General features: G+C 32.7%; 2 protein-coding genes across 3 annotated transcripts; one reads left to right on the top strand and one right to left on the bottom strand.

Moving 5' to 3' along the window:
- Positions 1-17,711: 17,711 nt before the first annotated feature.
- On the bottom strand, positions 17,712-26,057 carry LOC132731774 (myosin-10-like). The gene is made up of 7 exons (XM_060718029.1): positions 25,871-26,057; positions 25,038-25,132; positions 24,625-24,736; positions 24,030-24,145; positions 20,556-20,645; positions 20,036-20,302; positions 17,712-18,486 (listed from the first exon to the last, which is right to left on the bottom strand). Exons 1-7 carry the CDS (start codon positions 25,877-25,879, stop codon positions 18,231-18,233), a joined length of 945 nt encoding a protein of 314 aa, XP_060574012.1. The 5' UTR covers positions 25,880-26,057; the 3' UTR covers positions 17,712-18,230.
- An 846-nt stretch (positions 26,058-26,903) lies between these two features.
- LOC132731773 (uncharacterized) lies at positions 26,904-34,974 on the top strand. 2 transcript variants are annotated; one of them, XM_060718028.1, is made up of 2 exons: positions 26,904-27,042; positions 30,182-34,974. In XM_060718028.1, exon 2 carries the CDS (start codon positions 30,183-30,185, stop codon positions 32,241-32,243), a length of 2,061 nt encoding a protein of 686 aa, XP_060574011.1. In that variant the 5' UTR covers positions 26,904-27,042; position 30,182; the 3' UTR covers positions 32,244-34,974. The 2 variants fall into 2 exon arrangements, with proteins under 2 accessions (XP_060574011.1, XP_060574010.1); XM_060718027.1 differs by lacking the exon at positions 26,904-27,042 and adding an exon at positions 28,434-29,125.
- Positions 34,975-72,089: the final 37,115 nt, after the last annotated feature.

The raw sequence follows: 72,089 nt of genomic DNA, 5'->3' as shown, positions 1-72,089 counted from the left end.
TCCATGATAAACTACTTTGATTCTTTTTTTAAGTTTGGAATAACCAGTATGAATTCCAGACAGAAAGAAGTGTTGGATTTAGCTTTGGCCTAGCACAATCTTGTAATAACTGGCCAGGCCGGAACTGGAAAATCCTTTATAGTTGGCGAATTAGTGAAGAACTTGAGAGCTAGTGGAAGGACAGTCCAGCTGACATGCACAACTGGTATAGCTTGTTTAAATTACAGGCATGACCTTGATGCTCAGACCATTCACAGATGGTCTGGAATAGATGATAGTAGATATACATCAAAAGAGATAGTCAGTGTAATAAAAAACTCACCAAAGAGTGCTCTAAATCTTCAGAGAATAAAGCAAACAGAGGTTCTTGTAATTGACGAGATATCAATGCTTAGCAAAAGTATGTTTGAACAAGTGGCCGAAATATGTTCCATTAGAAACCCTGACTTTTTGTTTGGAGGGATGCAGGTTATTGTTGCTGGTGACTTTTATCAGCTACCCCCTGTACCAAATAGGTTATACAATGACAATGGGGAAATGTGTTTTGAAAGTGCAATATTTAAAAAAGTCCTCAAACACAAAGTAACTCTTGAAGAAATTGTAAGACAGAGAGACACAACTTTATGCAATGTGATAAAAGAGGTATCAGTGGGTAATGTTGATGATGAAGTTGAATCGTATATGCAAAATTTAAATAGGCCTCAGTCTGATAACACCAATGAGCCGGTCATGTTATTTGCCAATAATCGATTGGCTGATGTCCTAAACAGAAAGAGAATCACAAATCACACTGGAGAACTATATGAATTTGTAGCCAAAGATGAGGGGGAAAAGTCACTGCTAGAACAGTTTACAGCTCCAAAGGTTCTTTGGCTGAAAATTGGTGCACCAGTGCTTTTACTAAGAATTTATCACAGAAACTAGTAAATGGTCTCAGAGGGATTGTTGTGAAAGTGGAAGCTGATGGTCCAGTTGTGTACTTCAAACAAATAAACATAACAACTAAAGTGAAGAAGATGACCTTTTCTGGTGAGTTCTGTTGCACAATTTATTACATGATATAGATGCTGTGCAGGTATCTGGCACATGTTAACATATTCTAGAGGAACACATTTTTTAAAAAAAATTAAAACATATTTTTGATGTATTTTTAAAATGATTTTTTTTACAATGGTAAAGTCATATACAACCATATAAATAAGCTATATATGAAGACTATAATGGAATACCAGACTTTTATTTTTTTATGAAATAAAGTCATCCATTTGGATGGTTCACATTCTTGTTAGGGAAAAATTATGTTATTATGTTACAGTTGTTCACATAATACATCTTTTATGTGTCTGTTGAATTATGCTGAATTGTTTTGTTGTGTTAACCCTTTGAAACTGAGAGAGTTCTGTGCATACGAGTTCAATTTTTTTGGTGAAACTATTGCAGAAATCGATTCTTCACAGGATTTACCTGTTAAACCAGAGATACTCACACAATTTACAGAGAAAACTTACAAACACCAAATAGATGATGACTTTAAACTGAGAACAATGATCTTGTTTGATACAACATGTTTAAGCCAAGAAAGCACACACATAACTTTCAATATCAGCAACTATGTCAAAGAACACGTGTTAAAGCAGAAAGCATCTAAATATTTATCAAGTGTAGAACAGCAACAGATGCATCCAGATCAAGGTTACGGTATGGTTACGGTATGTAGGTGGATACTGCATTAATAAACTGAAAAGGCATTATATTAAAAAAATGCATTCTACAATGTATGATTTGAAAAAAGAAGAAGAGTATGAGAAATGCTTAGTTGCTTTTAAACTCCTGCAAAGTGTTCGTGAAGAAGAGGAGTACTTGAAATCCAGCACAGATGATATTCAGTCTTTGCAAGATGTTATAAAAAAGCAAAATGTTGGAAGAGGGCTGACACACATCACTGACAGTTTATACTCCTTCTTTTGCAAATTGTGTGAAAAGACATTATAGCATAAAATCGGCTATTTTTCCCTATTTTGCCCATGTTATAACGGGACCAAAACCATGTGTTAACATAGTCACGCGCTCTTGTTATAGCCCGGTTTCACCTATGCGCAATACATACAGGGCCCAGTAAACAAACAAAAAAAATGATGATTTGGCCTGTTTGCCAAAGAGTCATGCGCTCTTGTTATATTGAAATTATTTGATTCGAGGGCCTCAAATCGCATTAAATACGGCGAGCAGCATTCAAGTAACTTATGCCGGAAATACGGCGTATATACATCGCTTGCTAATCTTGGTTGTCACCCTTTCTAAGAAACGGACAATTGTCAATGTAAACAAATATCTGTCATTCAGTTTAACCCTCCCATTAACTTACAAAACAAGATAACACAAAACGAATATGAGAACATGTTGTTTTTTGATGCTTATGTTGATAAATGCTCTTTATATTTCTTTGAGAGATTAAATGTTTAGTGCCTGATTTTTTTTTATAAACTTGTGTGCTTGAAAAAAACCCGATTCTGATGATCTTTTTTTTCTACCGTCAATCTGAAAATCATTCTAAGAATTTCTGAGGGTCATGTTTTGTATTGGGGAAGAGTAATGTAACGTTGTTGTTGTTTTTTCCTTGAGATATATTTCTCTCAATGTCAAGCTTTACAATATCAATTAAAATTCAAAATTTCGTTCGGTTCGTTGTTGGCCCCGGAAAAATAAAACGCATACGTAAAACATGTAGAATTGGATAAATACCGTCCAAGCACAAGGATTTAATGTATTGTGTTTTGTATTAAATATACATCATGAATCTGTTTTAAAATTTTATGCTATAATAGCGTCAACGCACGTTTATTTCGTGTTATAAAGTCTGCAGAGTCCCTCAGAACTGTTGGAGCCCTCGCCCTACCGGGCTCGGGCACCAACCGTTCCTCGGGACTCTGCAGACGTTATAACACGGAAAAACGTGCGTTAACCCTATATTAAAGCTCCTTGTTAAGGAAACTCTTAACAAAGTGGGGGAAAATCTGTTTCAGTATTGTATAACTGAGATTCAGAGTGATGACGAACTGGAGACTTCATTCAGTAATTGTTGTTTTATTAAAGTGATAATTGGTGAACAATTACTGAAACAGGAATTATTTCAAGAAATCTGCAAAAGATTCCTGCATGTGATGTTCTGAGTCCTACAAAGTTGGAAAGACAATGGAACATCGGAAACAAGTACTTATCAAAAAAAGAAAAAAAAAAGAAAAAAGAAACAGTTATGAAATCTGTTTTGTACGAAACCATTGTTCAGGACAAAACTGTTGGGAAAGATATGTCCCATTCACTGATGCGAGGTTTGCACCTCAGTAATAGTGAATTTATCTCACTTATGAATAAAAGTTAGCTAATGAAAATGTGTGTAGCATACTGTGTAATACTTTAAGGTAAACACTAAAGTCTGATTTGATAGAAGGACTATCTAAAGCAATCACAGAGCATATCTCCATGCCCAACCCTAATGCTTACAGTCTATTGAAAAAGAATTAGTTCATGATGTGCATTCTACACCACAGGCACATCAACTGGGCTGCCAATCAAAGTACACCAGTGACAATTGTGGAACCAGCACCTAGCACCTCTGGTCTTGAGCTTGCTTCTACTACACATGAAACTGAAAATGTTCTAGTGACAGCGCAGTCTGTCGAGGTTGGAGAAATGGATGAGGAATCTGAGGAAAGGTGTTTAGTGTGCAATAAAACAGAAGGAAAGACATGGATATTTTGTGATTCCTGTCAAAAGTGCCTTCACAGAAATTGTGCTGGACTGAGAAGTAAAGTCAAATGGAATAAATACCAGAAATCTGGAGTACAATATTTTTGTGAAAACTGTAAATAATGTACAAAATATTTTTAGCTCACTTTTTGTGTCGTCTTGAAAAAGGTAACATATACATGTTACTTTTGTCGGTGGCATTATTGAGAACTTAAGCTTGTCCGGAGCATTACTCAGTCACTTTAAGTTGGATTTACTCCAAACTTGGTATGCATGCACCTTTTATTAACCAGAAGTACAATGCACAAAAACCGTTACTCTGCACTTCTTTATTTTTGAGTTATTGCCCTTTGTTAATTTTTCATACTTTATTTTTGCCTGGGCTATTTCTCGTAAACTGTAAAAGCTATGGATTTGAAACTTCATAGGATTATAGATCTCATTAAGGTTAAGTGCAGTGCACAAGAACTGTTACTCCTCACTTTTTATTTTTTTAGTTATTGCCCCCCTGTTAATATTCATAGGATTATAGATCTCATTAAGGTACATAGGATTATTAGATCTCATTAAGGTTAAAAGTGCAGTGCAAAAGAACCGTTACTCCGCACTTTTTTATTTTTTTAGTTATTGCCCCCCCCCCCCCCCCCTGTTAATATTCAGACTTTAGTTTGTCTGGGCCATTTCTCATAAACTATAAAAGCTTTGGACTTGAAACTTCATAGGATGATATATCTCATTGAGAGCAAGAACGGTACTATTTACTTCCTGATTTTAGAGTTATTGCCCTTTGTCAATTATTATACTTTATTTTTGTCCAGGCCAACTCTCCTACATGTTAAAAGTTATTGACTTGATACTTCATAGGATGATAAATCTCATTGAGAAGGATTGCAATGCACAAGAACTGTACTATGCAAATCATGATTTTGGGTTATTCCCATTTGTTAATTTTCTTACTTAAAAGGCTTGCCCACAGCATAACTTGATCACTGTTATGTTTGATTGACTCCCATTTTGGTATGTAAGCTTTTTTTCATTGACAGGAGTGCAGTGTTTAAGAATCCATCACAGATTCCTCCATTTGATTTGTCAGTGTAAAACTTTTCCATGGTATTTTTATTTTTGATAATATAACAGCGTAACATTGTGACAACTGTGCTGTTCACAATGTGCCACATTCGACTCTCTGAGTTTTAGTTGTACTTTACAGAGATGATTTACTCCTTATTTCATATTGACTGCAATAAGATTATACAAATTATATTCTGTTTCTGACAAAAAAAAATATGAAAAGAATACTCCAACAAAAGATAAGCTTTAAAAAAACAATTTAGCTCCAATAAAAGAAGAGTATTTATTATTTTAAAAAAACTCAAAAAAGAGCTTTTCCAGGCTCAAAAAAAAAAAAAGAAAAAAAGTATTAACTGCGCCATTGCGGGTCTCAAGCCCCGGAATTAATTCTACCATAACTGACAGAATTATAAGCAGGAGAGATGCTTTTTGCTGTTTTTTTCTATTTTCATTATTTCCAGACTGATCAATGCTTTTTACTTAAAGCAGCATGCTTCAAGATTCATGCTAATTCTTATGAAAATTTTGAAAATGTATTAAAAAGTAAAATATTGTGAACAAGTGAACAAAGAAAGTAGTTTACACATTGCAAACGGCAAGTGCAATCCATGTTAACTTCCAAAATGAGGTCAAAATATACATAAATACCTCTTTTTGTGTTAGCAACATGTAAATCATTAATTAAATATTTTTTAAGATTTCTAAAGATTGAATTTCTTGACATATTTGGCTCATCTGGGGTATGCAGCTTTAATATGCCTTTGTTGTGATCATTGTGGAAGAGCTTTTTTTACATGACAGAAATATTGCTTCATTGTTTCATGATAGAACTTTAGAAAAAATGTCTTTCTATATCTGTGTCAGTTTCATAAGTATAATAAACGTAGCTTCAGACTTGTCAATATTTATGTGAAGCCTATATATATATATATATATATATATTATATATATATATAGGAAGTCATGTTATAAATATTAATTAGTACACATGTGTTGTTTTCAATGATCATCAGCAATTTAGTGCAATAAACCACCAAAACTGGACAACCACCAAACCCAGATGGCCCAGAAAATGCCTGATATATCTACTTTCTTGGTTCAGTGGCTATTGATCTATCAGTCACTTCATTATCAACAATTGATTTTATTTCATCTCTCATAAATGATTATATTTTAATGTCTCTTTCAAGAACGTTAACGTTGAAAATTTGGACATCAAGAGTGCAATAGCTGACCTCTTACACTAGCTATAATCAATTTCAGTTTCAGAGTAAACAATAGAATATCCAAAGCTTCAGCATTTGCTGCTGAAATATTGTTTATCATGTTAAAAAAATAAAACACCCAAGCTTTTATTGAATTAATTAAATCGATGTCATGTACATATCTGTCCATTACTCGTGGTACTGTAGTGCGGACAATTTCCTCAGATGTGTCAACATAATTAGAAATAATAAAACTAGTTTGTAAGTTAGGAAAAGAACCTAGCTGTACAGTGTCAAATTTTTAGATCTCGATCTTTAAAATTATGAAATCTGTATGGAAAAATGTTCAAAAACTGTCCGGTTGATGGTTCCTGAGCAGTATTTGTCAAAGCACATTGATCCTTATCACGTTCACATACACCCCAATGCTTTGGTAAAGAGTATAAGTATTGAAACTAGGAATTGGGATGAATAAGTATATATGAGCCGCGTCACGACAAAAGCAACATAATGCATTTGCGACCAGCATGGATCCAGACCAGCCTGCGCATCCGCGCAGTCTGATCAGGATCCTTGCTGTTGGCTTACAAACCCTATAACAAGTAGAGAAACTGATGGCAAGCAGCATGGACCCTGATCAGACTGTGCGGATGCGCAGGCTGGTCTGGATCCATGCTGGTTGCAAACCCACTATGTTGGTTTTGTCGTGACACAGCTCATATCATGTTAAAAACAAAGGAGCTAGTGGCATTGATATGACCTAGAATGTGTTAAACCTTGTGATTTATGCACTTAAACATCAATATATTAAAAAAAAATTTACTGTTATATTATATAGACTAATATTACAGTAACAAAAAACAATTTTTTTTTTTTAACTAGATCTAATATAACAATAACAAAATTTTTTTTTTAATTTTTATTTTTTTAACATATTTAGAGAATAAATAACAAGGTCAAGCACATTTTAGGTCAAATCAATGCCACTAGCACCTTTGGTTAAAAAGTGTCCATGGATAAGGCATAACTTCATAATTTTTTTTATCTATACAATGATTTTGTGCCTAAAAAATTTCCCGGACTTTTTATAATATGAATATTGTCTGCTTCCAGCTGATTGTCACTACGTAGTTTTGATTTCTAGATAGAAAAACAAGTATATATTCATTGTTAATAACCTTACCAGGTTACTACAGCCATTGTTATAATGTATTTTGATGTTTTTCTGAATCGTTCTATTAAATTTTGACCCGGTTGAATTAACCGCAAAATTTGTTTACAATTTTGGTTCTCATCGTTGCGAAAAGCTGAATGTCAAATTAAAACTACGAGCAAGGAACCAGGCATCATTGTGCGAAACGGTGCGAAACTTTTCAGTGGTCGTTGCCATTGGCCAATCAGATGAATCGTTACAAATATCGAACGGCTGATTATAAATGGCGTAGAAAGCAATCGAAAAGACCGTGGATGGGTTGAAACTCGAATCTCGCGTATACCAGATGCTACTGACGGTTGTGAGTGGTCCCAGTTAATGTATTTAGTAGTATTATTTAGTGAATTTAAGTGATTTTGTCCCTTACTTTTCCTGACAAACATGCGTTAGTCTATGTTTACGTTCCGAATTGTTGTGCCGCAATTCTGTCTACCAAGGATTTTTAGCACGAATTCGCTCGTTTCCTGATAGATATTTCATGAAGGGAAGGGCTAGAGAACTTGGGATTGGTCTCATTTTGAAGCTTAATACAAACGTGAAATAGTGATAGAAGTTTTTCTTAATTGTCTGGTCAATTGTTTTCACAACAGCCCGGGAATGAATCACTTGCTCGTAGGCTCGAATCTGGAGTTTCCGGCCTTCTCTTAACTTATAGTATATTTTTAAAGGGGGTCATAATTTACAAATTTTTTTTGGTTTTTGACACTTTTAAGATGAACACAGGATTTTTTTATCAACCTGGTCATATTTTTTCTTCCCAGGTCCGATACTCGTGCCTGTGTGCACAGTCAGTCACCTGAGTAGAACAACCGATGATCCTTACATCAAATAGTTCTATGTCCCTTGCTAGATTGTAATTTATGGTGGTGAGGGTCTAGAGGTTTGAAATCACTCCGTATCTTAAATTTTAACTGTTATGTTATCAATATTTAACCTGATTATGATTCACCCCACTTTATTTATCAGCATGACACCATGTTTTTAATCATTTTCCTTCAAAGATCTTACAGTAGGTGGTATGCTTTTTAAGACTGCTTCTTTTTCAGTTTTAGGCCTTCAGTTAATTGATAACTATATATTTTTGGTTTTAGAAATACATGTTAGCATTACTGCAACAAATACAATTGTCAACAATGTATAACAATCTGTTTTCTTTAGTTTCGTATAATTATGTTTAAATCAAACAATTTTCACGTATTCATGTTCATATTCATCGTATTCATCAAATCTTACCAAATAACATTTGCATAAATTTTATGAATCATGTAAACCTCCTTAATGACAGGCTAATGAATGTTATATTACATTAGACATTGAAATGTGTATACCAAAATCATTTTTAGTTTAAAAAAATATATCAACCAAGGCAACTTAAGTTGTTGAGCTATTGGTCGGAAACTGTTTCAACGTACAAAATCACTGTGACTTTGACCCTTAAATCAATAGGGGTTATCTACTGGCCAAGACGAATACACCTGTGAAGTATAAAGGCAAAGGGCCTATGGGTTCTTGAGATATTGATCAGAAAGCGGTAGCAAGACACCTCACCCCCCAGACACTTCCCCCCTCAAAAATTGAAGACACTTCACCCCTTAAGACACTTCACCCCCCAAAATCAGTACGACACTTCACCCCTCATCCAATTGTTTTCCTATAAATTAAATAAAACAAGTTTGATAACAACAAAATGCTTATATATGTTTATATTAATTATTTTTAGTATTATTAAGTTTTTATTGCATGTCACCTTGTTTATTCAACAAGTTGATTGGTTGTTTATTCAACAGTTATCTCATATTGATTAGATAATTAAATTAAAATGGTATAATTGTATGAAAATTAAATTCATTTATAATAAATAAATAAAATGCATATAATAATAAATGAATATGAATGAATGAATCGGTTGCCATACTTCATGTGTTTTCTTTATAAATGGCCATTTAGCAATTGATTTGCTGATGATGCCAATAAACTTGACACTTGAAGCTATTCTTCAGTTATGATTTCTCAAAAATATGAGCTAATTAAACAAAATTATTCAGTAACATTAAAATAATATGAATCACTTAAACTATCAATACATGATAATTAATACAATAATCATTACAGTTAACAGCCTGAAGTTATTGATTGGAGATTGGAAACCACTTTTACCTTTTACCCCTGGACCTAAAAGTCCAAAGGGTTGATCTACTTGCCACTACAAATGCTCCTACGAAGTTTGAAGGCAAAAGGCCCATGAGTTATCGAGTTATTGATCGGAAACCGTTTTTACTTACAAGGTCAAAGTGAACTTCCCTTTTGACCCCAAAATCAATAAGAGTCATCTGCTGGCCATGAACAATCCATATACCAAGTTTGAGGTTTCTAGGCCTAAGCGTTTTGGAACCATTTATGGTCTTCAGACCAACACAAAGACAATGCAAAGCAATATACCCCCACTTCTCTGACGAATCCGGGTCAGCTCGGCCCTAAAACGTACTCGGCCCCCGAGTCAGCTCGGCCCTATTCCAACTCGGCACGGGTCAACTTGGCTCACTTTTTAATTATTAATATTTAGGTTTGTGTTATCACTATTTATTGATATTATGAAATTATTAACAAAACAAGGATTGACAGTTTCAGAACTAGCAACAGACAGGCTTTTCTTATCAGTAGAAATGCGAATAAAGATAACCGATTGCGTATCTCATAGTATTTCTGACTCGTGGTAGGTTTAACCGTAAATTGAAATACCTTCAGTGTCAAACAATGTGTTGAAATATTTACTGAGAGGAAGCTAAAATCACCAGCTTTTCATTGGTGTAACAAATTTTAAAATCGTACATTTAATCGCCCCAAACTAGCGATTTAAACACGGCTAAATTTGCATTCTTTTGCAAGCGAAGGGACACTAATGGAAACAACTATTGCTTTTACACTCGATATACGGGATATACCTCGGTTATTTACGTAGTTTGACAGAGAGAGTTCTCTGTATCTGTGTGAATACGTAGGAGGACAACTTCTGGGGAGTGGAGGAATTCTAGTCGAGTTTCTGGAGGGCTGATTTGAAACCCCATATTGTAACTGCATGCACCACTGAATCTTCCAGATGGTTCCAATCCTCAAGTGTTTTCACAAAGAAGGAGTTTTTAAATTGATTTGTTTGTGCGTTTATGGTTTTAAATGATCTAGTGTTATTGGCTACTCTTATAATGTTTTTGGTTTCACAGTCACTGAATCTCTTTGGTTTAATTAAGCGTCCTTCAACTTTCTGAGTCAGGTATTTATCAGGGTCCACTGCTGGCACCATACCCCCTGCTATCTTGTAGAGTATTACAAGGTGGTTGTAGGTCCTACGGTCTTGTAGTGATTCGAGTTTCAAGCTGGTAAGCATATCTGTAACACATCCTGGTTTTCTTGACTTGTAGTCGTTCATGATGAATCTTGCTCCTAGTCTTTGTATATTCTCCAGTTTATCAATATCTTTTTTCAAGAATTGGTCCCAGATGATTGAAGCGTATTCTATTTTCGAACGTACAAGGGCTATAAAGGCTGTTTTTCTACAATCTAGAGGGCAATGTTTCAAATCTCTTCTAAGAAAGCCCAAGGTTAAACTTGCTTTTTTACATATATTTGTAATATGGTTGGTCCATGTCAGATCGTTGGAGATAAGTACACCGAGATAAGGATTTGAGTCCACGTGTTTTAAGATAGTATTATTGAGTTCATAGAAGTGTGATGTCTTGTTTTTGATGCTCAGTATATAGCATTTACCAGCGTTGAACCTCATTCCCCACTCTGACGCCCAGTTCTCAAGACTTTTAAGGTCTTTTTGTAAAGTTATGTGACCTTTATGGTTTTTAATTTCTCTATAGAGGAGGCAGTCGTCTGCGAACAGTCTGACTTGTGATTTAACGCTTAATGGCAAGTCATTTATATGACAAAGGAACATCAGTGGCCTTAGTACGGTACCTTGGGGCACGCCCGATTCAACATGGGTGCTCTTGGAATGTTCTCCCTCGACTGCTATATTCATTGTTCTCTCTTTCAAGAAGGACGACAGCCAGGTCAGCAGTTCTCCTTTTATTCCATAGTTCTCTATTTTCCAAAGCAGACGATCGTGGGGGACGGTATCGAATGCCTTGGAGAAGTCCAGAATGACGACGTCTACTTGCTGTTTTCTTTCGAAAGATGAAAGTAGGTCATGCATAGTTACTAGTACATTGTAGTTGTGTTTCTGTTGAAAAACCGGAGCGAAAACCGTGGTTAAGTGACGTTAATATACGATGTTTTTCCAGGTGAGTGGCTGCATATGATGTGTTCTAAGATCTTACTTGGAACTGATGTAAGACTCACTGGTCGATATTTTCAGCTGAGTTTATAAATATAAGACAAATAAATAACTTTTTTTCTTCTAAATATACTTTATTTCGGCAGATCTACAATGTATACATATACAATAATAAGATATTTCTTATTATTCATTTACCTTAACAACATGCAAAGCAAAGTTAATACGTTATATAAATGTTTGTAAAGTGGGCCGAGTTGACCCGTGCCGAGTTGGTATAGAGCCGAGTTGACTCTTTTCCTTCTCTGAAGGGGGACATATTAATATTTACATTACTATTGTTCTCTGAAGGGGAACAAAATACTATTTACATTACTTATGTTAAAACTAACCTCTTCTGAGCAAAGGGACCCGGCACAGTGTTGGGATAGTGTAAAAAAGTAATTCTAGAAAAAAAATTATACTTTATATATAATATATAGACAAGGGGTTGAACTCGCCAAATCGGCCGAACGCCCCTAGTCCAGTATAAGTCAAAATTGCAAAGTCATTCTTGCGTAAATCATATAAAGCTATATATCAACTTTCAGCTAAATGACATCACTAGACGTTGACAATAACATTACTGTCCCAACTTAAACCGTTTTTGAACAACAAACCGATATTTCGGATGACACATCGTATTTTTGCTAGGAAGGACAAAACCGTGCAACCTGTCCCCACTCGATTCTACGTGTAAAAACGCTATTCCAAACCATGACATTATATCAACCCGCAATAAATCGATAATACAAAACAAAAGAAACAACTTACCGCCGGAAATTGATTTTTAAATTTTTTATAGCGTCTGTAAACAATTAATTCCTGAATGTGAAAATGAAAGTCCATTGGCTATCACGTGACCAATTTGAAACGGATTATATCATTGGTTGATTAAAATACAAAGCATTGCTGGGTCACAGAATCGTCCAATCAAACGATGTCTTACAACCGTTGCCGAGTTTGTATCATGGCTTCAAAAAATATTTTGTCGGAAGAGAATTAAAAAGAAATGAATGTTTGCTATAATTGATTGGCTTTGGAACAATTTCCAGCGGTAAGTTATTTATTTTGTTTTGTTTTATCGATTTATTGCGGGTTGGTATAATGACATGTCCTGGAATTGCGTTTTTACACGTAGAAAATCGAGTGTTGACAGGTTGCACGGTTTAAGTTGGTCTATATACAATATTTTTTTTTTTTTAAATTACTTTCTTACACTATCCCAACACTGTGCTGGGTCCCTGTGCTTCTGAGACTTTATTCGTACGCTTTTGTATGTAAAGTTCTAAACGTTTCTGTGCGTTAAAAAGCACAAATGCAAATGGCCGGTTAATGAAAGGGAGATAACCTATAGGCATTAGTAATAGTTGTTTAAGGGGGGAGGGGACCTAAAAATGAAAAATTTTGTATTTCAGTGTGACCAGAAACACAATTCCAAATATTTCAAAATCTGTTTCACAGGCAGATAACCAGTTGCACAGCATTATTCAATGATATATGACATACATTGAAGAAAATAATAGTTTGCATTCATTGCTCCTTCAAAAAATGACTGACAGCAATTTATATTTACCCCAACCCAGCCAAAATCACACCTAAAATATACCAATATGGGCAATCTTCATGAAGGTGCAGCCAGGTACGTATATTATTGTTAATATACGTACCTGGTGCAACATACTCCAGAATCCGCCCGATTCCTTTAAAAATATCAGTAACACGCAGTGCAAGCTATGGCATTTTCAGAAATGACAAATAAAGTGTCTGTCATACGTTTAGATTTTTCACAAAATTAATCTGAAATTTCTTACTTGTTTGGCGCCAACTGTCAAAGCTTGATTTTTAACTTTTTCACCTCCATTCGGAGAGTCAGAAATACATACAAAGCTACCAAAATGTTTAGTTTCGGGTTAAAACCCAAAAATATATCTCATTTCCTACACACAAACAAGAAAGAATTACAATGACAGAGAAATATCAGAAGTTATCAGTACCTTCAAAACACCATGTCTGAGTTATTAAAAAATTTGACCGGGGCCATCATTCGAATATGTCCCCTGCCCCCTTAAGATTTTTTATGTGATCCGCGTTTCCTTTTATTTTCTTAAAATATGGAGTATTTCGCATTAAACGTTAACTTCAAAAAGTGAATACTGCGGTTACTTTGTATTTAATCAAATATTTAAAAAAGACCCTATTTCAGGGGAAGTAACTAGTACAATGACCATGCCTGTTATATGATTTACTTAATATCAAGTGCCAGTAACCTGTGAGATGATTATTTTTCTGTATTCCACCTTCATTTAAATACCATAAAGTATTTTCAGAGTATTTAAAGTCTTTTGGAAGGAGATTATAGCAAGAAAAACAATATTACAGCCACATTTAATGTCCCAAAATGAATTTTACAGGAAACCAGACCCCATTTAATCTGGCATACACCTAAAAGTGCAGTAAAGATACCACTGTTGACTTATATGACATTATATACATTTGTAACAAATAGTATTCCTGTGAAGATTTGAAATGCAAGGAATATTTTCACTAAGGTTGAAAAATTAAAACGTGCATAGATGTTTATATTGAGAATATGCACATCAATTCATTTTTATTAAATTGTGATAGTTATGACAATAATTAAAATTGAATCGGCTAAGAGTTTATACTGTGGTAATTCAAGAGTTACTTTGGTAAATGTAATGAAATTTTAAATATGCATAAATTGCAATGTGGAGAATATGCCCATCATTTTGTGGTGTTTACAATTGTGTTAACAAGTTTGTTTATCATGCTAATTATGTATACAATTTGTCATAAATTAACAAGATACATGTTCAGTACATTATTCATGAAATATGAATATGGTTTTATATTTCACCACTTTTTGTCAAGAACATTGGTATTTATAGATCAAAGCTTATGGGACCTTTGACCGCGACAATCGAAAAGAGAACTTTGATATAGGGCTTGTTAAATAAGTTTGAAACCTGCTATTCAAGTTGTTTGGCACGAATAAAGATCTTTAGTGGCTCGTGCCTGAAATAATGCACAGAAGGGTGACTGAGGTCTTCCTCCGCCAGTAAAGCTGGAATGTCACTATATGACAAATAGATAGACTTCTGTCTTCAGTTTTTGGGACACATCACAATATATCAACACAGATTTCTTTCAGTTAATGCTTTATTCAGCTTTGCATAATAGAATTACAGTTAAATACTGGTACATATATCATAAAATACAATTAATATCTACTATATGGAAAAGAGTTTTGCAATAAATGAAAATGGAATGATTCAGCATTTTGCTATAATTTTAAATGTGAAAATAGACAAAGAGCAACATATAAACTTGTACAAATATTATAAAATCCATTTGTTATACTACATGTATATGGAAATACGTTTGAAAAATGAAATAATTCAGAATTTTACTTTATTTATCATGTGAAAAATAGACAACCAACATACATACAACAACTAACAGAACTACCATACTGGCAAGAATTCGAGTCAGTTTAATGCTGTAATTTGTATATAAATTTTTTATAATGTTATATAGCACAGGTATTGGTTTATATTATCTGTAAGAAAGAATAATTTCATTTCTGAGTTACTTAATCTTACTACGAGAGTTTCATGGTTTATGGTTTTGAGTGAATAAAGTTACCATTTCGTACAATGTAAACAGGACTGGAAGTTTAATTACCTTGCTAAATAACTGGGATTCTGTATTATTTTCTTTGATATTTAAGAGTTTTCCTCATATGTTACTTCATGTATTAGCTGGGGAGCAAAATTACACATGAGATAAAAAATATCATTTTGATTTCACTAATCACGTTATCTGTTACCTCTTCACTTAACTCTTTCTCTATTGAACTAAGTTTTTAAATACATTGAAAACAATAACATATATGTACATTATACTACATTAAAAAGAAGAAAACATCTATTCAACATCATTCTGTTCTCAAATTACAACATTTTTACATCCTACTAAAACTTTTATTTAATAAATGTCATAAGTACATTTTTGCCTGCTCGATTTTTTGTTGTATTTCAATATTAACACGCTTTTTAAACAAGAGCTGTCAAAAAGACAGTGTCCTCAACTTTTCTCACTGCTTGAAATACGGACCTGATAATGTAGGAATTAACAAAACAAGTCTTGAATATTGATAAAAAATAACCCGGATAGATATATTTGCCTCACAGGATGTTAGTATGTTTTAAAAATCCTGTATGTAGTATTTCAGGATGTATCAACATTTAAGTGAAATTTTAAGTATGTATATAATTATGCTTCTAAAACAATTTTCAAACATCCAAGAATATGTTAAATATTTACTGCAAATGTTTATTCGCATTATGTATAATCATTGAAATATATGCATTCGTTTCTTACTGAGAATTTTGGCTAAGATTTTACAGAAAATGAATTTCTAATCAGCTCCCTTTACTTACATGAAATGTAAATTCGGTAATAGCTTTACAAAAAATGCTTTTAGGAACTTACTATATTGATGAATCTTCATTTGAGAATCATGTAAATGTTATAAAACCATAAAAAATTGAGTTACAGGATCTTTAACTATTTTTCATCTTCAAAAATCAGTAATATTCGTTTATGGCTACAATTTTTTTCAATAAATATCTGGATGTTTATAAATAAAAATTCAAAACAGATTCAAAATCACAGATAAGAAATATATCACACTATCATACAATTAAAATAAGATAAATATGTTTCAAAACATATCTTTAAAAATAATCCAAATGCATTTTTGGTGTGTGCTTAAAACGTGTATCACAGAAACGTGTAGAAATTAAACATACAATATACATAACATATAATACATTAAATCAGCTGGATTTATATGGACAGATAAAATAGGTTTTAATGTACATATAGCATTGTTTGTTTGTTGGGTTTTATGTGAGATTACAAATATTATATCAGTCATTAACTATTATAACTTTATCAATCAATACTCGTACATTTTTGTCATATTGTCTTTTTTCTGCAAGTAAATGCTTAATTTTCCACCCCCCCCCCCCCCCCCCCTAAAAGATAGAACAACAGCAAAAACACAACAACAACAGCATGAAAATCCATGTATTTGAGTATAGACAGTGAAAAACTTATACAAATTATACATTATCATTTAGAACATAATCATTTAGAACCAAATCATCATGAAAAAGTTTGTGACAGACCCAGTCTAGAATGAGACTGATTGCTGTCGTAATGTATGAAAAGAATGACTTGAATGGTAATGAACACATATTTATTACTGCTTTATTTCAATATATTGCAAAAAATGCCCAGATATTTTAGTTTCTTAATCTTCAGACATTCAAATATTGCAGATAACATCATATAGTATGATAAAAATATAAGAGTAGGCATGTTCCTTTAAATAAAAGTGGAGTCTTGTTGTTTTTAGGTGATTTATGCAGTGCTAATGGATAAATTCTGTATTGTTTTCTTACTAATATTTTTATTTTTATATTAATCATCTGTTTTCTAACTTAATAAATATCTATAATTCAAATTCCTTTTTTTATTCAAAGTAATACTTAACTAAACATTGATTTATTTTGTAAACTCTAACATATAGGTACCTCATTGCAATAATAATATTTAAGTTTATTTCAATCTGGCATCAAAGGGAGGGTTACATGTATTGAACACTTGTTGCCCAAATAATAGCATGAATAGAAAATGTGTTTGGTTTTCACATTTTCCTATGACATCTCCCTTTATTGGCCCTATAACTTTTTTTATTTGAGAATATTTTAATATTTTGTAGCCTAAGTGTGAAATATAAACTATATCACATCAATGAAAACAAACATCATTACATACAAGATTTGTGATAAATACAATAATATAGACATGTATGATTATGTAGATAAAAGTTAATATCATGGACGGACAACTACAACTAAAATAACATAGGAATAATACATTGCCATGGTAACAAACATAAAATACAGTCAATATATCACTAAATCTATAAATTTCTCCTGGTATTGTGGTTTTGATTATAATTTAATGATTATGAAAATTTAGTAATGTAAAGCAATTTCAAGGACGGAATGTTTGTGACTAATTTCTGCAGTAAATACTTTTATAAAACGTATAAAAAGATATAATCATTTATATATTCTGTATGTTTTTCTAGTTACAGCTTCTATTAAACTATATAATATCATATGACTGACAATATCAAAATAAAATACTGGCAGTTATATTCTCTTAAAATATCATACAAATTTGTAATCAGCTGCTGTAGAAATAATGCATAGTAAGGTTTAATACAATGTTTTATGACAGTTCAGTATGTATAGGCTATACTTTTACAATATTCCATAGAGATAAGTCTATACTGTATGAATTGTGAAAAACTACAATGGTAATGTACACAGTATTTGTCTTGCATAAAATTAATTAAACACACTGAACTGTAATACTTGTGTATTATATGCACCAACTAAATAACTTATTAATCAAGACATTTCAATATCCATTAACTAAACTTGATGACCATATTACTGTACAGTAGCTATACTATACTGTGCAGTTCATGTATGCACTAGCTATACTCTACTGTACAATTCAGTATGTACTAGCTATATGCTACTATACAGTTCAAAATGCACAAGCTATACTATGATTTTGAGGACGGAAGCCCATAATGCATTGGTGGTAAACTAGCAACGGACAAATCTTCGCAGTAGGAATTGTCCGGGGAGTCTGCATGACGTGGACTGTGAAATCCAACTCTGGTACTGGCCTGGTGTGTGCGGACTCTAGGGCTGACCATACTGTCATCAAAGTAACCGCCTGAAGACAGAAGAGCTTGCGCCTGGGACTGTGACCTGGCAATTATAGCATTGATTGCTTCCATTCTGTTTTTGTGTTTTCTGTGGAAAATAAAAGATGTTTTTTTAGAATTAATTATAATTTTAATTTATTCTATAATTTCTAGTGAATATATATAAAACTTCACCTAAACATGTGTTGGTTCGGCTAGCTTGTAAAAAGAAGAAGAAGAAAAACAAAGCAACTGTTACACATATTTTAACTCAAAATGAATTCTTTATTAATTTGTAACACAATTTCAGGGTTACAGTCATCACAAATCTATAATGGCTGAGAATTATGATATAATAAACTTAAAGAAAATTTCAAATAAATATTCTGATTTTTACATAAATAAGTCATTTAAATAAAATATACTGATTTTTACATAACAAAGTTATTTTCATAAAATATACTGACTTTCACTAACAAATAATTAACGTAAGAAACAAAGTGATTTTTACATAACAAAGTAATTTTCGTAAAAATATACTGATTTTTAAAAAACAAATTCATAAAAGAGAACATTATAAGTATCTTTTTTAAGATAAATATATTTTTCACTTATTTCTTATAATAATACAAAGTTAAAGTATCTGTTACGAAGTGAGTATTGTGAGTTTTAAGTTTTATATAATAACGATTAGGGTTTAAGTTACATTTAATAAATAACATGAACAATGTAACATGTGAATATTAATATGTCATTAAAAGTGAAAACAAGTGGCGTTCAGTATATAATGGATAATTAGAAATTTCTAAATGTTCCTGGCCACACAAAACTTAGTGCCATCAATTGCTCTCAAAAGGGTAATAATTTTAGAAATTAAATACATCAAAAACTGTCTGAATAACATACTAGCTTTCCATATTAACATTACAATTAAATGTGCTATAAATGTGATTAAATAGGCATTTTTTTTAATGTAAATTATGAACTTTTAATATCAGTTTTTAATAAGTTGTTTGTTGTTAAATATCAACTTTTGATAAAACAGGACCATGCTTTAACTATTGTGTCATGTTTTAGTTTATTACATCAGGTATATAATATAAGACAAATGTTAAGAACAAGGTGTTTTATTCTGTTACCTGTTTACAACTGGCATAGTTGGTGTACTCTCTAAACTTAATAAACATACCAAGAAATGAATATGTCATATAATATTTTTATTTAAAGGTCAAACTGACACTCATACATTATTATGGTAAGTTTCCAGCTTTATGGATGAGCTGAGTCCCTATTTCAAGTGTAAAACTAGCAACACCTTCCATAAGGTATTTAAACCTAAAGAAGAATAGGACAAACCGCCCTTAAAATATATACATGTTTAAACCACTCTGCCAAGAAAGCCTCTTATTTATGTGGAGATTTCTCCAGAGTAGTAAAAACAAAAATAAGTAAGAGAAAGTCTCCTGAAGTGTAAAAACAAAATCTGAAGACAGTGACAGATTTTCCTCTTTAAATTTATATAGCAAACCTTTCAAAGCCTCATATTAACGTTGATTTAATTAATATTACATAGACAAGATTTATATAGTAAAACATTTTAAAGCCTCGTATTTAAGTAGATTTCCATTAACATTACATAGACAAGATATTTTACTTACTTTTCTCCGGAAGGTGGATCACGTCTCCGATAATGATGTAACTGTTTACGTAACCTTTGACAATCTTCTTCTAGCGCCACTAACGATGTCTTAGTGATCTGATGTAGGGATTTCTCTGTACTTAGTTCACCCTGAACTTCAGCTACCTGTTTTCGTAACCTAGATACAAGGGACTCGGGACTCTTCTCTTTGTCTCCACCCCTTGTTGAGTCTAGATGTGTAGTCATTTGACGACTCAGATCTTGAATTACTCGATTCATCTCCTGCCTGTAATAATGGTTACACATACATTTAACAATAATAATGGTTACCAAATACATCTAACAATAACAATGGTAACCTATACATTTAACAGTAAATGTTTCTGAAATTTCAGTATATAAAAACCTTCAATCTGACCATGGAATATATATTGCAATTGTTTTATACTGTGTATGTACCTATTTTGAATCACGTTAAGAAACAAAAGATCATGTAAGTGAATGTATAATACTAAAATACAAATCACAAGGTAACTTACCACATGGTTTTATCCGAGTCACCTGACTGTTCTACTTTCCTAGCTAGAAAATTACGTAATCTTTTCAATTCTTCCTCCTGTGCTTCAAACCTGTTCATGTGAAAAAATATTTTGAATATTATGTTTTAACAGGTATATAATTAAAATAAATGACATTAAATTCTACAGATATACATTTTTGTTTGTTTTGCATAAAGAAAAACAAAGTTTAGAACACCAGATGCATTATTTAATAAAGTGGCATATCCAAAAATGAAATATTAATATTGGTGTTTGTGAGCTAAATATTATTTGATATGCCAAACAAACAAATGTTCTATTTATTTCATGAATTTCTTAACGGTTATATTTTGTCCTTTTTTATTGATTTTTTGCAGGGCTGAAAACTGGTTTTCAAAAATATGTTTAAATATTGTTAAAGTCCTCCTTTAAATTTTGAAATAGTCAATTGTTATTTTAAGACTTTTTAATTACAAGATGCTAGATATTATAAGAAATTGAAAATAAATGTAAGATCAACCATAGTAACTAAATCCCTAGCCCATAAAATATGACTATTGTAATAGCTAAAATTACAGAACAGCTTTACAAATTGCTATAAAACCTTTGAAAAAAAAGTAAAATATTTGGTTCATGTTTCAGGTTACACTTCCTCTATCACAGTTGTATAAAGGTTTTCATTCTTTACTGGTCAAGGAAGGGCTGCAATGTATTGAACATTATTTCAGGCACAATGATCCGGACATGGGAGTGCACACTGTGTTCAGAATAAATTATAAAGTTTGTACAGGTTTGATCCCATAATTATACCCATCCTTTCAAAATCAGTTTTCTCTGTCATAATTTTTAAATACCTGTAAATGTATAATATACACACAGAAAAAATAATGGTAACACTTCAATCTTAGCCACACTCTATATAATATAATATATATTTATAATGAATGCAATGGTGTGTATTTTTGTCTAAAATGACCTTTTTTTCTATAAAAATATGAACACCCAAAAATTGAGTCAACAAAAAACAAGAAAGTTCCACACAAGTGCAAGTTAGTTTAATGTGTATGACTTCAATCAGTAAAAAAAAACTTTGTGCTGTTTTATATTTGAGCACCACATTTCTAAATCTTCACCACTTCTCTTCAAGCTGAAGCCTGTATTATATATGTAGTAAAACAACAGCTAAATTTTTGTCGATTTTTCTAAATATCATTAAAAACTAAGATTTTTATACCAATTTTACTCCTAAAATTTAAACAAGTTTTGTAATAGAAAGTAACAAGTTTTTTGTGGTTATATTATAATTATTCAATTCAATTTATCAGTCAGCATGGAATATTATTTGTTGTTTACTAAATCAAAATCATGAGAAACCTTACTTCTAAAAACTGTATTTGATTACACCCATACTCTCGGAAAAGCTAAAAAGTTCTTCTATTTATAAAACTAGAAATGTGTCCATAGGACACGGATGCCCCCACACGCCACTGTTCTGTCAATCTTATGACTCTAGATAAATATTTTTTGGACTACATGTGCCACAAGCTGAAAACTAAAAATCAACAAAGGGCCATAATTCTGTTAAATTTGGTCGCAGCAAAAATTCCTTCCTTTACTACCATCTACACATTAAGGTTGTTAATCCCTGTAAGTTTAAGCAAAATCTGCCATCCGGTTTAAGAGGAGTTGCGTTCACAAAATTTCTACATAGTATATAATGAAAAAATCAACAAAGGGCCATAATTCTGTTAAATTTGGTCGCAGCAAAAATTCCTTCCTTTACTACCATCTACACCTTAAGGTTCTTCATCCCTGGAAGTTTAAGCAAAATCTGCCATCCGGTTTAAGAGGAGTTGCGTTCACAAAATTTCTATATAGTATATAGTGAAAAATCAACAAAGGGCCATAATTCTGTTAAATTTGGTCGCAGCAAAAATTCCTTCCTTTACTACCACCTACACATTAAGGTTGTTCATCCCTGGAAGTTTAAGCAAAATCTGCCATCTGGTTTAAGAAGAGTTGCATTCACAAAATTTCTACATAGTATATAGTGAAAAAATCAACAAAGGGCCATAATTCTGTAAAATTTGGTCGCAGCGAAAATTCCTTCCTTTACTACCATCTACACCTTAAGGTTGTTCATCCCTGTAAGTTTAGGCAAAATCTGCCATCCGGTTTAAGAGGAGTTGCGTTCACAAAATTTCTACATAGTATATAGTGAAAAAATCAACAAAGGGCCATAATTCTGTTAAATTTGGTCGCAGCAAAAATTCCTTCCTTTACTGCCATCTACACATTAAGGTTGTTCATCCCTGTAAGTTTAAGCAAAATCTGCCATCTGGTTTAAGAGGAGTTGCGTTCACAAAATTTCTACATAGTATCTAGTGAAAAAATCAACAAAGGGCCATAATTCTGTTAAATTTGGTCGCAGCGAAAATTCCTTCCTTTACTACCATCTACACATTAAGGTTGTTCATCCCTGTAAGTTTAAGCAAAATCTGCCATCCGGTTTAAGAGGAGTTGCGTTCACAAGATTTCGGGACGTACGGACGGACGGACTGACGGACGGACAAGTGCAACGCTATATGCTCCCACATTGTGGGGGCATAAAAAGAAAATGCAGTGGCAGATATCCCCAGTTGCTAATTGCTTACCATTTTTCTTCCATTTCCAAGCTAGATATATAACAAAACATGACTTTCAAGATATGAGCCGTGTCATGACAAAACCAACATAATGGGTTTGCGACCAGCATGGATCCAGACCAGCCTGCGCATCCGCACAGTCTGATCAGGATCCATGCTGTTCGCTAGCAGTTTCTTTACTTGTTATAGAGTCTGTAAGCGAACAGCATGGATCCTGATCAGACTGCGCGGACGAGCAGGCTGGTCTAGATCCATGCTGGTCGCAAACCCATTATGTTGGTTTTGTCATGACACGGCTCATATATATTTGATGTAACAAAAAAATTTCAAAATGTGCTTCAATACCAAACACATGGAACCTTCACAAATAATGGCACTTATTATATTTGCTATGTTATATAGTTTTATTGACAAAGTATCTTACAATTAACAGATCAAACAGGTATATTTAAATTTCAGGAAAAAACTATCAACGTACGTGACATGACAAATGAGGAAACATCAGGAGGCAAATTATATTTCAAGTTTGATATAAATTGTTAAAATTAATGTGAACAACTAAAAAGCTGGCTCTCATTAAATTTTGGCCTTCGTCTCCATTAAGTCAATATTATTAAAGAAATAAAACACACCAAAAAACTTGAACACGTGTTTTTAGATCTGAAACAAAATATACATTCATGCCTGTTAACAATTAAACAGAAAAATATACATGAATTTCACATGTTAAGCTTTCAAACATAACAAACAGACAATGAAGTCTGACGATATGTTTATATATTTGGAAATGCTGTAAGAGGAACAGAAAAGAAATGAATATACAATGTACCTAGCATGTAGCTCCATTTGTTTGTCAGCTTCTATCTTTAACATATCCTCGGCATGTTTCTGTTTAACCTTACATTCTCTAACATTATCCTCTAGCACCAATATCTCCTCTTGTAGCTATAGTTACAAAACAGTATAACATTGATAATAACATAACTAAAGGCAATAACTCATATTCGATAAATTTAAACATAATAATTTTACTTCAATTGAAAAAAAAATTTGAAGCTTATATAAATCACACTTGAGATAACCTACTGAAGTCACTGGTATCAAACAAGAAAACACAAACTGGTCATAAACACAATGTCATAATCCCTAAGTCAAAATTCAGACTCTCCGGTTTTGCAATGATAATTTGTTTGGGGGACGTAGGTGGTGAATAGTTGAACAACTGTTGGCACAATCAGAAAACCAAACATTGAGGGAAGTAATACAAAGCACTAAAGCTGGGTGGGGCTAAATCAAATTTGTATCTGACAATGATAAAAATTATTATCTACTTCACTAATAATTAGAACTGATATATTTCCAAAGGACAGGAGGCCAGCATTGATAGCACATTTTAAAATCAGTTACTTTTGGTTATTGTATACCTTAAGGATTTCTTTATTTTTGCTGGCAATATGTTCCCTGCATGAGTCAAGATCTGTAGATAATTGTTGATTTAATAACTGAAGTTTATCCTTCTCTTCTTCAATGTTTTCACTGTAATATATAAGATACATGGTGTATATAAATATACCGGTATTTAGAGTAAATGAAAGTGAACAGCCTTTGCTATCAACATATAACCAGGCCAGCATGGACATCTATGTACTGTGACCAAACCCTTTACTGTTTGTAACTATACCTTTTTAAATTCTAATATAGAAATCTCTAAAACTTTGAATTGACTTAAACTAGCCAGTACTGATGTCATAAAAGGAAACAAAGGAAACATGGTTTTAACGTTTAGGCTCCAATCCTCTACTTAACCATTAGGCTACTTCCAACATTTGGTACTTACATTTGTTGTTTATATTCTAGAGCTGACTTCTTGATTTTACCATTAAGATTCTGTTTCTGTGTTTCTATAATCTGTTTTAAATTACATATCTCTTTCTGAAATGTAAAATTATACACGTAAATGTCAAGTTAAATATTTATAAGAAGGGTTAAAGCAAAAGTATTTAGAGGATGAAATTCTTTTTGTATTCTATGTAAATGATGGCATACAGATAAATTGTGATTGTCAAAAATAAGCATGTGTCATGTTGTTGATATTAGTTTTATTACGAATATCATTTTATGGACCATTTTGTCATTGTATTTGTTCATATCTTGTGTAACTGTTTAGTTATTTATGTGTTTATTTCTTTACAGTCCAATATACAAGCCACCACCCTATATTATTTCCATTTCATCACCTTTACATCCTATCAACTATTTACAGATATTTGTAGACCTCATTTGCATGCTGGACCTCTGACAGTTTTTACAAACTTCCTGGACAAACAATCTCACACACTTTGATAAATATATTTCTTTGGGTAACACCAGATATCTTCATCTATTTGAATTATCAAGGCATGTGTTTATGTCCTCAACAGGCATAAACAGCTACTAATATGATATTGGTGGTCAGTGTTTGGCACTGTGACTGCATATTGCTCAGAGTTTAATTCACATTACTCTGTAACCCTGAGAAATACGAGGACGAATATCAATATTATGGGGGAGTATATCATGGTTTAGAACTGTTCCCTAATTAAGGGAGAAGATGTGCAGTCAGACCGGGCTTAAACATCTTCTCCACTAAATAATATACAGTTCTGAACCATGACATTTTGCAAGCTATACCTGTAACATTTCTACTTGTTCCGACTTGGCTTTAACCGTTGATTTGTTGGTATGAGAGATAGATTCTCTTGTAAAGCCGTGGTGTTATCTTGTTCCTGTCGTGACTTTTCCTGAGCATGTTCTCTTTTCAGATGTTCTATTTTCTCACAGTTCTCTCCCTAAGCTCTGTTATCTGCCTTTCTTTCTCTGTCAGAGAGCGACACATTCCCTCATAATCTGTAACCAAGTGTAATGTTTTATAGGAAAGGGCAAGAGTACCTGAACAACACTGTCAAGACAATAAGCTGCCCTGTCTGACTTAAGTTTAATCAAGATCAGGGTGAAAAAGGATTAATTCTTTAATTAATATAATTGTTTTATTTAAATGAAGTATATTATATCTTATAAGTGCTTTGATTATAATTGTAGCTTGTTGAAATTGTTGATTTTTATGTAAATTAAATTCTTTTAAAGATGAGTAAGCTTTGCCATGAATAAACAGAAATTGTCATACAAAGTAACTATAGCTGAATACTTCAAATTGCTATGACGCTTTTGCATTAAAGGAACTTCACTGAGGTCTAAAAAATCTAAAAACATAAAATTTAAATTTCTTACATAGGTCACAGCTGAGCCACAAAAAAGGCAGATATGCTAAAGATGATTAAGGAATATACTCAATATAAATTGAAAATCTTATTATTTTATTTTTTTATTTGGTGCTATTCTTAGCTTTATCTGAGTAAAAGTTTTTGTAACACATTTCAATTCAGTCATTTATTACAATAAGAATAGTTAAATTGGAAAAACTGACCGAGCGAATTATCTGAAATTTGGCACACACGTTATTGGTCTAGACCTTCATTAAATGAAACATTAATCTTTAAAATATATTCCAGTCCCAGACTGACAAAATACCTCAGTGGAGTCCCTTTAACATACATGAAGCATGAATCTAGTACAGTATCTTTATTTTATCTTGTCCAAAAAGCTTGTCAACAAAGGGAGACAACAAAGTCAGAATATGAAATATCTGCTCAAGAGAGTTATCTTCTTAAGAGTTAAAAATAATTCCAGCAAACCGGATACTTTATTTGCAACTGGGAAATTCGTGAATTATTTTGTTTCGCTTTTAAATATTGAAAATCTAGTGACATTATGATCTTAAATTTGAAGCAGATATAAACAAAAAGGTAAAAATTTAATTATTACTCTATTATATTACTGACTAGTGTTGATTAAAATGTATTTCAAAAACAGGTCAAAGTTTTGTATTTGATTGAAATTATCGAATCATAGCATATATAAAAAAAAAAACAGTATAAATTAATTTTCACACTACAAAAGTCATTAAAAACATTAAATAATACACTTCTTTTAAAATAACAAATATTGGTTATGATCAAAATGGTAATAAAAACTTATTTCAAAACAATTTTCTATAAATGAAAATTTCACAATTTAACAATAAAGAACAATAATATTCTGATTGTGGTGAAGAAATTTGATATGTTAGATTTGTTTGTTTGTTTAATTTTACGCCTTTTCCCAACAGTATTTCAGTCATATAGGCGGGTAGTTTCCTAACCATCGTTCACCAGTACTAGACTAATATATTAGAAACTTTTTACTATTTAAGAACAATAATAATATTTTCAGAATGAATCGGGTACCAAATTACAACCAGACTGTGTCAAATAAGCTATCAGAGGTTCTGACTGGTATAGTTAATACTTTTTCAAAGACAGAAGAGGAAAATAATTCTTAAAGAATTCTACAATATCTTTATTAAACAGAGAAATCATATTAAAGTACATGATTTGAATTAAAAGCAAAGTAAAGAGCAAACATTTTGGGCCATTTTTCTCAATAAGAATAACTTTTCTGAAATTCTGGAAAAAAAACACACTGAACCAATGATCTAATATTTGGCACAAAATTTATTGTTCTAGACCTTCATTAAATGAAACATTAATCTTGAAAAAAATATTCCAGTCCCAGCCTGACAAAAAAAAACCTCAGTGGAGTCCTTTTAACATACATGAAGCATGAATCAAGTACAGTATCTTTATTTTATCTTGTCCAAAAATCTTGTCAATCAATTTTCTTCAACAAAGGGAGACAACAAAGTCAGACAAGATAGTTATCTTCTTAAGAGTTAAAAATAAATCCAGCAAATTGTTGTTAGCAACTGGGAAATTTCTGAAGTGTTTTGTTTTGCTTTTCTAATATTGAAAATCTAGTGACCTCATGATCTTAAATAAAAAGCAGATATACACAAAAAGGTAAAACTTTAATGATTACTCTATTATATATTACTGACTAGTGTTGATTAAAATTTATTTCAAAAAGAGGTCAAAGTTTTGTATTTGATTGAAATTTTCGATTCATAGCATATATAAAAATTGAATAGTATAAATTAATTTTCACAAAAGTCATTTAAAACATTTGATAATACACTTCTTTTAAAATAACAAATATTGATTATGATCAAAATAGTGATAAAAACTTATTTCAAAACAATTTTCTATAAAGGATAATTTCACAATTTAAAAATAAACAACAATAATAGTTTGACTATGATCTTAGATAAGAAAATCAGAAAAGAAGTAAAGAAATTTAATATGTCAGAAACTTTATACTACTTTAGAACAAAACAATATTTTCATAATGGATCAGGTACCAAATTACAACCAGACTGTGTCAAATAAGCTATCAGAGGTTCTGACTGGTATAGTTAATACTTTTTCAAAGACAAAACAAGAAAATTATTCTTAAAGAATTCTACAATATCATTATTAAACAGAGAAATCATATTTAAGTGCTCGATTTGAATTAAAAGTTTTGTAAAAAGTAACAATTTTGGGTCATTTTTCACAAAAAGAATAACTTTTCTGGAATTCTGGAAAAACACACTGAACCAATGATCTGATATTTGGCACAAAAATCATTTCCAGTCCTGGCATGACAAAATATCTTATTGGAGTCCCAGTACACATGAAGCATGAATCTAGTACAGTTGATCTTTATCTTGTCTTCTCTAAATTCCTTGTCCACAAAGGGAGACAACAAATGTCAGATATAATATAACTGCCCAACAGAGTTATCTTCTTAAGATTGAAAGAGAAAGAGGAAGTTAAAAATAAATCCAGAAAACCCAATACTCTAATTGTCGTCAGCAACTGGGAAATTTCTGAAGTATTTTGTTTTGCTTTATAAATATTGAACATCTAGTGATCTCATTATCTTAAATCTGCTGCAGATATAAACCAAAAGGTAACAATTTAATGATAACTCTATTATATTACTGACTAATGTTGATTAGAATTTTTTTTAAAAAGAAGTGAAAGGTCTGATAAATCTATATTATTAAAAATTTTGTTTCATTGGGTATAAAACAAGAGGACCATGATGGCCCTAAAATCGCTCACCTGTATATAGGCCCCTTGGCCAAGGCTTAATTTCAACCAGGGGCTTTTATTTGAACAAAATTGGTACACACTCACTAGAAGATATTTCATGCTTAGTATCTAAACTCTTGCTCTTTGGTGGTTTTTTTATAAGAAGATTTTTTAAGTATTTACTTCACACATATAAGGAAAATCAAATGACCCCTGGGGCTGGGCCATTTTAACCCAAGGGCCCTTATTTGAACAAACTTGGTAAGATGTTTCATGCTAAATATTTTAGCTCTTGCTCTTTGGGGTTTTTAAAAATAAGATTGTTTAAGTTATAACTATATACATAAAGGGAAAAACAATGACCCTCCCCCCCCCCAATTTTTAGGGGCCAATTTTTAAGCTCTAGCTCTTTTGGTTTTCTAAAAGAAGATATTTTAAGTTTTTTCTTTCGGTTGCCATGGCAACCAGAGTTCTGCTTTGAATTAAAATGAAATTATTTAAACAATTTTTAAAGTTGACTACCAAAGGAACATTCCTGTGAAGTTTGGATGAAATTGGCTTAGCGGTTTAATGAGGAGATGTTGTTTAAAGTAAAAGTTTACAAAGAAAGCCACTAGACAATAAAGCGATCACAAAAGCTCACCATGTCACTTTGTGACAGGTGAGCTAAAAATTAACTGTAAAAATCAATTTTCACAAAATGGAAATCATCTAAAACATTAACATATTTCTTTTAAAATAAAAAAAAAATAATTATGATGAAGCTGATTATAACAACTTGTTTTAAAACAATTTTATCTAAAGGATAATTTAACAATGAACAATAATAATCTGATTGTGGTGATCTCAAAAAGAAAAAAGTTTATCAGTAAAAAGAGATGACATATGTCAGAAACCTTATACTATTTTAGAACATTAATGTTATTTTCAGAATGTATCAAGTACCAAATTACACAGAGACTGTATCAATGAAGCTATCAGAGGTTCTGGCTGATATAGGTGTTGATGAGAGAATAGTGATGAAGAGGAGAAGAACATTGCTTCTGATGGAATCAATAGAAAATATATATCACCAGCTACTTGATGAAAATTTTTTCATATACCTTTTTGGGAGTCAATCAGAAGGTACAACTACAATAGGAATCCAATCAGACATAGATCAACTTATTCGTGATAAAGAATACCCTGTGATACAAGACTGGAGTGACTGGATATCTGGCTTATATAATTTTTTGATGATTCAAGATAATTCTGTATCTCCTGGACATTGTTTACTTCAAAGTCTGAGATCTGATGCTCCTCTTCCTGCTGATGGTGAATCTGATCAATTCTTCTTCAAGGACAGAACAGGAAGAGTGTTTGTAAAGAATTCTATAGTACATGTATCTAGTGTAAATAGAGACGAAGTAGAATTACATGGACCAGCATATGCACGACAAGGACAACCAGGCTACTGTGATAAAGATACTGTCATGGCTCTACATTGTACAACATGGCCCCAACAAGCTAGACAATGGTTAATTCAACAAGGTGAAGGTCAATGGCCGTCTGCTGAAATGAAACAGTATTGCAGCAGAACTGGTTGCTTTGTTGTTACTGTTGGATGTAGTGGCAGTGAACATGAGCAACTTGAATGGAGAATATCAACATCTTTAGCAGAAAGGTGCTTAATGTTCAACCTGAATATTACACAGATTCGCTGTTATGTCTTAATGAAGATTTTAAAAAGATTTATTAATCCATTGTTTAATGATGTTATTACAAGTTTTATGTGTAAAACCGTACTCTTCCACTGTATTGCCAATACACATTCTAACATCTGGAGAGAAAATAACTTACTTTTATGTCTATCACTGTGTTTATATCTCCTGTACACCAATATCATTTATGAAAATTGTCCACATTTTATTATTCCTGGTAACAATTTAATGAGGGGGAAGATTTCACCTGCAGTTAAACCATATATCCTGGAAAAACTCAACATTATCATCAACAGTGAAGGTCTGGCACTACTTGGGATTAAATGTGATGATCTTGGTTCAAGGCTTCTTCTCAAGTTATCTGCAATCAAGAAAGGTGATATCATTTCAGGAAAACTATTATATAATCTGGCTTTTTCTATATCTGGGACACTGAACAAAACTTATCATCATCTTAAGAAGAGAAGTCCTAATGAAGCTGTAGAAATATTAAAGAACTTTATATCAAAAACATTCAACAGTCAATATGAAGGATTAGATAAGACAGCCAGTCATCTTATGTTACCATGGTACTGTACAATACTTGGATCTTTCATGGCTACACTTAACATCTATCATTACAACACTGTATCAGCAGATGCCCTCAAACTCATTGCACTTGGTCTCAATACAGATGTTGCATCAAGTAAACTGAAACTAGCTTCAATCTTATTCTGTGTTCAAGAAATACAAAAAGTTGACCTAGTACTCAGTGAGATTGAAAAAAGATATGATCTACAAATAGTTGAGCCTATCTGTAAATGTCATGTTGAAATCAAAAAAGAACTGCAAAGACAAGGATTCCTTGAATTATGTGACAATCATAATGAAGAAATCTTAAAGTATACAACAGCATCATGTGTTAGATTTCTGCCATGTGAAATTCACTGTGTACCAACTGAACTCAGATATGAAATGTTTAGATCTACACAAGAGGACAGAATATTCCGTACAAAAGAAGACAACATGTGGATGGATTGTGCTGTAGTGGATTCCCTCCCTTACCTCTACTTTCTACAATACAAAGTTTACAGCCATTTAGGAAGACGTGACCAGAAACAAGCTGCTCTCTTCAAACTAATCAGAACCATAAAAGAGGAACTAAACCTTGGACATCGGGAAACAGCTCTAAATCTTCTCGGAAAATGCATGGAACAAGAAGGTAGAGCTGGAGACGCTTTACAGTGTTATTTCAAGTCACTTAATGTAAGAGGGAGAGACAATGCTGCAAAGATTCATATCAACGCGCTCTGATCTGTACTGATAAATGCAAGGACATAAAAGGTATGACAAAACTTTGGAAAAAGCAAGACAGTAACAGAAATGAGTGGTATTTACAAGCTAGATTATGACAGCAACATTCATGCTCAACATCATCTTATATTTTTCAAATAGCAAATTTCTTGTCATAAGAAACACTTTTTAATACATATGTATCAGTGTTGCATCTAGGCCGCGCGATTTGCGCATTTTTTATGCAGATCGCGCATTTTATTGAAGTCAGTGCGCGCCAAGTCGCGCATCTGACAATCTTTTCAACTTAATTCAGTTTATCTTCATCGTATCTTTAACGCTTCAGCCATGTTTGTTTTCACTCGTGGTTATGACTAAAATACGTACTAAATCGCATGTAGCAGCCGACTAAGTCATCTCGCGTGTGTTTTGTAGTATTCGTCAATATTTTATTTTTTTACTTCCGTTTTTGAGCGGACGATAGCTGTCAAAAATGCCTGAATGTAAAATAAATGAACTCTATTCGGTATGTCATATTGTAAGGTCAATGTATGTCCCCCACATCTTTTTCAAATCCCCCACATTTTTCAATTGAGTGGGGGACAATCCCCCATAATTTTGAAATTCTAGATGCAACACTGATGTATATGTCATCCATAATTCCATATGTGAAAGAGATCAAGCAACTTGTCATATAGCCTGGTTTTCATGTCAGAGTGTTGATATTTTCAAAGTAAGATAATAACTTCATTTTGATTCCCAACATTTTGTAGTATTCATTAATTATCTTCACATGAAGTAATCAGTAATTGTTCATTTATCATCATCTATTCAATCATTTTTACAAATATCTGTATTCCTTACACTTTCCTACAATATTTGTTGAAGCTGCCTTGTTATAGGTTAGTATATAATAATATCCATATCTATGTTCATTGGCAATTGATTACATATTAATTAGGGCTGGGTATTGATCAGAAATTTCCGATACGATACGTATTGCGATACAGACCAACGATACACAAAACGTATTGACGATACAGTACAATGATGCTTCATTGTTAGGATGTACTTATTAAAAGTACTATTTACATTTCATAGATGCCCTGGTGAAATATTATTGAATCTTTCTTATATCTGTTTTAGATTTTGACTTTGTTAATGATGATATATAATACAGAGCAGGTGCATAGGTACCTTAATTAGTACATTTGAGATAATATTTTGAATATGACATGATGGCACCTTTTTTCACAGACGCTTGGGGTTATGTGCGTGGCTCCCCTTCTTGATCCGCACTTGTATACACCATGCCTATTTTTATCTTGCAAACCGTACGTCAAAATATTTTTGCATATTATTACGACCTGGTCACATGTCTTGAACATAAAACATGTTTTCCGCTATTTTAACCACGTTTAAAAAAGTCCCTAGAATATCATAATTTCATGAAGATAACAACGTACGCTTTCCTTTGATGTGAGATGACTGGAATGAGTTTCGGCACTGTTTTGCGCTTTCATTTTCATGCCGAGAACCAAAACCCCGCAGCGGTTACTTCCCCTAATCAGTACAGAAACCAAATCAAGAAGACTGACGGAAAGGGCCGAGTAGTTGCGACTGAATTTCTTTTTCCCAGCGATTTTCCCGCTGTAATTTACAGAAAAACATTCCAGTGGTCATGAATTCGTAAAGAAGCATGTGACTCAGTTATGAAAATATAATTAAATGTGCAAAGCTTGGAAGAAAGGTACGATCTGATAATAACATGCAGTTATTTATTAAAGGAATATATGCATCGACTGATTTACACCAGAAATAAATGGCATGCGATAACATAAATACCTGAAATATATGTAGGTCAGTTGTGTTTACATTTCGAAGCTTGGTATCTTCAGGAAATTGAAGCGTTGGAAAAAAATTGACTTTTTTAAAACGTTATGAAATTCTATTCAAACTTGTTCATGTGTTAGACACTTAACCGTCTCATACTAATATAAGCACAAATTTAAAACTTATTCTTGTGATAAACAATACTTTTAGTTTTTAATATTCAGGGGCGGAGAAGGGCAGGGTCCATACTCCAAGTGTCTGTGCCTTTTTTAGATAAAACAATTATTTTGAAAAAAAAATAAAAAGCTTTGTAGAGAAATAATTTAATGCAAAAATATAATTATGTAAATACTAGGAAAAGTTAACGCAGAAAATAATTAAAACATCACTATTTATTATGACAGGAGCGTAGTACTGTCTACAAGTCAACTGTTCTAAATTATAAGATCTTTTTAATAAAATCAAATTTTTGTAGAATTTGAAATATATACACTGAGAAAGTATTGGAACATTGAAAATTTTCTAACAAATCCTGTTTTTTCTATCTTAAACGGTAAAATTACAATAAAAATATAAATATCATGTAATGATGTTGTGGTGTCGTAATCCGTAACGTACCGGGAAACGGTGTTTAGCTACGTCTTCGCACAGTCACATTTATTTAGTTAGCAAACTACATCTTGGAAAATCAATAAATTTGTATGATTTATGTGTTTACAATATGTGTTTGATTAAATTACAAGTAAATGTTTGGTCTTATACAAACTACTGCCGACCTGAAAGTATTTTTACCAGTGTTAGAAATAGGAGATTGAATGCCCGGATAAATTTTGTCACGGATTTATCCGTCATTTTGTGTATTGACACATTTGTTGTTCCACCTGAACTAATCAATGCCGCCTTTCAAATATTGCTGAGGGCCTTCCAGGCCTCGACACTAACTTTTTTAGCAAGTGGTAAGCCGGACCACTAGATTTAAAATTTAGGTGGTCCTTCCGGAAGTCAGGTGGTCAATTATTATTACCATATTATTGTTTTATTGTTTTTGAATTTTGACTCTTTGACTGCAGATTTAGAAAAAAATGTTTTGAATTGATGACAAAGATGTATAATTTCCTTTTACAGTAAAGAAAACAGATATAATTAGATATATATTTTTTCATCTAATTAGAAATGTAGGAGAGCAAGTCAGTAGGTATTCTATCGTAAAGTTATCTGGTTTTCTTTATCTCATTCAAAAATACATAATAGGGTTTGTACTTATGTTATTGTTATATTGAAACGACTACTCCCCCAACTTAAGTTAGGAAATAGTGAAACCATTTATTGTATATCTGCCTTATTTTCTTACTGTTATTCAAATAATCATTGCTGATACATATGGTGCTTCTAACTCTTATAATCATGATCAATTTCTTTTATAGATTAACATTTTTAATAAAACTATTTGGAATCTGATTATCTAATTCTTGTCTTTAAAAACAAGGCAATATCTAAGGATAAAAACATAAATAATACCAACGTTAAATATAACTATAGTTTAACTTATTTTTCTCCAAGCTTATCATACAGAATTTTTACCTCCCTGTTGCTTGTTGGTTGATATTTATTTTTGACATTGACTATTTTTAACCTTTTGAAGTAATTTAACTTTGGAAGAAATGGATCTCTTATCGTTAAAATAAAGATAAGTAGCAAAGAATTACAAGTTAATTTTTTTTCCATTTCAGTTCATTTGCTGCCATTATTCAAGTATCTGAATTTAAGTTCATCCAATGTTCCATACAATATCATAATTACTAGCAATAGAATCATTGGAATGAATTTTCAACCTAAATTAATATCACAAATTCTTACCTCTTTTAACTTGCATAAACAAAATTTTAGCGCCTTAAAATGAAAGTTATTGATGACTTAAGAACTTCTTGAACTGATGAGAGATTAATAAACCGTATACTAGTACATGTTTATCGGACAAATGATTTTAAACACCAAGTTTATAACATGTTTTTGACCAAATCGTCATACTCCCAAATGAGCCTTGCACCACCAAGATAATTCAACTGGTCCGACGGACCAGTGTCTTTTAAAAGAAGGTGGTCCTTGCCAAAATCAGGTGGTCTCGGACCAACGGACCACCGCTAATGTCGAGGCCTGCCTTCTTAACATTTACTTTAGAGAAAATTCCACACTTTTGACCTTCGTGCGGACATTTTAAAGACGATAGTTTTAATGTAAAGCCATCATGTATATAAGTTACACATTTTAATTAGGTTGTCTCCCTTTGTATCGGTTTAGCTAAAACCCGATAACCGTACCGTATTGAAAAACGGAAAATCGATAAATACCGATTTACCGGTATATTGATCCAGCCCTAATATTAATCCTTCACACAGTTATGTATGTTAAGTCACAATTGTATATAGATGCCATTTTAATTGTCTTTGAGACTGTGTTAAGAGACTATGTGACCCTTTTTTTTGAAGGTCCCTTGGAAAGTCACATATGACAATCTTGACTGTATTCGTATTTAAATTTAAAAAGCATTTTTTCCGCTTTACTTTGAAATAGTACATAAATTTTTGTTAAAATATTTTTTAAAAAAAAACCCTAAATTGTTATTTTGTAAAAAAGAGGGTACTATTTTTCTTGTTATTTATGTAGTCTACTCAGTCCCCGTAAAAAAAAATCCTGTCTTTACCATAATTGTGTTTTTTCTTCCCAAATTTGTTACATTATTTTGGTTAATTTTCAAAAAATTTTGATTAAAATAAATTTTGTATGTTCTCTTTGTATTTTGTAATTATAACCAGTTGATACGATATACTCATTTCATGACTGGGGTTCCTGACCAATTTTGATTGGCTTAAATCTAAGTGAAATTTGATTACTCGAATATCCTATACTAATTTCCTAAATCGCTCAAAGTTTATAAATACATTTTATGTAGAGTGTCGCTTCCCTATTGGTCAGGGAACAGCAAATGATGTTGAAAGACGCCATTATTTAATTTCTATCAGATAGTCAATACAAGATCTAAGTAGGTTACCATTTCCTAAATGCTAGTTTAGTAATTATGATTAAACTTGAATAAGCAACTGTTCTCAATTAAGAGCTGGCAAATTTCATGTTATTATATATTTGATACTGGCATAGCCTGTTTTTAAGAAATATTAAACCAAACCGTTATCTTCATTCTGAAAGCACAAAATGTAACAAGTAACAACACAACCAACATAGTGTTGTACTATACATAATTTAAAAAAAAAGTTCAGCTTATAAATTAATGCTTAGTAATTCTTGGCACTGATGATGTGGGATATTTTCGAAATAGCTATCCTGACACTGCAGCAAAAGTATGTTACAGTAATTATCATTATCAAATGTATTGTGCCCTTCAGTATTTGTGGAATGACAGTAAATGCAGTGAAAATCGGAGGCTTTTGATTCAAGCATTAATACGTTATTACCAAGGTTATTTTATTTGGTGTTTCTGTGCCTTAATGATATAAAACTTTGACACCATGAACTCCATAAGGAATCTGACCAGAACTTCAAGAAGAGCACATCAAGGTGTGTAAGGTGAATGTACCTTTGATGTTTGGAAGCTCTGGATGGAAGGAATTTGTAAATGTAAAAAAATATTAAAGGTCAATGTTTGTGACAAAATAAAACAAATGTAGACTAACAAACAGAAAGACCACACAAATAATGCTCTGCAAAAAAATGGCATTTTATTGGAAAACTATGAAGTAAACAAAATGAAGTTACACAAAATGTTTTAAAGAAAAAAACAAGTTATCTATTTAACCTTTAACATTTAAGAACCGAAAGTATCGGCCTTTGCCGTCTGTATGGAGAGATGCTGGAAAACAAGCAATTCAAGAAAAAGAGGGGGAAGAGTTTACCCCTATTTACCCCACTTAGAATATGGCCTACATATGAAGTCATTCATAAGCGACCCCCCTGAAAATAATTTTTTTTGATGGCAATAAAACTTAAAGTCTCTAAAAATGCTTTCGTATTGTCATTAATATAATTAAATATGACCACAGGATAAAACGTTGTAGATACTTTTATTTACCTTGATAAATAGATTCTTCGTCTTGTCAGATTCTTGTGTAAGTTTTCTGTACCATGTCCATGGTAAATAAGTACTTGACCTTTATTGCTATCTAGACATTCTTGTTACTTATCTGAAACAAAGTGATATCTTTGGAAGCATTAATCACAAAAAAAAATTAAATGAAAATTGCAGACTCTATTTGATTGAGTCTGTACATGAAGAATAATGAATAAGTGCAACATCCCTCACGCCCCCTAGCACCTGCTTGAGCGGTATTTAATTCTCAATACTTATTAGTGATGGCATCAGTGTTCTCCAAGGACCACAAAATGTACAACACTGAAATGAAGTACAGTCGGCATCGTACTTGCGTCCACCTTCATTAAGCGACTTTTTTATTAAGCGGCCGCATAAAATCCCTCCCGATGACTTTTACCATATAATTTATTTCCATTAAACGACGATTTTATATCAAGGCCAGCGGCCACTAAATGTCGGCCCAAATGTACAAAATTAAGTGTTAAAGTATCTATTAAACGACCGCGACAAACAATCGACAAACAATCGTCCCTACGGGCATTCTCACCTGTGTAATCAGCGAGTAGCAGTGTTGCATCTAGAATTTCAAAATTATGGGGGATTGTCCCCCACTCAATTGAAAAATGTGGGGGATTTGAAAAAAATGTGGGGGACATACATTTACCTTACAATATGACATACCGTATAGAATTCATTTATTTAACATTCAGGCATTTTTGACAGCTATCGTCCGCTCTTAAACGGAAGTAGAAAAAATAAAATATTGACGAATACTAAAAAACACACGCGAGATGACTTAGTCGGCTGCTAGTGCTACATGCGATTTAGTACGTATATTAGTCATAACCATGAGTGAAAACAAACATGGCTGACGCATTTAAGATACGATAAAGATACACTGAATTAAATTGAAAATATTGTCAGATGCGCGACTTGGCGCGCACTGACTTCATTTAAATGCGCGATCTGCATAAAAAATGCGCAAATCACGCAATCGCGCGGCCTAGATGCAACACTGGAGTAGGTGTGATGTGTACAAGCAAACAAAGAAATATTTTTCATGGTCATTGGTCACAAATAATTGTTGTTTAAAACGAAATGAATAACAATTGTAATCGTTTCAAAATCGGATTTTCCGATCGTAATATTTATTGTGACATATTTTGTCAGAGCAATAACTTATCACAACACCGCATAAAGAAAAGTCTGTCATGTGGGTCAAAATGACCTCCCTTATAAAAAATTTACGTCGGGGAAAGAGCGAAAAAAAGACAGACAACTTAAAATCGGATAAATTGTATGGGGAAAACCCTGCATGGAATTTAGTCTGGTAAATGGCAAATTTTATCATTTTTTAGTCTAAATAAAAAACGTGAAACCTAGTGGGCCCAAACATTAAACCCTTAGCCTTTTATTGCTAATGGTTTTAGGGGCTCATACAGCTGAGGCTTCATAAAATACAAAGTATATCCATTTTAAAAAAAAACCCTTCGAACCCAAAAAAAACAAAAAAAATTTCCTTAAAATATTGGGAAAAACTTTTTTGAATTTGGGAAAACCGGGGTTTGTGTGAAAACTAATTGTTGAAAAAATCAAGAAGTTTAAAACTCATTGCATAAAAAATTATCTGGAGCTCTGATAATTCAAAAGTATGTTCAGCAGGAGATGTTTATGAACATATTAAAAATATAAGACCATATGCTTTGTTTCATGGTCAAAATGACCTGTTTACAGTATTATGAGCGTAGATCACATTTGTACACACATTTCTAAAAATCTTTAAAAAAAAAGGCATAAATGAAATTATAAAACTGTAATACATACATAATATTGTACAGTTTTTGTTTTTATAAAAAATTTGTTATTATATCTATGACTTGTAATAAAAAAGTCTCGAATTTTCCAGAATTCTATTGAGAGACCACTTCATTAAGAGACCACTTTTTGGCAGTCCCTTGAGTGGTCTCTTAATACAATGTCGACTGTATGAAGTTCAACCTTTATTGTAGATAAATCCTCATTTCTGGCTTTCACTTTCCTCTAATAGTTACCTTAAAACCAGTAATTCATTATTGTTTATTACAGCAGCATACATAAAAATCAAAATAAACAAGAGGGCCATGATGGCCCTGAAGTCGCTCACCTGTATATAGGCCCCCATAGGGGGGCCAGTTTAAACCCCAGGGCTTTTATTTGAACAATCTTTGTAGACACTTACTAGAAAATGTTTCATGCTTTATAATTGTCTGAACTCTGGCTATTCGGATTTTTCGAAGAAGATTTTTAAGTTTTTGCTATACACATATAAGGAAAATCAATGACCCCCGGGGTGGGGCCAATTTTGACCCCAGGGCTTTTATTTGAACAAACTTTGTAGACACTTACTAGAAGATGTTTCAAGCTTAATATCTAAACTCTAGCTATTTGGGTTTTTTCAAAGAAGATTTTTATGTTTTTGCTACACACATATAAGGAAAATCAATGTCCCCTGAGGTGGGGCCAATTTTGACCCCAGGGCTTTTATTTGAACAAACTTTGTAGACACTCACTAGAAGATGCTTCGTGCTTAATATCTAAACTCTAGCTATTTGAGTTTTTTCAAAGAAGATTTTTTAAGTTTTTGTTATACACATATAAGGAAAATCAATGACCCCCAGGGCGGGGCCAATTTTGACCCCAGGGCTTTTATTTAAACAAACTTGGTAGACATCCACTAGAAGATGTTTCATGCTTAGTATCTAAACTCTAGCTATTTGGTTTTTTTCAAAGAAGATTTTTTGCTATACACATATAAGGAAAATCAATGACCCCCGGGGCGGGCCAATTTTGACCCCAGGGCTCTTATTTGAACAAACTTGGTAGACATCCATTAGAACATGTTTCATGCTAAATATCTTAGCTTTAGCTCTTTGTGTTCTTTAAAAGAAGATTTTTTAAGTTTTTACTATATGCATATAGGGAAAATCAATGACCCCCTGGGGCGGGCCAATTTTAACCCCAGGGCTTTTATTTGAATAAACTTGGTAGACACCCATTAGAACATGTTTCATGCCAAATATCTAAGCTCTAGCTCTTTGGGTTTTTTAGAAGAATATATTTAAAGTTTTTTCTTTTGGTTGCCATGGCAACCAGAGTTCTGCATGGAATTAAATTCTTTGAACAATTTTCAAAGGTGACCACCAAAGGAACATTCCTGTGAAGTTTGGATGAAATTGGCTTAGTGGTTTATGAGGAGATGTCATTTAAAGTAAAAGTTTACGGCCGGACGCCGGACGGACGACGGACGAAAAGCGATCACAAAATCTCACCCTGTCACTTTGTGACAGGTGAGCTAAAAAGTCAAACTTCAGAAAGCATAAAAAATTACCCTACCAGTTTATAAATTTAGAATGTCCATGTCTTCCCTAGAAAGCCACAGACTCAAGTCCTCTCTTGTAGTGTTCTATAAAATCCAATACAAACTTGTATATGTTGACCATAACCATCTGACCCCAACTAGAAATCTGAACTTCCTGATCTCCCAGTCCCGTACCCAATATCATCTTAATTCCTACTTCCCTAGAACTCATAGTCATAGTCAGAATTGATAGTTTCGGGAGTAACATGTAAATGTAGATGTTAAATCCTCACTTAAAAATCCTCACTTATCCCAAAAATATAGTCCAGTCCCAAATATGTTCTATTTAGTAAGTTTTTCTGTAGTGTACTGTATGTGTTTTTGTTACCTAATAATTATTTTGATATGTATATATACTATAGTATAGGAGCCTTTTTAGGGCAAATAATATTTTATTTAAATAGTTAAAACATTCAAACAATTTAGTAACACATGCGAGTATTTTGGAATTGCAACCCAAAATGATCTTTGGATATGACGTTGCTTTGCCCAAGTACAAATATCTCAAAAGACTGTCATATTTATAGGACTAATGTCATAACTGAAATGTTTAATAATTACAGGCCTTAAGTATAACACATTACTTAGTTTACATGCATCTAGTGCGAGTGAACCAGGGTCAGCTTGGCCCTAAAACGTACTCAGTCCCCAAGTCAGCTCGGCCCTATTCCAACTCGGCACAGGTCAACTCGGCCCATAATAATATACTACTGGTAATCATGGTTACTTTTATTAATCTTTATATGTATTATTACAATTATATTTGTCATAGAATTCAATCTAAAAAAGTTATTTATGGATCAATATTTAACATATGGTATTGATATCTCTCCTAAACAAACAAAGTTTCAAACAATACGTACATGTACAATTCACTGCCAACTTTTTCATTTTCTATTTTTTAGTGATCATATATCTGAATACTTTTATAGTAATTTACTCCTTAAAATTGTTATGAACTAGGTTTTTAATACAGCGCTGAGTTGACCTGTGCCGAGTTGACCCGTGCCGAGTTGGTATAGGGCCGAGTTGCAGCATGCCCATTCACACACTACAGTGCGTAATTCACGCACAAAATTCTAGATGCACACATAAAAATTGTAAGCAGGGGGTACATGCACGCAAAGTAAAATCGTCAGAATGAATGTTTGGGATAGCCTATGTACGCTTAATTTTGCCTGGGGACGCATCAAACGACCACAAATACACAAATACGTCAGCGCGTGTCAGTCTATAGGTAGGCGGTCCTATGCACATCGACCCGTGAAGCGATTAGCCAATCAGCGATAACACTTTCAATCATTATCACGCAATAGAGATCAGACTAATGTATACACGCGCTGTACATGTAATTACCAGATATAACAAGAGGTGATAATTTAACATATTTGATCAACTGTTGATTGGAAATTAGCAAATTTTACCGACAAAGGGAAAAGAATATCGACTATTTAGGCCGCAAGTTTAAATACTGTTTTCTCAAATTACAAATGAGTGTAATTTTGAATTATTCTCGAAATTTTCGGCACTTTCTAAGCAAAATTTTGCTTTCGTTTCATTCTTGCAAAAACGTTCTATAAGAGTTTAAATGATTTAACATATTGTGCCGAAATGCCAGGACAACTAACCAAAATACACGTACGCTTTTCTTTGATCCGAAAATTGATCCCGAACATCGGCGATTTCACGTTCGCCGGAATTTCAGAAACCCTAAAATTTTGCAAAAATTCTCAGTTTCCAAGCCAAACATGAGAATGAATTGTTCCTTTATTATTAAATCAGCATTAAATCTTTAAATATCGATCTTCAATTTGCCCCCATTTTGAAGATATTTGCTAAAATAATTGTCGATCGAATGAATCTCTAACACACTGTGTGAAGCTGTACACGATAATCTTATTCATTCCGCTAAACCCTGCCTATATACATTTACGTTTTTTTTTACAAATATAAACTTTTTGTCTATAGAGTGGACTTATTTAACCAGAATAAAATTGGATTCGGTATAAAAATGAAAAAAAACAAAAACGATTTCCATGTGTTGATGCATTAAAATGAAATAATTTCATGAAAAATATTAATATTAACAAAACAAAACAATAATTATACTATATTATACTACATTTATATAAAATGTTCTTACAAACAAAAACATGTTTAAACTTATGTGTACCCCCAGATTTTGAAATGTACCCCCAATTTTCAATGACAGGGGGTACATGTACCCCTACATTAAAAATTGAGTGGGCATGCTGGAGTTGACCTTTTACCAGTTCGAGGTCAGGGTATCGTATTGTAACACGGCCAGCGATTGGCTGAAAAAAAGTGCAGGGAAAACCGTATGATTCAGTTTATACATGAGGCGATTGGATGAAAGTGGGGTATTTTTAAGTATAAAAACTAATTTAAAAAGTAACACTACAATGTTTTCTGAAGAAAATGAAATATTTCATGAGTCTCTGTGATAATTTTGACTTGGATATTTGCATTTATAAAAAGTGTATGTCGGTCCTGTGATCAGCAGAAAATTTCAATGAAATGGGGGGTAATCCTCTTTGAAGTCAATTTGCAAAAAATTTGGTCGGCTACCCCTATATAACAGGAACATTTTTATGTGTCAGGCATTTCATTCTGCTAGAAAAAATACCTCTTTAGCATGAAAACTGAATTTTAAGGTAGGATAAGGGGCCATTTCTTATAATGTAAGTCTATGGAAATATCAATGTGAGTGTCTGACCTAAAGAGAGGGAAATTGGAACTGTCATAATTCACAGTAGAACTTTGTCTTCATTGATTACAGCATGAAAAGCTGATATTTTGGAAGAATGGATGTATACAGCCTGTCTAGGTATGATATTTCATTATTTCAGTGCAACTGTTGGTGTTTACAGCAGATAATGTGTCAAAGGGGTCAATCTACAAGCATTGTTTACATATGAACAATTGTATTAGTGTTACATAAGAGTTAATAATGGTTTATATTTTCTTTGAACAGTGAATTTGAGTGATAATCAATTGGTGATATGTTGATGATGAATAATGTAGACCTTGGTCATTAAAAATATTTTTTCAGATTTCAAAGAAATGCTGTACATTTGCTACACACATGCCAGGTTTGAAGACTTCATGTATAACTTGACAGGACCTGATGTAAGCACATTGGCCACTTTTGTTGGGTGTTGCAGGTATATCATTACAAATGCATGTTGTCAGGTTCAAAACTGATATATAATAATTAAAAAAGTTTAGGGTGCTGTTTCGATTAACTTTTCGACTTTATTTAGGGGCGGAAATTTCTTCGCTCGGCACTAATTTTTACCATTTTGCTCAAATATTTAAATAGAATGTCACAAATAAATTGCTTCTTTGTCTGTTTCCTATATAAGAATGTTTTGTGTTTCATTTCCAGGCATAGATAGCATTAAAGCTTCAAATAAATAGCATTTTAAGGCTTCTGTCTTAAAATTTACTTGGTTTCAGGGCATGAATATCAACACATACTTAGAAATTGAAATCCATTGAAAAATGTAGCATAATTCAGTTAGGTTGCCTCTGAATAGCCTCTTATTATGTGGTTAAGATGCAAAATAGTGATAAGAATTTATTGTTTTCTATTTGGTAATACATATTTACACACTCACAATTGTATAATGCCATAGTTTTTAGACTTTATGTCTGTTTAATGCATAATTGAATGTGCATCATAATGGCCAAGGGTAGAATTATTTTGTAGAAAAGTTTTATTGATAAGTAAATGTTGATCTACTTTTTCACAATCATATCAGGCACAATTATAACACAGCTTTAGTGTCTGTGATGTGTCTATTAACAGAAAAAGCACTTATTCTGGTAGAGAAATGTATAAAAAGGGTGTGATTATGCACAATTTCAGTGAATTACCTCCCTTTATTTATTGAGAAACTTAGATAAGTGCATAAATTCTAGTTTCTGGCTACCTAAATGAAAAAAAAATACACATTACTATCCATTCCAAGTACATTTTGGTCTGAAGAGGTGATTTACATGTTAAAACACCTGAAAGAAGGTTTCAATTGTCATATTTGACTCCAAATGAATGCAAAAATGACCAAAAAATGGGTGTAGAAGTCAAATTTTAGGCTTTTATTGTGCTGTTAAATCCAGAGGAACTTGGTTTTTCCATATATTGCATTTCGTTATATCCATGTAAGAGAGAGACAAAAAATATAAACAGAATTTTGGCATTTTATTGACATTTAGGCTTGTATTTAAGACTATATATGCAAATATTTGGAGTAGAAAAATATAGCAGGGCAGTTTTGAAATACCTAGTTACACCCAAAATGTTGCTATGTGTGTACAAATAATGTGTAATCCATAATCAGGTCATTATACAGTAGTAATTAAGTATGTTTGCTAAGCTAAATCTTCATTCAGGAAGTCTATTGGTAATAAAATGTTAAAATTTGGGTGAAAAATCACTTATTTTGATATGGGTGGGGTGATAAAATTGCTCCCTGCTGCATCCTTTTGTTACAAAATTAGTAATTTGAAGCACTTCTGTAATGAGAACAGTGTAGTTTTGCTATCTGTGTGATTTTATGGAAGTTGTTACAAAATTGGCTTCAGAATAATGAGTTAAGTATAAAAATCACATGCTAAAATTCATTTTCAGAATATCCGGAATGCGGCATAACGGCGCTTCAGTGTTCCCACTTCTTTTTTTCATTGGGGGTATTTTTACCCCTTACCTTTGAAAACTGGGGGTAAAATAAAAATTCAGGGGGTACATATATTTGTACAATATTTGTTTTCTTCAAGATTCACTCCTCCACCCCCCTCCCCCCCCAGGTATAATTCATTGTGACCAACACATACTGGCATATATCTCCATCTCAATTAATATAACCATTTTTTGAGTTATTTAAATTCATAAACGGCATATAAATTGTTACTACACACCTTTGAACAAAACGTTGATGTTTTTAATTCACAAAATCGGCATCGCGAAAATATGTGACAAATGAAAATTCGTCAGTTTCCTGCAGAAACATTCACAATTCCAGTTGTTGCTGATTACCATTATATCAGAATTAATATTTTTTTCATGTTTTGAGACTGTTTTTCATCGGCTATTCTTACAGGCATCGTAAAACAAGAATTACAAATTTGTAATTTACGGCAATCATTCCCAGTGGGGGGTCTGTAAACTTCATTGTGAATTCGGAGATTTTCTCACATTTCATCAATTTCAATGCACTTTAAGTGATTTTTGTTTGAGAAATTGCTCAAAAGAATAATTTTTGAATTATACAAGATTAAGTTTCCGACTTTCTGTGCGTATTTTTACCCTCTTGCCTAAATTTCTGTACGTGAATTTTGTTATTTATGCGTAAAATACGCACATATGTGCGTAAATGGGAACACTGCGCTTGTTGCAAAAAAGGAAACTTCAAAGTTTTAAATGACTTAAGAGTGGTGAAAATGCATCCACATTGTTGGTAATTGTATATGCAACTTAATTTATTATTAGATTTTAGAATGCCAAACATTTAATATTCCCTTTAGGTCAGGGTATCGTATTGTAACACGGCCAGCGATTGGCTGAAAAAAAGTGCAGGGAAAACCGTATGATTCAGTTTATACATGAGGCGATTGGATGAAAGTGAGGTATTTTTAAGTATAAAAACTAATTTAAAAAGTAACACTACAATGTTTTCTGAAGAAAATGAAATATTTCATGAGTCTCTGTGATAATTTTGACTTGGATATTTGCATTTATAAAAAGTGTATGTCAGTCCTGTGATCAGCAGAAAATTTCAATGAAATGGGGGGTAATCCTCTTTGAAGTCATTTTGCAAAAAATTTGGTCGGCTACCCCTATATAACAGGAACATTTTTATGTGTCAGGCATTTCATTCTGCTAGAAAAAATACCTCTTTAGCATGAAAACTGAATTTTAAGGTAGGATAAGGGGCCATTTCTTATAATGTAAGTCTATGGAAATATCAATGTGAGTGTCTGACCTCGAGTTCAAATTCAATAAAATCGCGAATATACATGACACAAATAAAATCTCTTAAAATTCGTAAAATACACCAATCAGTAATTGGTGACACATAATTAGGAAATCCTTAATAATTATTATTTACGTTATTAGTGTTAAAACTTACCTTTTTGAGCCTTTATTCGCATGTTTTTTGTATGAAAATTCTAAAACGGTAAAAAGCACATTGCAAATGGCTGGTTACTGAAAGGGGGACAACTGATAGGCATTCGTACCATGTTAGTTCGTACATGAACAATGGTTAGTACGAAATAATTGGTTCCTTTGATGATTATTTAATCAGATTTAAATTACAAGGAATATCTCCATCTAATACAATGAAACTTCCATTAAGCATAAATTGCAATATGGAAAAGATGCCTGTTATTTTATTTTGTTCCAATTTTGTTCACATGAAATACAGTATAGGTTTTGTTCTGTTGATGGAATTGGTATTTCATCTATTTTGCCAAGCACATTGGCATTGGCACATCGGCAGTAGTAGATTTTTGTTTAGTAGAAGGGGTCAGTTAGATGGAGACTCTTGTATTAAGATGCAAGTAGATTCCATTCTCAAGTAGTATGATACAGGTAATAATAGACGTCCAAAGAAGAGACACACTGTGTTTATTCTAGATCTTGCATGGTCACTATGTAAAAAAGATTATGATCATTATGAAAGTGTAACATAAAATTAACAGAGTTGTCAGCAACCATTCAGTTGTCAACAACACTAGTACCATTATAATGAAAATGTTTGTGTCCTGTGTGAGAATTTGCCTTAATGGGTTTGGGAATCAGAATTGCGGCCAATGTTTAACCCTGCAGGATCATAAGTGGCGGCTAAATTGGTTCAAATTACTGGAGTATATGCACCTCTTAGCCCCAATAAGTGATATGATTTTGACCCCTGGTATTGCTTTCCCTAGTGAACTAAATGTAAAAAAAAGAATCGAAAAGAATTATACATATGTACATTTAATTTAATTAGAAAAGAAGAAAACATCTATACAACATCATTCTGTTCTCAAATTACAACATGTTAATATTCTACTGAAACGTTTATATTACATATGTTATAAGTACATTTTTGCATGTTGAATTTTTTGTATTTCAATATGAACAAGCTTATTAAACAAGAGCTGTCAAAGAGGACAGTGTCCAAAACTTTTCTCACTGCTTGAAACAAGAGACCTAATAATTTAGGGATTAACAAAAAATCTTGAATATTGATCAACAACACTTGAATTACTTACTTGAATATTGATAAAAGAAGCCGGATAGACTTATTTGCCTCCCAAAAGGTTTCTATGTTTTAACTATTTTTCAGATTTTAAATCAGTAATATTCGTTTATAGCTACATATTAATTTAATAAATATCTGAAATGTTTATAGTTAAACAATCTTTAAAACAATAAACATAAAACATTCAAAATCACATATATATAACAAGTATCACACTGTATTACAATTAAAATCAAATAAATATGTTTTACAATAGATCTTTAAGATAGTTAGAAATATCAATTGCATATAATAATATTATTTCTTTTAACAATTACAAAAACTGCGTGACTAACGAAGAACTGTTAGAATATTTTCATTATATGTATTAGTTTCAGACCTGCTACTTATCTACAATGCCGCAGTTTGTTGGAAAAAATGTCTAAAAAATAAACTGTCGATCTGTTTACAACATATGTTTACAAGTCAAATTGTTTAAAATGTGTTTAAACATTAACTGCACGTTCATCATACTGCCTCAATTATGTCATATCGTCATACTTCATGGGACTCACTGGAAAACAAGCTATGATAGCATAAAACACTTTTACACTGAGACGAAGAACTTGTCCTCTCTTTAGTACTGTGTTCTGTCACTTTTATTTGGGACATAAATATTCTAAAGTAGGTTCATTAATGTCCCTGATAAATAACGATATCATCCTGTGATCCGAAATAATCTATAAAAAAAAATGTTATCATCAGGAAAGTGAATTATTTATCTGCTATCACGTTCTTCAATAAAACATCTAGAGTGTTCTTCTTGAGACATATTTACATAAGGTTTAAAATTTATGATATCCTCGAAGTATAGAAATGTAATCAATATTTATCAGATAAGAGAAAGTAAATATATTGACATGCTGTTCATTTATTGTAAAATGCCTTAATAAAAATATATTGCAAATCATTCTTGAGGACTATACATGTATCCTGAAAGTATTAACAAAGCAAACATTTTACCAAAAGGAAAAAAGATTGTCCATCAAGTGAACAAGAACCGTTGAGTGCATACACAATTCTCTTTAAAAAAGAAACGATAAAGTATAAATTATGTCTCCCAAAATTTTTGGGAGACATAGTGTTTTTGCCTTCGTCGTCTGTCTGTCCGTCCGTCAGTCAGTCCGTTGTCTGTCAGCATTAAACTTGTCCGCCCTTCACAGATCAGACTACTGGTAGGATTTTAACCAAACTTTACAGGAGTGATCAGTACCATCCCTAGTTGTGCACATCACCGGCACGTTCCGTTTCGCTGCACAAAATTGCCACCAGAGCTAAAAATAGAAAAATCCTGTCTGCCCTTCAGAGGTGAAACTACTGGCGGGATTTCAACCAAACTTTACAGGAGTAATCAGTACCATCCCTACATGGTTATGCTGTTGTGACAAAAACCCTTCAAGCTTTTATGGTTGTCTAATAAATTACATCAACGAATTTCCAGTTGAAAGACAAAAATCTGTTATGTATAAACTTACTATCAAAGATAATTTGTGACGTTTAAAATTCTTGAATTCTCGGTTTCATTTTAACAAACTCAGAATTCCTACATCAAGAATTTACGATTTCAACATACAGAGTTCACGATTTCAACTTTATAAATTCAAAATTTTAACTTCAAGACTTCATGATGTAAATTTCATGAATTTACGATTTTATAAGCAGCATTTCTCTTGATTAATATTTATTTTCATGAAAAAAAATGAAATTGTTTATGGTTAAATGTTGTGAAGTGAACAAAATTGATATATTTTGCAAACAGATTTTCAAAAACACATTATAAATTACCAAAAAGAGATTAAAATATGCAAAAATAGACTCACTAACGGTGGCGCAAAGGTGACATGTATGTGTTTTTATTTATCTCGTGCGCACGAGGTACTAAGTCGTGGCCACAAGATAGCTAAGTCGTGGCCACGAGATAGCTAAGTCGTGGCCACGAGATAGCTAAGTCTTGGCCACGAGATAATTAAGAAGTGGCAGCGAGATAATTAAGGAGTAGGCACGAGATCTAGTGCGCACGAGACAATAACCAATCAGAATACACTATATATACATGTATTATGCAATTTTTAAACTGAACATCTTACTTTTATATGCAACATTAATCTTTGAAAACACTGAAGATATTCACTTTGAGCTTGTCTTTAGAATCATTTTAGAAAGTCACCTTCCAAGGCCCATCATACATTAATTTTGACTATAGCCCTTTGTTGGGACAATGTTGTGATCGAATTGGTCAATTTGTACGTACTACGGCCTGTTAACCTTGTTTATATGATAACATGAGAAGGAATAAGTACTGGTTTATTTTATTTGGAAGGGACATTACCAATGGACAGTAGCTAGATAGCCTCAAAGGTAAAATCCTTGTGTGATGAATAATTTAAAAGGAATTAGCCATGGTTTATATAAACCAGAAAGATCATTGCACATTATCAGTAGATGACATCTTATAATTTCGAGGTCATTGGGAAAAAAATCAGGGTCACAGTGACGGTAAATATAAAATTATTGATCAATAAATAAGTTGTATAAATGGCACTTTTACAGGCCGGTGAAGTAGGGGCATCCTACTATAGCACATGTCTAGTTAATTAGGGAAACTCATATAAATGGTTTTATCTGATTGGTAATTTTTATCGTGGCCACGACTGAGTAACTCGTGGCCACGACATAGTTTCTCGTGGCCAGGACTCAATTATCTCGTGGCAACGACTTTGTAACTTGCGGCCACGACATAGTATCTCGTGGCCACGACTTAATTATCTCTTGGCCACGACTTAGTAATTCGTGGTCACGACATAGTATCTCGTGCCCACGACTTCATTATCTAGTGGCCACGACTTAGAAACTCGTGGCCACGATATAGTATCTCCTGGGCACGAGATAAATATAAACACACACACATGTCACCTTTGTGCCACCGTATGAACTGCATATTAGTAACGAAGTAGAAATATGGTATTAAATACTGCTAAATTAACGTCCGTGTGGCAGCTGTAAAAGGTTGCTCCGCACTAAACTTAAGTGTTGTTATATTATTGTGGATCGTCGGGATCATTGATTCCAGCTTTATTTAGTGTTGAAAATTGAGTATCGTTCTTGAAAGCCGGTGCTAAGGCACTCGAGGGATGTTGCACTTTATCATAATCCTTTGTAAATACAGAATCATTGAAAGCAAGCATGCAATTTTATGAAATTTTGTTTGATTAATGATTCCGAGGGATCAATTTGTCTCCAAATCACAACAGCAGGTGGCAAGTGTCGTGTGGCTGCTGTTAAAAGTTGCCCCATACCTCTCTACCGAGGGATCACTTTTTCTCCAGATTTTTGTCTGGAGGCATGCAGTTTTAATGCAAAGTGTCAACCTGCTTTTCAACATAAATATTTCACTTTGTTTGATATGTACTTAACATTGATCTTACTTTGTCATATATATTGCTTTATCATTAAATACCGTGATGCTTCGTGGGGGTCACCACAACACTAAGCAGAAATGTCTCAAAATAGTTTTGCACTGGGACAAAGAGCTCGCCCACTGACAAAACTATAAATTCTGTCACATGCTTTTTAACTACATGTAGGGACATAAATATTCTGAAGTTGGTTTATTGAATCTGCCTTTCCTTGTTGATCTTGTTTATCAGATTTCACGTCACTGAAAAAAAATGATTTCATCTTATGATCCGCCATAATCCTTATAAAAAGGGCACTTAAATTTACAGTCAAGAAATCTGTATGTAGTAAAGTCAACAAAGTGGGTCTGAAAATTTATGGTTTGTTATAAATTGTGAATGCTAAAATGAATATCTTAAAGAGGGTAGGTAAATCGTTCGTTAGATCTTTTCCACAACTCCCTACAAAATTTATAATATCATCGAAACATCTAAAAATAACAAAATTGTTGCCGAAAGGAAAATACACAGTTCAGCATGAAAACACATGTTTGTTTGTTTTGTTTGATTGGGGTTTACGTCACCCCGACACAGTATAGGTCATTTGGCGACGGTCCCAGCTTTACTGGTTGAGGAAGACCTCATGTACTATTCCGTGCATCATTTCAAGCACAAACGGGCACCTGAGTAGAACCACCGACGTTCCATAAGCTAGCTGGACAGCTTCCTCACATGAAAGAATCCAAAGTCCCTGTCGGGATTCAAACCCACAGCGATGACGGGCGTAAACACATGTAAACAAGTCCAATAAAAACTTAATTTGATAATCCTTCTTCTTAAAGAGGTGATGTACTCGTCTCTATTGGGGTCTTATAGAAGGCTTTACCACATTTTAAATAAATGTTTGAATACAAAGAAAAGTGGTGGCTTTATCTGACCGCTTCTGTGTCGGCTTCATGGGTCTGTGATTTAAAGTGTCTTGTCATGATGATATTGCTATAAAAAGAACCTTTTTATACAGTTATTATCGGAATACTTTAACCATTTGTTACGACTTAATTTAAATACAAAATCGGTTATGCTTTGAAAGAGAAGCTTTAATGATACAGTAATAATTTACAACAAGCAGTTCGATATACACTCTTGGCAATTGACAATCTAGACAAACATCATCGTACCGTTTGACGCATTAGATGTAACAGGTAGGTGACTGTTTAGTTACATATTTTCAAAACAGTCATTCTAAATGTTTATGCATAAAATTGTTCTTTTCTTCAAAAGACGCCTTAATTCATTGCATTTCTTTTATCATTATTATTATTATTATTATTATTATTATTACTATTATCAAGAAAGGCATTTGGTTGTTCAGCTAAAGGTTTTTTTCGTTAATATAATATTGCAAGTATAATATTTCAAAGAAATGAAGATGTAGTTTTGTGCTGTACTTTCGATATTGACTTATATTTTTGAAGCTTAATACTTTTTTTATACACGTTTTTGTTAGGAATCTATTGATTAATTGTGATTGGCAAACTAAATCATTGTCTCTATGACCATAGGTTTTTACTATACAATAATTATCACATTATCACAAAGAAAGAGGGTTTCTAAATTAAGTAAGAAAATTAAATTTTAAGCATTTTGATACATTTGAAAAACATATGTGCAATAACTTGGCTAAACAATCAACAATCAACAATCGACATTCAATGTCGAGCTAGACAATCAACATTCAGCTCGACAGTCGACCTGTAATAATAATCAAAGTATTCTTAAAATGAATGTTAAGCTAGACAATCAACAATCAGCTAGACATTCGAAAATTTCTTATGTCGAGCTAGACAATCGACATTCAGCTCAACATTCGATCTATAATAATCAATAAATTTTTCTCAAAGTGAATGTTGAGTTAGACAATCAACAATCAGCTAAACATTCGAAAAATTCTTATGTCGAGCTAGGCAATCAACATTCAGATCAACATTCGATCTATAATAATAATCAAAGAATTCTCAAAGTTAAGGTTTAGCTAGACAATCCACAATCAGCTAGAAATTCGATAAATTCTGAATTCTAAATAGAGCTGAATGTCGATTGTCTAGCTCGACATAAGAAATTTTCGAATGTCTAGCAGATTGTTGATTGTCTAGCTAAACATTCATTTTAAGAATACTTTGATAATTATTACAGGTCGAATGTTGAGCTGAATGTCGATTGTCTAGCTCGACATCAGAAAGTTTCGAATGTCTAGCAGATTGTTGATTGTCTAGCTAAACATTCATTTTAAGAATACTTTGATAATTATTACAGGTCGAATGTTGAGCTGAATGTCGATTGTCTAGCTCGACATCAGAAAGTTTCGAATGTCTAGCTGATTGTTGATTGTCTAGATCAACATTCACTTTGAGAATTCTTTGATAATTATTATAGAATCGAATGTTGAGCTGAATGTCGATTGTCTAGCTCGACATCAGGAAGTTTCGAATGTCTAGCTGATTGTTGATTGTCTAGCTAAACATTCATTTTAAGAATACTTTGATAATTATATTAGGTCGAATGTTGAGCTGAATGTTGATTGTCTAGCTCGACATAAGAATTTTCGAATTCTAGCTGATTGTTGATTTCTAGCTTAACATTCACTTTTCAGAATACTTGATTATTATATTAGATCGAATGTTGAGCTGAATGTCGATTGTCTAGCTCGACATAAGAAATTTTCGAATGTATAGCTGATTGTTGATTGTCTAGCTAAACATTCATTTTAAGAATACTTTGATAATTATTACAGGTCGAATGTTGAGCTGAATGTCGATTGTCTAGCTCGACATAAGAAAGTTTCGAATGTCTAGCTGATTGTTGATTGTCTAGCTCAACATTCAGTTTTGAGAATTCTTTGATTATTATTATAGATCGAATGTTGAGCTAAATGTTGATTGTCTAGCTCGACATAAGAAATTTTCAAATGTCTAGCTGATTGTTGATTGTCTAGCTCAACATTCACTTTGAGAAAAATTTTTGTTGATTATCATAGATCGAATGTTGAGCTGAATGTCGATTGTTTACTTCGACATAAGAAAGTTTCGAATGTCTAGGTGATTGTTGATTGTCTAGCTCAACATTCTCTTTGAAAATTCTTTGTTGATTATTATAGATCGAATGTTGAGCTGAATGTTGATTGTTTAGCTCGACATAAGAAATTTTCGAATGTCTAGCTGATTTTTGATTGTCTAGCTCAACATTCACTTTGAGAATACTTTGATTATTATATTAGATCGAATGTTGAGCTGAATGTTGATTGTCTTGCTCGACATAAGAAGTTTTCGAATGTCTAGCTGATTGTTGATTGTCTAGCTCAACATTCACTTTGAGAAACATTTGTTGATTATTATAGATCGAATGTTGAGCTTAATGTCGATTGTCTAGCTCGACATCAGAAAGTTTCGAATTTCTAGCTGATTGTTGATTGTCTAGATCAACATTCACTTTGAGAATTCTTTGATAAACATTATAGATCGAATGTTGAGCTGCTGAATGTTGATTGTCTAGCCTGACATAAGAATTTTTCGAATGCATAGCTGACTCTTGATTGTCTAGCTAAACATTCATTTAAAGAATACTTTGATAATTATTACCGGTCGAATGTTGAGCTGAATGTCGATTTTCTAGCTCGACATCAGAAAGTTTCGAATGTCTAGCTGATTGTTGATTGTCTAGCTAAACATTCATTTTAAGAATACTTTGATTATTATATTAGATCGAATGTTGAGATGAATGTTGATTGTCTAGCTCGACATAAGAAGTTTTCGAATTTCTAGCTGTTGTTGATTGTCTAGCTCAACATTCACTTTGAGAAACAATTGTTGATTATTATAGATCGAATGTTGAGCTGAATGTCGGTTGTCTAGCTCGACATAAGAAATTTTCGAATGTATAGCTGATTGTTGATTGTCTAGCTAAACATTCATTTTAAGAATACTTTGATAATGATTACAGGTCGAATGTTGAGCTGAATGTCGATTGTCTAGCTTGACATAAGAAATTATCGAATGTCTATCTGTTTGTTAATTGTCTAGCTCAACATTGTCTTTGAGAATTCTTGGATTATTATTATAGATCGAATGTTGAGCTGAATGTTGATTGTCTAGCTCCACATCAGAATTTTTCGAATGTCTAGCTGATTGTTGATTGTCTAGCTCAACATTCACTTTGAGAAAAATTTGTTGATTATTATAGATCGAATGTTGAGCTGAATGTTGATTGTCTAGCTCGACATAAGAAGTTTTCGAATGTCTAGCTGATTGTTGATTGTCTAGCTCAACATTCACTTTGAGAAAAATTTGTTGATTATTATAGATCGAACGTTGAGCTGAATGTCGATTGTCTAGCTCGACATAAGGAATTATCTTATGTCAAGTTGATTGTTGATGGTCTAGCTCAACATTCACTTTGAGAATTCTTTGATTATTATTATAGATCGAATGTTGAGCTGAATGTTGATTGTCTAGCTCGACATAAGAAGTTTTCGAATGTCTAGCTGATTGTTGATTGTCTAGCTAAATATTCATTTTAAGAAAATTTTGATAATTATTACAGGTCGAATGTTGAGCTGAATGTTGATTGTCTAGCTCGACATAAGACATTTTCGAATGTCTAGCAGATTGTTGATTGTCTAGCTCAACATTCACTTTGAGAAACAATTGTTGATTATTACAGATCGAATGTTGAGCTGAATGTCGGTTGTCTAGCTCGACATAATAAATTTTCGAATGTCTAGCAGATTGTTGATTGTCTAGCTAAACATTCATTTTAAGAATACTTTGATAATTATTACAGGTCGAATGTTGAACTGAATGTCGATTGTCTAGTTAGACATAAGAAATTTTCGAATGTCTAGCTGATTGTTGATTGTCTAGCTCAACATTCACTTTGAGAATTCTTGGATTATTATTATAGATCGGATGTTGAGCAGAATGTCGATTGTCTAGCTCGACATAAGGAATTTTCGAATGTATAGCTGATTGTTGATTGTCTAGCTAACCATTCATTTTAATAATACTTTGATAATTATTACAGGTCGAATGTTGAGCTGAATGTTGATTGTCTAGCTCGACATAAGACATTTTCGAATGTCTAGCTGATTGTTGATTTCTAGCTAAACATTCATTTTTAGAATACTTTGATTATTATATTAGATCGAATGTTGAGCTGAATGTCGATTGTCTAGCTCGACATAAGAAATTTTCGAATGTATAGCTGATTGTTGATTGTCTAGCTAAACATTCATTTTAAGAATACTTTGATAATTATTACAGGTCGAATGTTGAGCTGAATGTCGATTGTCTAGCTCGACATAAGAAAGTTTCGAATGTCTAGCTGATTGTTGATTGTCTAGCTCAACATTCAGTTTGAGAATTCTTTGATTATTATTATAGATCGAATGTTGAGCTAAATGTTGATTGTCTAGCTCGACATAAGAAATTTTCAATTGTCTAGCTGATTGTTGATTGTCTAGCTCAACATTCACTTTGAGAAAAATTTGTTGATTATCATAGATCGAATGTTGAGCTGAATGTCGATTGTTTACTTCGACATAAGAAAGTTTCGAATGTCTAGGTGATTGTTGATTGTCTAGCTCAACATTCTCTTTGAAAATTCTTTGTTGATTATTATAGATCGAATGTTGAGCTGAATGTTGATTGTTTAGCTCGACATAAGAAATTTTCGAATGTCTAGCTGATTTTTGATTGTCTAGCTCAACATTCACTTTGAGAATACTTTGATTATTATATTAGATCGAATGTTGAGCTGAATGTTGATTGTCTTGCTCGACATAAGAAGTTTTCGAATGTCTAGCTGATTGTTGATTGTCTAGCTCAACATTCACTTTGAGAAACATTTGTTGATTATTATAGATCGAATGTTGAGCTGAATGTCGACTGTCTAGCTCGACATAAGAAATTTTCGAATGTATAGCTGATTTTTGATTGTCTAGCTCAACATTCACTTTGAGAATTGTTTGATTATTATTATAGATCGAATGTTGAGCTGAATGTTGATTGTCTAGCTAGACATTGAATGTCGATTGTTGTTTGTTGATTGTTTAGCCAAGTTATTGCACATGAAAAACATTACGATATGGAATTTGTACGAATTAAAGATCTTGATGTACATTCAACTTCGTTTTCTAACAATGCCAAAAGAAACTGACAATATTTTTATGTGAATGCCCCTATATGACTGTTGGTCAGGTGTCCCAGACAAATTTCTAAAATATTTTTATGATAGTCTACGGATGATTATTTTTTATGTATTCCTTAAAAAAAATAATAATATATTTTCAGTGAATGCTTTGAATGTATTATTCGCCAGTAAATCGTAAATCGGTGCATAGATGAATATTCATGATAATAGAAGTCAAGAACGGGTCATTCATATTGATCCACTAATACATTTTATTTCTTTTAAAAAATGTCAAGCATTTTTATTAACTGGTCGGACAAAAGTTCTTATTTGTACATCTACCACGGACTTTAAGTCTGCCTGGAGCTCAGTTTTTCATTATTTTGATTTATACCTTAACGGAATTTCGTACACAAATACAAAGGCATGGTGACACTGGTATAAAATAATAATAATGATGATGATAATAGTAATAAAGTTTAAAAGGGAAACAATTAAATTATCACACTAGCGGTACGCACGTTAAATGCGTTTCATCCCCCCACCGAGTGCCTCAAATTTTACCGATAGTCTTGTGACATGTGCGATAGATACCGGACTGACAGTAAATCAAGTTAAGATTTGAAAAAAATTCTGCTATAAAATGATATCGATCAGCAGCTTTTTAATTGGTCAGATGTCACTGGGTCATAAAAAATGGTTAGAGTATATTAATTACCGCACTTTGTGACCCCTTTGGTGCGTATGCAATAACTTAGCGTAAAACGTAGGAGCCTGAGAGAGAACAGCCAATTTATGACACTTCGTTTGATGCGGGTCGGACTAACTTTGAATTGGCATAACTTTTAAAATAATCAAGCAATTTACATGCGTTTAAAGCAGATGATGAAACGGAATTTATTTACGGAGGCAACCGTGTCAGAGATTTTTGTTTGCTCAATGACTTAATTATATTTAATTACGTAATATGTATGGTGAAAAAGGTGGCATAAAATGTTTCACGTTACGTAATTTTTTTTTTAGAATTAAAAATGGAATCATTTTGTCTGATTCTGAATACTAAGTAAGATAGGTTGCCTGAGCTGAGAGTCTGCGTTACATCCTGTAAAAACATATAAGTTGAAAGATGTGCACAAACTAAGTTAATATCATCCAAATTTCCAAAGGCCTAATTAAAATGTCTCATGTAGGTTTTCCTATATATCCTTCTGCTGCTGTTTTGGTATTGGTGTTTAAAGTACTTCCCTGTCAATATTTTGTCATTTTTCATTTCAGTCTTAAGCCCAATTGCAGAATAACTATATCTACTTTCTTTTACTTTATGTTTAACAGATTATTTCTTAATGTTTTTTTACTACTTCATGTGTTTGTTCATTGCTTGTCATGACATAAAATTTACAGGATTTCCTTTGCTTTTGAACTGTTTATCAAACAACATCAGCATCAATTTTATTGATATAAGTTACTTGCTGCTGATCTTTAATGTACATACTATGGAATTTAACTACACTAAAGTTTAATGGTAATATTTAATATATACTCATTATATCAATATTTGCACTTTTATGAATGGCAAACATAAATGTGAAAAAGTCTTCAAGTTTATCAAATGACATCAATATAGAGTTTCCATCAAAATTTGACTGTCCATATTCTGCATGAGAATTTGAATCAAACAGTCTTTAAGAAACACCGCAGAACAAATTGATCCTATCATGACCAATGCATTGTGTGCTCTCTGAAATGCTGCATTCAAGGCTTGATGTAGAGTTTGTCAGTCTGTATCTCCGAAATGCTGAATAGTGATTCCTGATACAATGTTTTCTTTTCTTATTTGTACAACCTTTGACAAAACATTCACTTTATATTGTCGTATAGCTGGTTGCACAGGCTAATTAGTCATACATGCTATATTCAAAAAGAATGACAAGTCAACATGTATATACATATATTAGGGTTTTTATTTCTTAATGTGCACTATGGAACATGACATGATTTATGAGTATTATAGTGCAGGAGATGCATACGGACTAGCTTATGTCAAGATGATTTATATATGTAACTCTAAAACGTGTGTATTGATATACATTATAAAATGTCCTTAGGACAGGTTGATATTAGATATACTATTCTCAAATGTCAGAGTGGGAGTTCGTCTTTGGTATTACACTCGTTCACATGTGTGTTTGTATTTGTATATTAAAAGTATGTAACATCCGTGAGTTCTTCCTCCGTTATACGACAACGGTTGATTTGATATTTTTTTATGGAGGTATTTGTCGTATAGCTGATTGCACAGGCTAATTAGTCATACATGCTATATTCAAAAAGAATGACAAGTCAACATGTATATACATATATTAGGGTTTTTATTTCTTAATGTGCACTATGGAACATGACATGATTTATGAGTATTATAGTGCAGGAGATGCATACGGACTAGCTTATGTCAAGATGATTTATATATGTAACTCTAAAACGTGTGTATTGATATACATTATAAAATGTCCTTAGGACAGGTTGATATTAGATATACTATTCTCAAATGTCAGAGTGGGAGTTCGTCTTTGGTATTACACTCGTTCACATGTGTGTTTGTATTTGTATATTAAAAGTATGTAACATCCGTGAGTTCTTCCTCCGTTATACGACAATATACACAAACATTACACATATACACATCATACATATACATATTTTTGTTCAATAAAACATATCTGATTAAACTTATTTTTCAAAATATTATACACACTTCTATAGTGTAAACATTCGACATTTGTTTTACTTACCATTGTAGATATGTAATTCTAAATTACCCTATATCAATTTGTTACTGTCTATATACACGCAACGTTATCAAAGGCTCTACTATTCTTAACATTGTATATTAGCTTCAACATAATTACTATATAAACAAGCAAATTCGTTGAATTTATATCCCCCGCCGAGTGCTGGTTATTATTAACACAACAACTGACGACATACGGCTATATTTATATATATTTATCATGGTGTAAACAGTAATATTTTCTTTGTACATGAAAAATATTCAGGGCAATATTTTATCTGGACAGGCCAATGAGATGTAAATTGCCTTTTCGTAATGATGGTTCCCATACAGTTTTGTTAAAATCAATACAGCAGTTGCAAAGAAACAGCAATATTGCTCTTTATGCATACTTCATAACTAATCAAGGGCCATAACTCTGTAATGAAGGGTCTGGTCTGAACAAGGCAACAAATAATGCACATCTCTTATGGTATTAATGGTTCCCTTAAGGTTACATTGAATTCCAGCCAGTAGTTGCAGAGAAGTAGCAGGGAAACAATTATTGCTCTATATGCATACTGTATAACTGATCAAGGGCCATAAATCTGATTTAAAGTGTCTGTTCGAAACAAGGAGAAGACATGATCATCTCCTCTTGGTATTGAAGGTTCCCATAAAGTTTTGTTGAATTCCAGCCAGTACTTGCAAAGAAGTAGTGCGGAAACGATTTTTGCTCTATACGCATAATACATAACTAATTAAGGGCCATTACTCTGCGTTAAAAATTCTTACTGGAACAAGTCGGCGATATGCGTATCTCTTGATATTGATGATTCCCATAAAGTTTCGTTAAATTCCAGCGAGTAGTTGTAGAGAAGAAGCGTGGAAACAATTATTGCTCTATATGCATACAGCATACCTAATCAAGGGCCATAATTCTGAGTTGAAGAGTCTGACCGGAACAAGCCACTGATTTGCACATCTCCTCTTGGTATTGAAGGTTCCCAAAACGTTTTGTTGAATTCCAGACAGTAGTTCCAGAGGAGAAGCGTTGAAACGATCATTGCTCAACATGCATACTGCATAACTGATCAAGGGCCATTACACTTAATTTAAGTGTCAGACCGAAACAAGACGACAATATGCGCATCTCCTCTTGGTATTGAATGCTCCAATTAAGATTTGTTGAATTCAAGCCAGTAGTTGCAGAGAAGTAGCGCGGAAACGATTTTTGCTCTATACGCATAAAGCATAACTAATCAAGGGCCATAACTCTGAGTTGAAGAGTTTGAATGGAACAAGCCGACGATATGCGCATCTCCTCTTGATATTGATATTACCCATAAAGTTTCATTGTATTGCACCAAGTAGTTGCAGAAATCTAGCGCGGAAACGAAATTCGGACGGACGAACGTTCTTACCAGAGCTACATTATGGGGTTTTCTTTTGTTATTTCTTTTGTTCTTTTAAATCCCACAATGCAGAAAATAACCCCACAAGAGAAACGGAATGAATGACATCAAAGACATCTATTGTTATGAGAACAATAGACCAAACCCCATAATGTAGCTCTGGTTTGTACGGATGGACGGAAGGACGGACGGAAGAACGGACGGACAACGCCAAAACAGTATCCCCCTCCCGATTCCATCGACAGGAGATAATTAGCAGAGCGAATCATAAATGACTTTTGTACATACAAACTTAACTTTGTCAATAAAACTTCATTATCAGATGTAATTAGTTGAATAAATTTATACACATTTGGTTTATATCTCTAAAACCTATGAATATAAATGTTTCTTATATCTGTATGTGCTTGGCACTGTAACACACGGTTGAACCAGGTGATGCTCCCCGAGAAAGATTTGGAAACAGGAAAGCATAAAAATTGAACAAAGGGCAATTACGACTGTGTTTAGATGCTTTAGCATTGTAGTTCTATCCTATTAGATCTATCTAAATACAAAGTTTCATGTTGATATCTCTAATAGTTTTAGAAATATGTCCCGAGTAAAAAAATAAACAAAGGGCAATAACTTCAAAACAGGGCAAGGCAGAGTTATGGTTCTTTGGCACTGCACTTCTACCCAATGAGACCTTTCTACCTACAAAGTATCATGTTGATATCTCTTATATTTAAGAGTAATGTCCCGGACAAAGTTCAAAGTGTCAAAATGAACAAAGGGCAAAATTAGGCAATACATAGTGATGGTTCTGTAACAATGCACTTCTACTAAATGAGATCTACATGTATCTACCTACAAATGTTCATGTTGATATTTCTTATACTTCTAGAGTCATGTCCGGGACAAAGTTCAAAGTGTAAAAATAAACATAGGAAAATACATAAGTGACTCTCAAAAAGTCGAAATCGCTTTACTCAAAATTCCGCATAAGTCGAAGAATTTCGAAAGTCCCGTCAAATTTCCTTCTTTACCTTTGTATTTTAACTCCTCTTAGGTCAAATTTTGACTTACCGAGACTCCTGTTTAGTCGAAAAGAAAATTTGGTCCCGTCAATTAAAGTCCAACATATTTTCATTTCAATTAGTCGAAGTGTGAAAACAGCCGACTGATCAAAGGTCGGCGACATGAAGCTCGTGATTAACACGTTTCATAGTTATTTGAATTGCCGGTCATCATGTATTATTAACACGTCGTAAAATTAAGTGGCTTTAATCGGTTTCTTTACAAAATTGATTTTAACAGTTAGATAACTAAATTAAGATTTAATTACATTGCTTTAAGAAAGTTGACTCGTGCCAGTCTGACAGGTGTAAGTCAATATAAAAGCCTAGGTATAAATGTGTGTGTTTTCAACGTCATACTGCATACATTAATATGTGCTTCCGGTTAACGATAGTTGCTACTTTCGTTTGTTTTCGTCCGATGATCAATTAATTTTAAATATCAAATAAATTGTTGTTGAAATAAATGTGTTATTGTGCTTTAAAAGAAAATTTGGTCCCGTCAATTAAAGTCCAACATATTTTCATCTCAATTAGTCGAAGTGTGAAAACAGCCGACTGATGAAAGGTCGGCGACATCAAGCTCGTGATTAACACGTTTCATAGTGATTTTAATTGCCGGTCATCATGTATTATTCAACACGTCGTAAAATTAAGTGGCTTTAATCGGTTTCTTTACAAAATTGATTTTAACAGTTAGATAACTAAATTAAGATTCAATTGCATTGCTTTAAGAAAGTTGACTCGTGCCAGTTTGAAAGGTGTAAGTCAAATAACAGCCTAGGTATAAATGTGTGTTTTCAACGTCATACTGCATACATTAATATGTGCTTCCAGTTAACGATAGTTGCTACTTTCGTTTTCGTTCGATGATCAATTAATTTTAAATATCAAATAAATTGTTGTTGAAATAAATGTGTTATTGTGCTTTTATTGTTATGAATTGTCATGTGTGCTTATTAAAAACATGTGCTTTACTGATGAATACTGACAAACTTGAATTCATGTCATTGCTACGAATGTTTGTGTTTATGTTTCACTATTTATCAACTTGTATTCAATTTTGAATAATATATTTGTGTTCATTTATAATTTGTAGTTGTAAGTAATTTACGACATTTCAACGGTTAAATATTGCAACATTGCTGCTATCAACAAAGACAAACCTATGTCTTTGCACATTCAGTCAGGTACATGTATATACATGTACGAATGCAACGTAATGGCGGCAGATCCACGTTACTCGAATTCCGTTTCTCTCGAAGTGAAATGCCCAATTCCTTGGATTTTGAGTTACCGAGAGTCAACTGTAATTCAAAAATTAAGCAAGGCAGAGTTACGGTTCTTGTGCAATACACACCTACTCAATGAGATCTATCTACTTACAAAGTTTCATGTGGATACCTCTTGTTGTTTCAAAGTTATGTCCCGGACAAGAAAAGCGGACGGACGGATGTCAGACGGACGGACGGACAAAGCTGCGACTATATTTTCACCATTTGGGGAGCATAAAAATGAAATTCATCTTCTAACACTTAACATATTCTACACTTTCTCTGCTCTAAAATAATCGCAGTAGGCTTTGTCCATCTACCGCTTTCAATACTACGTCTATGAGATGACATACACAAACTTGATAAGCTAAATCGGAAATTTGTATGTAGGTGATTTGTAACATAAAGCTTGCTATGTTTCTATAAAATAGCGCTCTCGTTGAGCTGCTAAGACTACTATTCCAGTTTTATTTGAAATTATCAGACAATATTTGTTAAAATAGTGCAAAAATATTACCTAATCACCTACATCTTGAAAAAGCCACACGTCATAAAAACCAAGTGCACATAAAAGATCCCTCAATAATGAACACCAACTTTTCTTGTTAGGATACCTTTCACAGTCATTTTATAAAGTAATATAGATTTGCTTGTTCAACTTATCATCTTTTGTCTGTAATAACTTAACCCAATATTTAATAATCTTTAAATATCTCAAAGTTTGAAAATTTATACGCCTAAGTTCACCATAAACAAAATAATTTTGTGTACATCTTTTAACACCAAGAAGTTGCTTGCAACACTGCATATGAACTCCTTCAATTGCACAACCTTTTGTGAACCCCCACACCTCACCACCATAATTCCATAATTTAAGATAGGTGTAATCAGTTTATCAAAAAGTTCAAGCTTGTATTTCATTGTAATATTAGTAAACTTAAAGAGGTATTTATTCATCTTAAATATAGCTTTTGAAAAGAACCACCAGTAGAGAAAACAATTCCTAAATAATTTAACTTATTTACAATTTCAATAAAGTTGCCACTGTAATAAAAATTTATGTTTACTGGTAATAGACCACCTTTTCTAAATATCATTATTTTTGTTTTATCAGTGGTCACAAAAGGTTTCAACCTTTCACAATATTTATACAATATATCCGAATTAGTTTGCAACTCAGTTGCTGAATAAGCAAAAAAGATGATATCGTCTGCATACAAAATCAAAAATATTTAATCTAAAGCTATGCATTTATCAATAAAAAGCACAAACAACAGATAATATGCAACCCCCTTCTTTGTATCTTAATGACCAAGAAATAGAATATACAAACATTAAAAAGCTACTTGGAATGTATAAAGACAACAATCTTAAATGGAAAACACAGGTCCAGTCAACTATAAAAAATGTAATTCACAGCTTTACTTACTTCTTAGACTCAAACAGTATCTTTATCTTCATTCAAGAAAACTATTTTAATGCATACATACTGCCACAATTGGACTACTGCTGTACTATCTGGGGAAACTGCAGCAACGAATTACCATCTGATGACATTAAATTTAAAACAAGAGGGCCATGATGGCCCTGAGGTCGCTCACCTGTATATAGGCCCCCCAACCCCCATCCCCCCCAACGTTGCAGGGTCAATTTAACCCAAGGGCTTTTATTTGCACAAACTTGGTAGACACCCATAAGAAGATGTTTCATGCTAAACATCTAAGCTCTAGCTCATTGGGCTTTTAAAAAGAAGATTTTTTTTAAAGTTTTTACTATACACATATAGTTAAAAACAATGACACCCCTGTGGCCGGGCCAGTTTTGACCCCAGGGCCTTAATTTGAACAAACTTTGTAGACACTTACTAGAAGATGTTTCATGCTTAATATCTAAACTCTAACTATTTGGGTTTTTTCAAAGAAGATTTTAAGTTTTTGCTATACACATATAAAGAAAATCAATGACCCCCGGGGCGGGGCCAATTTTGACCCCAGGTCTTTTATTTGAACAAACTTTGTAGACACTCACTAAAAGATGTTTCATGCTTAATATCTTAACTCTAGCTATTTGGGTTTTTTCAAAGAAGATTTTTTAAGTTTTTGCTATACACATATAAGGAAAATCAATGACCCCCGGGCGGTGCCAATTTTGACCCAAGGGCTTTTATTTGACCAAACTTGGTAGACACTTATTAGAACATGTTTGATGCTAAATACCTTAGCCATAGCTCTTTGAGTTCTTTAAAAGAAGATTTTTTAAGTTTTTACTATATGCATATAGGGAAAATCAATGACCCCCCTGGGCGGAGCAAATTTTGACCCCAGGGCTTTTATTTGAACAAACTTGCTAGACACATATTAGAACATGTTTCATGCTAAATATCTTAGCTCTAACTCTTTTGGTTCTTTAAAAGAAGATTTTTTAAGTTTTTACTATATGCATATAGGGAAAATCAATGACCCCCTGGGGCGGGGCCAATTTTGACCCCAGGGCTTTTATTTGAACAAACTTGGTAGACACCTATTAGAACATATTTGATGCTCAATATCTTAGCCATAGCTCTTTGAGTTCTTTAAAAGAAGATTTTTTAAGTTTTTACTATATGCATATAGGGAAAATCAATGACCCCCTAGGGCGGGACCAATTTTGACCCCAGGGCTTTTATTTGAACAAACTTGGTAGACACCCATTAGAACATGTTTCATGCTAAATATCTTAGCTCTAGCTCTTTGGGTTCTTTAAAAGAAGATTTTTTAAGTTTTTACTATATGCATATAGGGAAAATCAATGACCCCCTGGGGCGGGGCCAATTTTGACCCCAGGGCTTTTATTTGAACAAACTTGGTAGACACTCACTAGAAGATGTTTTATGCCAAATATCTAAGCTCTAGCTTTTATGTTTTTTTAAAAGAAGATATTTAAAGTTTTTTCTTTTGGTTGCCATGGCAACCAGAGTTCTGCATGGAATTAAATTCTTTGAACAATTTTTAAAGGTGACCACCAAAGGAACATTGCTGTGAAGTTTGGATGAAATTGGCTTAGTGGTTAATGAGGAGATGTCATTTAAAGTAAAAGTTTACGGACGGACGACGGACGACAGACGGACGCCGGACGAAAAGCGATCACAAAAGCTCACCCTGTCACTTTGTGACAGGTGAGCTAAAAAAGCAGCCAGAATACTCCTAGACAAAAGTTTTGATACACCTTCAAGTGAAATTTTCAAAGAACTAAACTGGATGTCATTTGACCAAAGAACCATGTACAAAAAGTTAATTTTTATGTATAAATCAATAAATGAACCAGACTTTCCAATATATATGAAAAATAAACTCCAGACAGTAAACGAAGTACACAACTTAAACCTCAGATCTGCACAAAATGCAAAGCTAATCATACCGAAAGCTAAAACAGAATTCTTCAAAAAATCATTTGCTTACTCTGGAATGACATACCAGTACATATAAGAGATTCCGATAGTCTTAGGAAATTTCAATCAGCTTATATTAAATAGCAGTTTTCACTGATTTATTCTGAGGTATAAATTTCTATTATGTATTTCAATTATTACTTTATAACTATTACTATCATTTCTTTTTACTTTTGTCCAATATTTTTCCCTAAAGTCAATGATGCCAAATAATGATTTCCTTATCCGATTGAACTTAACATTGAGCCAGTTGGTATTTAGATAATGGTATCACTTATATTATCATTTGAATTATTATGGTATAAGGCTACATTTGTATTTATTAGTATTAATATTGTTTTCAACTGGTACCGTGTTAGTTTGCTCACCTGTACATATTACACATTTTCCCTGTTATTGTAGTGCAATCATATCATTTTTTGCTTAATTGCTCATTTTTTTTAAATTTAATTCATCTATTTTAATATGATATTTGTGTACATATGTTGTGTATATGTTGTGTATATGTAAACTGTTCATATATTGTAACAAGAATTTTTAACAGAGTTACTAACGCCTCCCGCCTCATGGAAGTTTAATATTAAGCCTACAATTGTGCTATTTCAAAAGAGGTATGAATCTCAGGACTCTTAATCCAAAATTATGATCAATGCTTGATCTGCATTTGATTAATGCTTGATCTGCAAATGCAACAATTTTGATAAAGAATTAAAATAAAACACGAATTTTAAAATCTATCATGTTAGGCTTTGACCTCTAAGTGACGAAGTTATAGATTGGACACAAAATACACTGAACCAAAGTTCTAACCGATCACCCTGAGTTTTCGCTTATGTATGAAAAAGAATAATACCAGTAGATCCGACTTTTATTTTATTTCGAAGAGAGTGAACACAGTGAGAATAATAAAATTATAACATTTTCTATTTAAATAATACTTTATCGATATTTAAGAAAAAATAAATGTTTATAAACAGCCACTCACCTGTCTGATAGAGGCTCCAGCATTCAAAATTCAAACTGCTTCGGCACAATCCTGCACCGACATCCGTGCCATATTTTATGGGTTTTTTCACTTATAAAGTTAACAAGGATTTATGCAATGTAAAATTTAATACTCACCACGCTCTGCACGAACATTTCGTGCCAAAATGTGTAAACCGCGCCCTGTCTCGCGCGTGAGTGCATGGAACCGTATTAAATTATCTTTCATTCCACAAATCGGTGAAAAATGACACAAAAATCACCTCTGCAAAATTTTATAAGGATCCATTGACCCGTTATAAAATAATCAAAATTTAAAAAGTGATCGGTTAGAACTTTTGTTAAGTGTATACCCTATATAATAACAGACTTTGTTAATCTTTGACCTTAAAGTGTGTTCTTGGTGGTAGGAACCTGTTTTGAGCCTGACATATCGTCTTATTATTGTGAACATTTATGCAAAGCATTTTTAAAATCCCTTTATCTATGAAAAGGTTATGGACTGGACACAAAATATACCCTATAACAGACTATGAAAATCTTTGACCTCTAAGTGTGACCTTGACCTTGGAGGTAGGGACACAGGTGTTGCGCGTGACATATCATCAATTTGTGCCAAGTACAGTTTTGTATTTTCAAAGTCCCTTGATCTATAAAGAAGCTATGGACGTGACACACAATATATCCTATTACAGACTATGTTAAAATTTGACCTCTAAGTGTGACATTGACCTTAGATGTAGGGATGCAGGTATATCACATGACACATCATCTTATTATAGTTACTATTTGTGCCAAGTATTTTCAAAATCCTTTGATCTATGAAAACGTTATGGACCGGACACAAACTATACCCTATAACATTCTATGTTAATCTTTTACCTCCAAGTGTGACCTTGGAGGTAGGTGACAAGTTTGTGTGCATGACAAACTTTCTCATTATTGTGAACAATTGCGGCAAGTATTTACAAAATCTCTTCGATGATAAGAAAGTTATGGACCGGACACAACATATACCGTTGACCTTGAATGAGCAAGTGCAACCTTGACTCTTGAGGTAGGGGTCTGGTTGTTGCGCATGACACATCGTCTTATTATAACAAACATGTGTCATGTGTGTGCCAAGTTATTTCAAATTCCTTTGATAAATGACAGAGTCAAATAAACTCTCTTACTCACTGATTAGTAATCAAGATATTTCATATAAATTTTTGAAACAAATTTAAAAACATAAAATCCTGTTTAAGTGATGACGTTTTGCTTTGTTTTTTTTTTGTTGTTGTTATTTTTCAAAAAAAAAAGTAAAAAAGCACAAAAATTATATCTTTTTTGTCCACAAAATGAGTCATTTGCTCAAAATCAGGATGTAAGCTGCCTAAATTAACATTAATTTTGTAAATACTAATTAAGTGATGTTATTAAAATGGGAATGATATGGCTAGATAAAATAGTCTAAAATTATTTTAATCTACACTTTAAAAAAAAGTTAACTCAGTTTTGAAACTCATTGCTACTGCTAAACCCATTAATTTTAGCCAAAATATAGCTTTCTTATTCCGAAAAGGTACTACTTGAGCAGTTCTCACAGTTTTCAATGTAAAAACGCTGTGGCAGAAGCATTTTGTAGTTTCAGAAACACTAAAGTGTCACAGCACTATTTAGTGTCACACGGAATTAAGTGTTACAAGCACTATATAGAATGAAATCACAAGCACTATGTAGAATAACTAGCTTTTTGTGTTAAGTCTCTGTTATAAATAACAACGTTGTTTAACAAAATTCTTGTCAATAAATATTGTTTATCAGTAGTTATTTTTCAAAAAGTCTCTTCTAGTTTGTGTCCAATGGGGGATACTACAAAAATATAATATATTAAAACCCACCTGTAATGGAAGATATACAAGATATATGTTTAGATATACAATTTATGGTCTGTTACACATTATTTATGTAATATTTAATCTTTCCTTCAAGCTTCTTCATACGTGTATTTTAAATTGTTTTAATTTTAAAACATTTGCAAAAAAAATATACTTCTTTTAAGTTTCATTTTCATAAATGATATGACAAAGACAAAACAATAGGGTCATTACGGCCCTGAGTCGCTCACCAGAAACAACTGTTTTTAAGTAAAAGATAAAAGACTACCTAAGAATGCTACAGACAAAGTTTCATCATTCATCAATAAGTTCTGTAGAAGCAAACTTTTAAAGTTATTTCTATTTTTAGCTTTATTGCCCCCTACAAGGGGGCAATAGAATTAATATGAGCAAAGTTGATTAAAGAGTACCTACGAATGCTACAGACAAAGTCTGGTGATTATCCATCAATTATTTCATTAGGAGATGGTGTTCAAAGGTTATTCCGTTTTTAGCTTAAGCGGCCCATTAAAGATGCCTATCACATTATTATGAACAAACTTGATAAGAAACTTCCTAAGAATGTAACATTACATTACCGTTTTGCATAATGAACTTAATAGTACTAATTCGTATTCTAACAATTCTTAAATTAGCAAAACTTACAAAACCATTTTCATTGCTAATTCTACATCCTGCACTATGGTTTTGCAGCTTACTCTGACATTGACAGTGGACAAATGTAGCGGGGAATTTTTCAAAATGGTTGTAAGCTGAAAAGTCAAAATTCAGGACATCGAACTTTCTCATCTATACATGGGCGTATCGGGAGTTACAATATTTATGGTGATAAAGACAAA

Source organism: Ruditapes philippinarum, unplaced genomic scaffold (genome assembly GCF_026571515.1).
Source record: "Ruditapes philippinarum isolate M1 unplaced genomic scaffold, ASM2657151v2 ctg603_1_1_1_1, whole genome shotgun sequence".
In the NCBI taxonomy this organism is placed as follows: Eukaryota; Metazoa; Mollusca; class Bivalvia; order Venerida; family Veneridae; genus Ruditapes; species Ruditapes philippinarum.
The sequence above is the reverse complement of the archived record's forward strand: the minus strand, read 5'-3'. Positions and strand labels throughout refer to the sequence as shown.

What these genes read in the sequence shown, in the direction of transcription:
- LOC132731774 (XM_060718029.1), bottom strand. An exon ending in CAAATGGAGCTACATGCTAG is followed by an intron (nt 20,646 to 24,029) that starts GTACATTGTATA and finishes TCACATGAACAG; the next exon opens with GTTTGAAGCACAGGAGGAAG. An exon ending in GATCCACCTTCCGGAGAAAA is followed by an intron (nt 18,487 to 20,035) that starts GTAAGTAAAATA and finishes TATTTTCCACAG; the next exon opens with AAAACACAAAAACAGAATGG.
- LOC132731773 (XM_060718028.1), top strand. Translation starts at nt 30,183, where the DNA reads ATGTATCAAGTACCAAATTACACAGAGACTGTATCAATGAAGCTATCA.